Genomic DNA, 72,089 nt, shown 5'->3' with positions numbered 1-72,089 from the left:
ACATCTGTCAAAATATATGTGCAGTTTATTGTATAATACAATTTGCAATTAATCATACCTCAATAAAGGTAAAAAAGATTTAAAATAAGTAATGGAGTTCTCTATAGATTAAAAGATAAGAAACACATTAACAATGGTACTGTGAAAATCATGTATATCTTTATTATAAAAAGCCCATTATGGGCACCTGGGTGGCTCAGTTGGTTAAGCGACTGCCTTCGGCTCAGGTCATGATCCTGGAGTCCCGGGATCTAGTCCCGCATCGGGCTCCCTGCTCAGCGGGGAGTCTGCTTCTCCCTCTGACCCTCTTCCCTCTAGTGCTCTCTATTTCTCATTTTCTCTCTCTCAAATAAATAAATAAAATCTTTTAAAAAAAAGCCCATTATAATACATCAAATATACAAGGGAGGCGCACCTATCTGGCTCAGTGGGTAGAGCATGTGACTTGATCTCAGAGTGGTGAATTCCATATATATGTATGTATGTATGTATGTATGTATGTATGTATGTATGTATGTATATACATACACACACACACACACACACACGCAGAAAAGTATGAACGCTGACAGATAATTGATAACACTAAGAAGTTGCTGTGAATTTTGTTAGCATGATAATGGCATGTGGTTGCATATTTTAAAGCCTAAGTCTTTTGGAGTTACGTACTGAGATAAAAATATATGAAGTCTATTGTGGTCATTGCTGCTATAAACATCAGGGTGCAGGTACCCCTTCGGATCCCTACATTTGTATCTTTGGGGTAAATACCCAGTAGTGCAATTGCTGGGTCATAGGGTAGCTCTATTTTCCACTCTTTGAGGAACCTCCATACTGTTTTCCAGAGTGGCTGCACCAGCTTGCATTCCCACCAACAGCGTAGGAGGGTTCTCCTTTCTCCGCATCCCCGCTGACATCCTTTCCTGACTTGTTAATTTTAGCCATTCTGACTGGTGTGAGGTGGTATCTCATTGAGGTTTGGATTTGGGTTAGCCTGGTGATGGGTATTAAAGAGGGCACATATTGAATGGAGCACTGGCTGTTATGCACAAACAATGTATCATGGAACACTACATCAAAAACTAATGATGTAATGTATGGTGATTAACATAATAAAATAAAATTTAAAAAAATATGAAGTCTGAGATTTGCTTTAAAATAATGCAGATGAGGTGAAGGGGGAGTAGGCAAGTACAGTGTAGATGAAACAAGATTGCCCAAGAGTTAATCACTAGGAGCCTTGGTGATAGGTACCTAGTGTTTGGAGGAGAAGGTTATCCTCCTTACTTTTATATATAGATGAAATTTTCTATAATAAAAAATTTAAAAACAAGGTAAGCATACATGTATATTCTCCTCACATAGTACCAGATATAAAGAGACTATCTCATACTTGTATTCCCTTTCCAAGCCATAAAGGAGATTTTACTCCATGGAAAGACTCAAGCCTTGTTCTACCATTCTGTTTTAGGGACAGTTTCACTTCTATACTAGAAGATAAGGGAGGAATTGACACAAGAATGCCCAAGGTCTTGGCCTGATGGGACAAGATTGTCTAGGAGTCTCCCAGCATAATTAGGAGGGAAAAGGGATCACTACACTTCACTGGGGTTTCCAGACCCTGAATTTCTATGTTTTCAGTATGACTCATCTCTCACCTAGCCATCATGGCAAAACACCAAAGCCTTAATCTGAGGTTAATCTGAGCAATTTCTTTAAAACACTATTTCTATTTTTATTTCTGAATGATCAGAAATAACTGGATCCTTCAGGGAATAATATAAACTATTTGTCCCCTTTTCTGGGCAGAATATTGGCATTTCTGATGGATGGGAGAAAGCTAAATCCATTTTTTGGGAGAGAGAAGGAAATTAGAGAAATCAGTGTCTCTAAATGCTCTGGATTGTTTTTTCAAAAGTATAAGAATTTTTAAAAACTCTTAGCCCCTCTGAGGTTTTATTTATAAATATACGTGTGCTTCCCTTCCACTTAAAAATCCCTTAAATATTTCTCATGCTATTCTTAATCTATTCTATGCAGTTGTCATAAATGGATTTACTGAGGACACCACAGACCCCACAATTACACTGGAAGTTTCTTGCTCAAGTACACCCAGATGTAACAATGGAATATACCACAAAACTCTGAGCTATCCCAACAAGACTTCTAATATATATGGATGCTAAACAGAGATCTCTGTTATAAGTAGCAAATGGAAATTGAATCCTAACATACAAGGTCACTAAAACATATCCTTGAGTCTGTTCAGCAAAAGGTTTTGGTCTAGCCATCTTCTACCTCTGCACGGAAGATGTAAAACACATTACATCAAATCCCTATGCACATGCCATTTTTACCCATTCCGGTTAATCAAAGTACATAACTTGTGGACAGGACAGTGAGCTAACAAACCTAGGAAAAAAAGCATATGTACATTATTCAGCCATACTAGTCTTATTGGTCCCGGCCCATCTGACACTGACCAAATTCATTTTAATAATGATGCCTCCCTAAGGAAAGATCTGAAATTCTACCCACCTCCTCACCCTCCCTTAGCTCTGCACAGAGACATTCTTAATAGCTGACAAATAGATCCTCTTCTTGGTGATAACACCTGTGAAATTGTTCAAACACAGAGACACAAGGATATGCATTCATTCCTTCTTCCCGCTTATTCCGTAACTCACTTTTCCCTAGTAGACTCTTGTCATTTCAATTCTGAATAATATATTTATTTTTTCACACCCTCCAATCCTGTAATAATCACTACCACTTCTTGAGTGCCTTCTTTAATCCTCACACTTAGCAGACATGTGTATATACCAGGCCAATCTTCACAATTACCATGCAAAGTAGACATTACTTTTTTTTAAGACTTTTTATTTATTTATTTGACACAGAGAGGGAGGAGGAGGGAGCAAGCACAAGCAGGGGGAATGGCAGAGGGAGAGGGTGAAGGCTCCATGCTGAACAGGGAGCCCAACATGGGGCTTGATCCCAGGACCCTGGATCATGACCTGAGCTGAAGGCAGACGCTTAAACAACTGAGCCACCCGGATGCCCCTAGACATTATTTTTTAAAAGGAGCAACCAGATGCCCAGAGAGAGTAAGGCCAGTTCACTCAGCAGTAAATGATAGAGCTAGAATACTAACCTTGGCCCATCTGGCTTTAAATCCTGTGCTCTATCTACTAGCTCCTCATCAACCCCTTCCCCCTCCCTATGTATCTTAAAACGACTGCATTCCCACTTTCCAGGACTTTCACTTTCCTTGATAACTTCAGCATCGACTTCCCAATATGGAAAGGGTGGCCCCATCCAGAACCACCCGTGCCTGGACCGTAGAGGTCGGCCAGCTCCAGAGGTTTGTAACTGAGAGGTCCATTTTGTTCTCATTCTCAAGCCACATTTCATAGTCACCACTTTTGCCACTAATAAGGGTAATATTTTGTTTTCCACCTACCTTTTTCCTTTAGCTTTTTTCTCAGTTGGTTCAAAACCCAGGTGGGGGAGGAGGGGCCTTATTTATTGGGCACACTCCATGATCTAATACCCATACTTTAGAATATGTGCTCCTAAGCTGGGGTTTTGCCTTTGCTTATTGAGAAAGAGGGATCCCCGTGCAAATCAATACTGTAAGCAAATATGGTAGTTTTTCAATCTGCATGTACTCACACACGTACATGCATATAGAAATTTAGTTAAGAATACACATGTTAATTTGCCTCCGAGGAACAATTTTAATTATAAATAAACCGCTTTTATTCCTTAACTAGTCCCAGTAGGACTTCTCTTTGGCAGTACCAACTTTTTTTTAATTTTTAGCAGTTGGTTAGAAATGTTCTTTGTAATTGAAAGCAACAAAATTATTTTTATTAAAAGGGGTGGGAGGGAGATTCAATAAATCAGATTAATATTCTTCCCCCATAACAATGAATCATTAAAATTTTATTCAGATTTCTCTAACTTTTTCCCCTGTTTAATTAATATGAGGAACACTTCCAACTCGCAAGTGGAAAGCAACAGAGCTTTCTGGTACTAGTAAAACCATGAAGCCTCACAATGCAAATATAGCCCATGGTATACACAGCCAAACAAAGCCTGCTCAGCCACTCCAGGATTCCCCTGAATACAAGTCCCCAGCCAGCAACCAACATATTTTCTTAGCAAGAGGAAAAATATTTCACAGCCTGTTAATTAGTTGTTGCTTTTTTAGCTCTTAAACAATAAAAGTCAATAATCAGTGAAGTCAACACAATGACTTTAAACCTATGCAGGGGCAACTAGGTTAAAACTCACTGGACCAGGTTACCAGTTCCCACAAAAAAAAAAAAAAGAGAGAGAGAGAGAGAGAGAGGGTTTATGATCAGATGGTCCACCACATGAATTAATAGCTGCAAAAGCAATAATCAAGGATTCATTTCCGTGCTTTATGACTCACATTTACATGTTAACAACCATACAGAGAATCAGAATAATTGTTGAGAATAGCATCACTGTACTACAGGAGACAGAGCAGATTACCTGGCTTCTGGGGTTTCACACGCAGCAAATGCATCATCGGGGACCATGACTGCATGTCTCACAGCTCATTTCAAGATGCATCCTATGTGTTACGGCCCCACGCTCAAGACTTGCCAGGTCAAACACGTAACAGAAGTAAGTGACACCCGCATCCCAGGGAAACCAGTTCACACACCCTATCCTTTAAATTCTCAGCAAGACTGGCTGCATAATTTGTGGAGTCCAGTGCAAAATAAGAATGCCAGCCCCCTCGTTCATAAAGCAGAAAAAAAAGTGGTATGGAAGGTAATAAATTATAAATTATAAATATATATAAATTATAAATTACTTCTTCCTCAGTCTCCTCTCTCTCTCTCTCTCTCTCTCTCACTCTCTCTCTGCCCCCACCACCAACTCCTTCTATTCAGCAAGATGTTTTCCATTTGTTATTTAGTCTTGCATTTCCTCAACACAGGGATATTCATGCAGTGAGTACAGACCCTATGGTGTGTGACACTTCAAATCAAGGTTCACTGCCACGTACTACCTTGCCATCCGAAGCCAGGAGGGCTTCAGATGGTCTGACCACAGGTTCCCCCCACCCTCTGCTCCTGCAGATAAGGTCTCCTGGCCAAACATCTTTCTTTATCATGGGGCCAGGCACAGTGCCTGCTTATTCCTAAGCAGTGGGTCTCCGTTTCCCGCCAGCCCACTGAAGTGTTCAAATAAGCCAATCCCATCCTCCTGTGGGAACCAGGGTCATCTCTACCTTTTGTTACTACAAAGCCTGCCTCTCTGAGCTCCTGCTTGTTCATTCTGTGCCTATGTGCAACCTCCAGATGGCCCTGGGTGGCGTGTGATTTCTTCCTCCCCAGAGCTGTGAATATATAGGATTAATAAACTGCTGTCCATCTTATCTGTCCAGTGTCATGTGTTCATCCAGCCCCATAATCCCAGGGTGGGACTCCCCCCCTTCACCATGACTTCAACAGGGTGAAGAGGGGGCAATCAAAATAGACTCTCCCTCCTCATGACTCCATGTGCATGATCCACGGATTGCCAAGATCCTCCTCCTGTAAGCTGCTGGGCCAGCCCACCATGCCCCCACCATGAAGGAGGAAGCTGAGCCATGCACCTTCTCTTACCAGAGCTTACCATTCCAACTCATGGGAGATGGGCAACAACCAGGGCTATTGCAATCACTAGGCCACAACTTACTAGGTACCCAGACTGAGGATACATGAAAGCCTCACTCTTGCCAAGTCACTCACCAAAAGCACCCTGGCACTGCCGTCCCAAGGTGGAGACAACCACCACCACGCCCTGCCCCAAGATGCTCTAAGACATGCATGTCAAACCCTGACCCTCCCCACATCCCTACTTGGGTTCCTACTAGAAGTAGCAGGTGGCAATAGTCATGAGGTGAGGATAGAAAGGATGCCAGGCAAGGCCTGGGGCACCAGGAAGTGGGGAAGTGGGTGACCAGGAACCCTTCTTAGGGATGGAGGCAGCGAGTCACTGGAGACAGGACTGCCCATGAGTTGAGGCTCCTAACTTGTTGCTTCATTAGCCCATCAGACGTCATTTACAAATCACAAGTTCAAAGATGAAATTCTGCAGAATTTTAAGATAGCAGCCATAGAACATTCAACCCTAAGCACGGAGCCATGCCTATGAAGTTGGTTCTGGTTTCCAAACAGTCCACACACTAGTGGCAATATTTCTAGTTGTCCACGTTTATGTTTGTTCATGACATGCAATTTCTACCATACCTCTGTTATAAACTGCTCTCTCTTAAAAGCTTCAGGGCCCAGGAAATTGTTCCACTCCTACTGAATTCTACAGCATCCTTATTTTCATTCAAATGTAAAACCTATTTAAATTCTAGCAATTTTATTTTTAGTTCAGCCCATGGCTCTTGATGTGATTATTTCTGAAGGATGTCTTCAATGATGATGTCCCTTTGCACAGACATGATTGGTTTGCCCAACTAGGAGTGTGTCTCATATCTACAAAGCAATTGGCTCCCTCCTTTTTTTGCTTGCAACATAGTGCCCTCTTAGTGTATCTTTCATTGTTCCAGTTTAGATGGAGATGGATAAAGGAAATATTTCAACTCCCTTGTAACTTTATGACATGGAAAAAGCGCTGGAAACTTGATTGTTAGTGGTGGCCAACAGCACCCACAATGCTGAGGGGCCGATGGGGAATGAGCTGGGGAGCACCTGCCCCATCGGAATGGAGCTTCCATCATTCAGCCCCCAAATCACTGCCATATGGAAATGTGGGCCCAGGGGTGCCAGGGCTCCGAATTGTCAAGAAAATTCAGTAATTCAGATTTTCACAGAAAAATGAAACATGTCAACTACAGATTTTAAAAAATGTTTTTTTCATGCTGAGTTGGCCAACACTGAAAGAATTAAATTAAAGACCCATGCTGGTGGCATTCAGCCGCAAGCCACCATCTGATGGTCTGTGATAAAGAAGAAGACCTCTGCTCTCATCAAAATCCTGTTTATTGCCCTGTCATGACATGTATCATGTCACACAGCCTTCATCCGTTTATCTGCCCGTCTCCACTACAGGATCCTAAGCCCTCCCCCCAACCCCTGTTGAAGGGAGTATGTTTGCACCTGGCACAGTGACCTGGCACACACCAGGTACTACAGAATTATCTATTAAATAATTGAAATTCAGCTAACACTTATTGAGGACCTAGCCCCTCCTAGTGCCAGGGTGCATGGAACAGATAGTAAGAGGGCTCATGTGCTAGGAATGAACCTTTTCCTTTAAAGACTTCCTTCCTTGATTCTCAGGAAGACTCTGAAATCTCTAAGTTTGTTTTAAAATCACATCTGTTAGCTCAGAGGGTCAGATGTCAGGATTTCATTCTGCAGAACTGGGCCCTCTAGCAAGAAGTACATTAAAGATCACTGCTGAATTTTTTTTAATTAACATGTAATATATTTTTTGTGTCAGGGGTACAAGTCTGTGATTCATCAGTCTTGCACAATTCACAGCGCTCACAGTACCACATACCCTCCCCAGTGTCCATCACCCAGCCACCCCATCCCTCCCACCCCCCTCCACTCCAGCAACCCTCAGTTTGTTTCCTGAGATTAAGAGTCTTATGGTTTCTCTCCCTCTCTGGTTTCGTCTTGTTTCATTTTTCCCTCCCTTCCCCTGTGATCCTCTGCCTTGTTTCTCAAATTCCACATAAATGTGAGATCATATGATACTGGTCTTTCTCTGATTGACTTATTTCACTTAGCATAATACCCTCTAGTTCCATCCAGGTCATTGTAAATGGCAAGATTTCCCTTTTTTGATGGCTGCATAATATTCCATTGTGTATATATATATATATATATATATATATATATATATATATATATACACCACATCTTCTTTATCCATTCATCTGTTGATGGACCTCTAGGCCCTTTCCATAGTTTGGCTATTGTGGACATTGCTGCTATAAACATTGGGGTGCACGTACCCCTTCGGATCCCTACATTTGTATCTTTGTGGTAAATACCCAGTAGTGCAATTGCTGGATCGTAGGGTAGCTCTATTTTCAACTGTTTGAGGAACCTCCGTACTGTTTTCCAGAGGGGTTGCACCAGCTTGCATTCCCACCAACAGTGTAGGAGGATTCCCCTTTCTCCACATCCCCGCCAACATCTGTCGTTTCCTGACTTGTTAATTTTAGCCATTCTGACTGCTGGATCACTGCTGAATCTTGGTGGAAATCCCCCAGCATCCTTTGAGTTCCTTACTCATGCAACACGTACATAGTACATCACATAGTGACCTAGGACTGGAGCCTCTATTTGGTCTCCTGACTCTTGTTTTAAAGGCGAAATCCTCTGGTTATGCCCCATTCCATAAGGTTGAAACAACAACCACAGCTAAGATTGCCAAACTACCCTCTGCCCTTCTCCGCTACTTGGGGCCCATTCATCATTATCTATAGCCATTCTTGTGATAATCATTAGTGGAGAGCCCAATGGGTACCTAATACCTACGGGCACTGTGTGAGCTTTTGGGAGCCACAAGACTGAGTAAATATTGTCTCTCCCCTCAAAGACAGTTTTATCCTCACTCCATCTAACAGGCTTCTTTGACCCACAAATCCCTCCTTGCAAGAGAATCAGCTTCATCTGTCCATCCCCCTTCCCCAGTCCTTTTCCCAAAGTGCAGGCCCACCAAACCCTGACATGCCATGATATGACAAGTTGGGGCCAGTCCAGGGTGTATTAGGCCCATGAGTTTACACTAGCCTGGCCTGTCTCTGGATACGATGCCATGTTTACCCTCATGGGTGCATTCATGAAGACATCACTACTTTTATCCCATACAGACCCTCCCTCACATGCCCCACCTCTTATTCAGCTATGGCCAACCAAGCCAGAATTGCTCTTAACCTAAGATATCTTTCAGAATTTTTTGGATGAAACCCCCAGAGTAACTACACTGGCACTTTCCAAATCAACCACCACCTGCAAACCAATGTCCATTCTCCATTAGTAACAATAAGGTTAGATACCATTTACTGGCTACTTGCTCTATTCTAGACCTGCACAGGATCTAAAGTAATCCTTACACATATACGCATGGTGTTTAAACTAATCCTCATCGGAGCCTGGAAAGAAGTCATTTCAGATGATCTAGGTTATGGCACCAACGCTTGTTGGGAATTCGTACTGTTTATATTTATTGAAGACACAGAATCCTAGTTCTCTGCCACCTCACAGGCCCCTTGCCCCAGAGGACCTCAGATAAGGATCTCTGAGAGACCACACACAGGTCGTGGGATCAGAGTCTCTCCACCTTACTTACACAAACCCGTTTGTACTCATTGACACCCTCATCATCATCTTGCTCTGGGGCATTCTGCTAGATGGTCCCCCAGAAATCGACCAGGAGGAAGGGCACAGAGGTAGAACATCAGCGTCCTCTGTTCCCCCAATCCTTTACCTTGACTTCCTTCCTCAGTCTTACTTCCTTATCTGCCCCACCTTCTTCCAGGTGACAGAGTCACTGGGTCCCTCTGAGTGACACCACAAACATTTCACCCCTGATTCTTGCTGCCTTTGGCTTGGCTCCTCCTTTTCACATAGAAGAACTTTCTGTCATTTCTATTTATTAGGACATACCCTTAAATCTTATATTTGTTCCTCTTTGTACTGTCTTGTCCATTCATGGGGGATATGAATGGGATTTAGGTAACCATTTTCTCTTTCAACAAACCCTAACTTTCAACAAAGACTCAAGAAAATCTGTTCTGAAAACTCGAAAGTGAGCACTGATCTCCTCCCTCTAAGCGTACCCTAAAAAAAATTAATGTTTTGGGTAAATGAGTTACCCTTGGGACAAAATCAGTTGTGGAGAATAAAATATATTGGTATAATATATTTTTAAAGTATTAGCCCAGGGTCACTAACACTCACAGTAAAAAAGAGGTCGAAGCTACATTCATTATTTTCCTTCTCAAAAAATGTTCAAAAGGAAATCATCTTCAGCCTGAATCAAATGCATTTCATCATCTTCCATCTGCATCTACCTTCCTGGATGCCAAGAAGTTGGAAGAGGTGGATATGGGTCTTCTACCATTCTGCCTTCCTCTTCACTCCCATCCCTAATTCACTCCTTTCTCACTCTCTTTTACCTAAGTTTCCCGAGACCCATTAGTCTTACATCAGGCCAAGAATTAACATTTTTAAAGTAAGAGTGATTGATGAAGACTCTTATTGTGTCTTCATTACTTATGGCAAGCTTATTAAATGACATTTATTCATTTCTGAGCAATGTTGATGCATCAAACTCTTGGACCGTGGGTGTCTGGAAATGTATATACACTTTCTAGCATTGATTTGTGTGAAAACTAGCCATTCTAAATGTTTTCACTCTAAATTACGTTCTCCTGGAAATTTGCATTGAGGTGTAACACGGAAAGCCTATCTTTGAGCGGATGAAATTCAGTGTCTTACCCAATGCAACTCAGCTAGTGAAGCAGCACAGCCATGTCTTACTTTACTTATAGCTTATGTTTCTAACCACTGCGATAGACTTCCTCTCCATAAATAGGAACCTGGTTCATACCTACAGTGCCATGCTTTGGAATAGCAAGACAGTTTGCTTCTGATCCAGAGTTCTGATACAACAATACAACCCAGAACTGGGTTGACTGACCCAGAACACCCTGTGCCTATGCTTTCTTAGTTGTTACTCTACTTCAACACATCCTCCCACATGAAGCCATTTGGAAATGATGACCTGGCAGAATTCTGCAAATTCCAACCTCCAGATGATGTATGAGCAGACAAAGAATGAACTGTCCCAAGGGCATCATGAGTAGGTAGTCTCCAGGTCAGAGCCACATCTAGTATCACCTTAAGCCCAGGAATCCTGGAAACAGGCCCTCAGGACCTTTCTATGCCAACATTTATGGTATTCAATGATGAGTCTTTGAGTGTTGACTTACTCCTACCTTCATTTTATTTTCCCACTATCCCCCATTTAATCTGCTGTTCTTGCTATTATTATATTCCAAAAATGGCCTAAGTCCTTTCTGAGGATGAAGTAGTAGTTAAACATTAACTAGACCAGCCTAGACTGCACACAGAAAATTCTAGTAACTATAAACCGAATGTTAGTTAGGAACAAGCAACCCAGTTGTGTAATAACCCTACCTTGGTCACTGAGTGCCATTCACCTACCCCATAAAACTCGGACCCTTCCTCAGTGGGAAGCAGGGCAGGACTCCTGGGGACAATAGGTAAAGCCTTAGATTCACCACCCCATGCCTGAATCCACCCTGTTTTCTATTGACACAGTCAACACAGACAGCCTTCCTTCTGGGAGCAGGGATAGCAAAACTCTCACTTGTCTTTTTTTAGTATTGGATTGATCCAATTAATCGGTCCTAAGGAGCAAATGTAACAGAACCTGGTTCTGTGTACAGACTCGTTAACAGGAGATAGTTGCACCAGTATCTCTCAACCACAGCACTGCTTATCCATGGCACTAAAGGTGCTATCTCAAATATGACATTATACGCGTTAGATGTCCCTAGGTATACTCTGTGTATGCTAAAACTGATGGCACCTCCAACTACCCCTTACATCGCACTTCAATTTCCCTTGTTTCCCAAGTTCTGTTAGATTTTCCTCACAAGTATCTCTAGAATCCCTCCTCTTCCCTTCTTTCTTTCCCCCATGGTCCTCATCACTACTTGCCCAGATCAGAATTTTTTCCTACTTCTGTTCTTATCCATCCTCCCCTGGTACCTCTAATGCTAATCATATTATTTCTCTGTTTAAAGACTCGGAGCATACAATCTGCAATCACTTGCTGCTGTCAGCATTCATGCTGATGCTGGTGAGATGCTATATGCCTGGCACTACACAGGCACTGGGGATACAAAAAAGAACAAAGCAGAACTCCTTCCCCCAAAGAGATCACCATATTTTTGAGGATAAAATTCACCTCCAACGCCTGCCATCCATTCCTATTCACATCACATTCCTGCCACAGTATCTCAAATCCACACTCTTTCATATCTTCTTGCTTCTGTCTGTCACTCCTCTGCCTGAAAATTTCCTCCTTATTCTTCAACACCCAACTCATTTGTTAACTTGGGCATAAAATTCTTCTGGATTCCCTAAACCGAATCTGTTCTGTGTGTGTTCCCAGAGTGCTTTACATTTCTCTTTGAATAGTGCTGATCCTATTAATTGTAAATATTTGCTTCAAAATCTTTCTCTTCCACTAGGCTTCAACAGTTTCTCAAGTACAAGAACACAATTCTGTCCACATTTGCAATTCTCAAGGGCTAACAGAGTGCTGAAATATATAGGGCATAAAAAACATGGCTTAAAAAATTAATTTGTTAATTAATGCATGCATACAGATGAGGTCTGGGAAGTCAGATTCAAATTTCACCCAAAATAACCACAAAAGCATCTGTATTTCACTTAGTGTACTGAAGACTGAGGGTGGAATGCCAGGGAAAACACCCAGAATGTTTGGCAGGTAAATGGGGGATTCTTAGTCTTAGGAATGTAACAGTCATATTTTTAAATGATTTGAGAGGACTCTATCCACCCCATAAATAAATTATTTCCTCAAACATATTCAAGTCATATTTCTAATCCTTATCAGCAAGATCATTTACTTCTGTCTCCTTAATCTCTTCATTGGCCTGGTGTTAAATTTATTTGATTAGATGATTTCCTTCTATCTAATTAAAGGCACATTTCAAAGAGGTGGGAGAGGGTTCAAGCTCTCCCGTGAGCATTCCCCGGCAACAAGAGCTTCGATACCAGAGGCTGAGGGAAAGTCGATAACTGACAGCAAGAAAAGAATCTGAGGCATTGATCATCCTCAGACACGGGAGTTGAGACAAAGCCACAGAATTCAGCACCGCATTAACTCTGCTTCTGCGAAAAGGGAGAAATATTCTTAAATGGGTTCAGATAAAAAAATGTAGGAGAGATTTTGAGGCAGATTAATTTCACCTGGGGTTTCTTGGCACGACTAACATTCTGGGGCCAGAAAAATATCCTGTCGGGCAGGTGGGTGGGGGGCGTTTCTGTCCTGTACACTGTGAAATGTTTAGCAGCACCTTGACTTCTACCCACTAGGTTCCAGCAGCAAGCCCAAGTTGGGAAAACCAAAAACGTCCCCAGACATTGTCAACTGTCCCCTTGGGATGCTAAACTGCCCCCTGTTTGAGAACTACACCCAGATAAAAATGTTTCTGATTCCATTATAGAAAGCTACCTTTGCAAATGCTTTACTAATAACAAAATGTAGAATAGTGTCCAGTTAATATTTAAACAAATGGAGTCGTTCATCTTATTCCAAAGAGATCATCTTTAAACCCCACTAAACGGGGACCATCAGGAACATGGAACAGACTTTGGCGTGGCCTCAGTCAAAGGTCTGTTTTGGATGAGAAGTGGAGGCAATCTGCCAGGCAGTCAGGTTTCTCCTTCCTTGATATTTTTGAAGGGCATGTTGTTGCTTGCTCTGCAACCAAATCGGGAGCATTGAACACGAGGATTTCTGTTTTAAACAAAAAGCAAGATGCGAAGGAATGTTTCTCCTGATGAAGCAGGCTGTAAAAATCCATGACGTTCGAATAAGAGAACTCATCCACCATGTCAGTGACTCAAACTTTTTTCGTCCTTTTCACCTGAAATCAGTAAAACCAGAAAAAAAAAGACCAAATTAATATTAATTCACTAGAAAAAGTATCCTTTTTTAAAATGACCCTTTGATAACTTCTCCAGGCCTGAATTTCCTTATCTCTAAAACCAAGTAATAAGACCTGCCTCGCAAACATATGAAATGTATGAAATTTGAGACATTCACAGGAAGACGGTAGTTCGTATGGAACATATTCAAAATTGTCTCAATGATCAATTCAAATATGATTTTTCAGTGGGTTTCTCTAACATCATATGAGTACTAAGACTAGAATTTGTTTTCACCTCCCGTTGCCAACTCAACAATTCCAGGGGTAAAGAAACAGTGAAAGAATTAGGATACTGATTACTTACCATGTATGTAGTTACATCTATGCTTTAGGAAAACACAGAAGATATGGAACAATAGTTTTGTAAGAAATAAACTTCTAATCCTAACTCCTTCAAATTTGGCAAGATTTGGTCTCTAAGTTGCTGGCTGACCTTTTATTTTCTTCTGATACGTCATGTCCTAAAATCATTTGGCTTGTAGGATGTGCATTATCTTAAAGAATGGCAATTTTAGACTTTCAAAATCACACATCCCCGTCCACCAAATATTAACACTTACCAAATGTATGAAAAATAAATCAAAACCAAGTCTAGAAGAGCCAACTCAATGCAGAGAGCACCAAATAAAAATAATCATGCCGGAGAGCTCATTTTTTTCAGTCTGCATCAGGCACCAAACCAAGCCTTCTACATAAATATTCTGATGTTCTATAATATGTCATATTGTGATCTTATCTCCCGTGGCAATTTTTATTATTCCCATGTTATAGATGAGAAAGTTGAAGAAGAGAGTAAATAACTTGCCCAAGATCACAACCCTTAAAAGAGCCAGCACTGGAATCCAGGCACTGCGACTCCGAAGTCTGTGCTCCTATCCATCAGGAATCATGCCTCAGGACATTTGGATAAGGTGGGTGGGTTTCTTTTGCCTCTAAGTTAGCATAGAAGCTATGAATTAGACCAGTCCTATGAAACATATGACCACCTAGGGATCATGCTGTTTTCAGCACCACACAGATTAGTCTCAGGCCGGTCCCAGGTAATAAAAATACAACTCACGAAACTTGAATTCTCCTAAATAAGCCTATCTTCCCCATAGACAAGCCAGCAAGCAGAAAAATCAAGATGGAGTCTTCCTTCTAAAAGATTCTTCTCCATCAGAGATTTCTAAGTAAGTCTATCTCTTGCATACACTTTAGGAAATCTATGGACACCTGATTAATATATTCAGAATTATGCATTCATCAGGACCCCAAATTTTGGGCAACAAAAAATTTAAGAAGCACTGCTCTAAACCAAAAGAAGTACTAGGATCTAGAAGCCTATTAAGAAACTTTTAATTCCAGGATCCAGTGGGATCTGATTCTAAGATGGCTATCTCTAATCAACCCCCAAAGCAGTAGCGATAACCGATAAATATCAGTATGTCACTATGTCATATTCTTGGATGGTCAAACCCAAGGAACACATGTGCCTCAAATTTGAAGAGTCAATCCAGACTTTTGTCAAAGCACCTACTAGACAACCAGCAGGCACAGATGGGCACAAGAGATTCAAACACGAATTAAGGTGGAGTTCCTGCCTTCACAGTTTATTATGGATGACTTTATGAAAATAAATATTAACAGCAAAACTACACTATGATCTGATAAATAAATATATAAATATATTACGTTTATAAATATACTTTATATTTATAATCATATCATATTAATTTTATATTAATTAATATATAAATATATTTTAGATAAATATGTTTTCTTCATATTCTATAATATGGGTTACATAATGAATATTATGAATAATATCTAAATAGCACTATAAATGATAAGTGTTACTATGAAGGTACACGTGAAGCATTATTGGATCAGAAAGGGGTAGAATGACTAATTCTTCATGTCAAGGAAGCATGAAGAGGTACAGAAATGAAATGGCATTTGAGCAGCATCTTGATGGATGGAGAGGAGCTTGCCCTACAAGTGAGCTAACAGTACAGTGATGTCTGGGATCGGACATGCCGTCCTACATCCTAGAAAAGAAATCTATGGAAAAGAGAGGTCAGAGACAGGGCTTGGCATGGGGGCCGAGGCAAAAATGCAATGATCCGATTCAAATGTTTTTGGAAATACTCTACAGATGATCATGAAAGGCATTAGAGAGCAAAACTGGGAAAGAATGGTCCTATCTGTGTTAGAACAAACACTCTTAAAGCACAGGAGAGGCTGAAAGCAGAGAAGGCAGAAGAATTTGGGGTCAGAAAGACCAGTTAGGATGCCCCGTTACCATGGTCTAGAACTGTCAGCCTCAGGACACACCAGATAAATAATTGGGGGTGCTGGGAGTTGCAAGGGAAAAGGATCAGGGAGGAAAGGGGGTTCACCAGCCCCACAAGGGAAACCCAATGCTAACTGGCCAGTGAGAAGTGCCAACAACAGCTCCCCACCTCATAAGGATTCAGGGGCCTTATGTATATCTTGTTTAAAATGAGCACACACCTATTTTAACTCCAATAAAAAAAACTTTGATGTGACAACATCGGAGGAGGGCTGTGATGCTCAGGAGCATGGACGCTGTGCCAGGCTATCTCAAGGAATGCACACCAGGACATCATTGCGTCCTCACCCCCTGGTGTCCTTGGCCACTGGGGAGGACAGACACCCACTTCTTGCGTGGCTCCACCCTAGCGATCTACCAAGAGCAGCCCGTTTTGCTTTATTTCTCTTGCCTGGCAGCAAAATGCATCACTCTTTTTGTGACATCAGCCCTACAAATCAATCCCACAATGAATTAAAATAGGTTCTGGTAGAACAAAACACAAGCCAAGAGTGAAATGTCCTCCCGCTGCTCCAGGATTCCCAAAGAGAACAGCTCAGGCTCCCCCTGACCCAACAGCACATTGGGCTTGCACGAAGCCAGACCACCCCTGGGGACAGGCACGATGCTCTTGAAATGTCAGAAGGAGCCCTGCAAGCCTCCTGTCCTCTGCCACGTTCTGTGCGATGGGTATTGATTTCAGACACTGTTTCAGAGCAAAACGGAAAGCATGTGCCTTCGCAACTTGTCAAGCACTCAGCCAGCCTTGCACTGGGGCCCGGACACCAGCAGCCTGGGGCTGGTGCCTTTGGAAAGCAGAGCCAGGCCCTCTGAGGCTTGTTTCCTCCCTCCCTGAGATTCGATCAATGACGCAGCCAGTCAACATTTTCATTATTTTAACAAGCATACATCGAGGGCTCAGACCAGGAAAAAGGAAGGTTGAAGGAAGGGAAAAGGGAAAGCCTCCAGGCATGGGTGTCGACACAATTCAAGCAGAATAAAAATGTCAACATTCCCCTCCCTAGTCTTCTGTCTTTGGTACTTTTGGGGGGAGTCTGTTATCCTTTTGAGAAAGTCTGTGTCCACTGAGTTGACATTCATTACACATCATGGTAGACTTTGGGGGAGGGAGAAGAAGATGAATAAGGAATTGTAAGTTTTCCTTGGCTCACGGAAACTTACAACTGGGAAAGGAAAGCCGACGTGGGTATAAATACTGTGAGGAACCAAATCAAAGTGGGTGAGGAAGTGGGAAATGGGGAATGTAGTCTGAGCTGCACCGGTGCTAGGGGAGGACCCATTTTCAGTCCTGTCCCAGATAGATCACTAAAGGGAGAGAATATTAGGCCCCGAGGCAAGACTTGTTCTGCCCTCAAGTCAATGTAGAAACACTAATAGCAACAGAAGTCTTGAGCTTGATCTCATCCCCAGAGAGATAGATCATCTAGTTGAATATTCTCTTCATGTTTTAAATCCAAATGATACTTGAGCAGGTATGCATATCTCAGAGCTTCAAATATGAAGCATCCCAAGTTTTGAGTATACAATACAATCCTGCAAATGATCTTTTCACGAGAAGGTGCAGAAAGCGAGAATAAAGTCACCTATTGGTAGGAAGGTGGGGCCTGAGCAGGGAAACTGTCTGATATTGAAAGTGACCTTGAGGTTTCTGTCTTCAACCTCAGAGAACCACAGGAGGAACCAGCAAAATTAATGGTGGAAATAATGTAAGATAGGTGTTTAAAATGGTCTACAATGCTATCTATTTTTAATGATCTCGGATGCTAGAAACCCAAGGAAGGAAAGTCAGATTTAAAAATAACCAGTGAACCTTTGCTTGGTACGCCATATTTCACAAAGTTTCTAAACTTCCCTGGATCACCTTTCACACTATCTTAAGAATTAGTGTCCCCAGTGCTTAGAAATTAGACAAAGACAGGGAAAAGAAATGCGCAGGGGAAGACATATAAAAAAGACGGCTAAACGTAAGCTAAATGGATGACCAAATGAAGCCAAAGGTCAACCTGCAGATTTGCAGGCGCATCTCAGACCATTTGTTCATGCATTTATCTCATTCAGTCAACAAAACCTTACTGAACTCCCAGTATTTGGCAGCAACTGAACTGGGTTGCTGATACTCCAGAAACTTGTTACCCTGTAGATCATGCTAGGAATGGCCATTGATCTAAAATTGTGGGTACAAATAATACATTATATGTTAAAAAAAGAAGAAGAAGAAGAAGATAGCAGGAAGGGAAGAATGAAGGGGGGGGAATCGGAGGGGGAGACAAACCATGAGAAAAAACCTGAGGGCTCTAGAGGGGAGGGGGGTGGGGGGGATGGGTTAGCCTGGTGATGGGTATTAAAGAGGGCACGTTCTGCGTGGAGCACTGGGTGTTATACGCAAACAATGAATCATGGAACACTACATCAAAAACTAATGATGTAATGTATGGTGATTCACATAACATAATAATAAAAAAAAGAAAAGGAATAAATTAATTAAAATAAATAAATAAAAATAAATAAAATCGTGGGTAAATCCTGTCATCTTTGTTCCTAAATCAAAAGTACATAATGGTCATTCTACTTCTGTCTTTCATTCATTCGGTCCGTTGATTGCATACCGAACAAAGTATTTGATGTAATCTGTACCAGGCATTTCCTATCCCTTTGGAGGATACCAAGATTAATAGAATCCAGGTCCTGCCCTTAAAGAGATCCAGCCAAAGATTTCTAGTAATTCCAGTTAATAGTGACCAATACAATAATGATTACATAAACAAAATGCTATAATGGATAACAGTCAAAGGTGGGGAGGGAGGGAGGGATTTTTAAAGTTTGGAGAAGAAAGAAGAGATGGCATTGCTGAGGGTCACCAAATATGTGTGTAGGAGTTTTCCAGACTAAGAAAGGGCATTCCTGGCAGAGAGCACGACATACGAGGGGCCAGCGGACAAGAGTGTACGAAGGTGCTTTTAGAAACCTGCACCCAAACTTTACCAAGCAAAGATCAGACACTTAGGTTTGGTCAAAGAGCAGGTCTGTCAACAAGCAAAGAGCTATCTCATTTTACCAAGAGAATTAAACCCTACAGTCCTTCAGGTTGGGCTGCATTTTGAGGGGATGTGGAAATGTCTGATGTCTGGGGACACACAGAGCATCACTATAATGTCATACTTAAGGTTCCTTTGTCATTCCCTTCTGCAACTGTTTGTTCAGTAGCTTTATATTAGTCCCTGCGGGATGCCAGGCACCGTGTTAGAGCCTCAGAGTATAAATCATGATGAAAATAGACATCCAAGTCTTTGAGAGAAGAGTCGGGAAGCCACACAATACCGGAAGTGAAGTGTCAGAGAAACTCCAGAGCAGGCACTCTAGACCTGGCCTGGGAAGCTGGGGTCTAGGCCTTGGAAATGAGTTGCTTCATGGTATTGCACTGGGCAAACCCGCTTGGATGAAGTCCAAGCAGACCTAATACGCGGCATCCCCATCAAGCAGGTCTTGTCACCCGGAGTCGCTACATCTCCTATAGATATGCTTTTCCATCTGAATGCACATTGACAGCAAGGGATGCAAGTCCCTCCTGCGTGTGACAGAACTAATTCCAGAGTCACCGTTTTCTCTGTCAGTCTAGAGCGACCCTTGAATCTTGTTCAGAAGACTCTAATTGGAAAGGAAAACAAATGTGTTTCATGGAAAGGCTGTGACTTGACTCCATCATTTCTGTCAGTAGATAGGAAATTCAAGTGCAACTCCTGTATATAATTACCCATCATGTCTTGAATACAAAATTACTGCTTTCACAGGGTAGATACGTTCCACATACAAATACTGCAATAATATAGAAGGATGGTTAGGCAATAGATTTCATAAATGAAACAGACGAGTAGTAGAGACGTTTTTGCCACTATTTTATTTTATGCCTCATGATGACATATACAGGAGGATGGGATTCACATTCTTTTCCTATGATCACAAACTCTCTCCCATCCTCCCTCATTCCCCCTCACGGCTTCCTGGGGACCTGGAAGCAGCACTGGACAAGGAGTCAGGAAAAGTGGCTTCTTGGACTCCATCACAAATGACCTTTGGCAGGCAAAGTGATTTCATCCCTGCTCAGGGCTCCTCTCCAGCACGTGAAAAGCCCGTGAATGGTGGCACTTAGCCCACTGAGCTCCCAGCCTGCTGGGAAAAGCACTGGATTTAGATGTAAGAGAAGAGGTTAACATTGGTGTTCGGTGTTGCTGCCGACTGGCATATTACCTTCGGAAGGTCACATAAATTCACTAAGACCAAGTTCATTCACCTGCAGAGGGGGCCTAATTCCACCTGCCTCATAAATTTGTCCTGAAGGAAGTAATCCGAAGTGTTGCATAAACCACAGCAACTTATGGTACCATAAGGTGTTATTAAATTAGGATCAAATAAGACCACAAGTAAGATCTTATAACTACCGTGCTCTGAAGAGCACACAGTACGTGTGATATTGAATTTCTTATGCAGCCAACTGTGCTGTGTGCATTTCCCATAATCCAACTTTAAGTGCTAGGACATTTTAGGGCCGCCTCCTTTTATCATCAGCAGGGGAAAGGTTGGAAGATCCTGAGCAGTAGGATGCTCAGGAAGCCCACGTTGCCTTGCACTGGCCTATCCTAGAAAGATTAGATGACTCTAATGTTACAAGGATTTTTGTGTTCCCTTAGTGCCCACGGTTCTTGGTCATGCTGCTTCAGAGAATGCAGAGGTAGACCAGAGGAAGAATGGTAGGCAACAAAGCAAAGTTTATTGAGCAAGAGTATAAAGCTCCCAGAGAGGGATGGGGTCCTGAGTGGGTTGCCCCAGGAGTTTCTAAGTTTAGGGGTTTTAATGAGCTCTTTTGCGGAACTTTCTTAAGCAATCAGGGTGTGGTGAGTCGTGCCAATCAGGGCTTTGGTCACGTATCTGTCTACCTACCAGGTTAATGTCCATGTCTGATGGTCTTTTTTTGCCGGCATCTGGGGGCTTATATTCTAACTGCCCCTTGCCCGTGATATTGACAAATGCTTTGTGGTTAATTGTCTTACTTTAGAATGTTTTGCAGAAGTCATTTCTGCAAAGGCTGCAAAGCAGAAAGCTAGTGTGGTCCTGTCTAAGCTGCAAAAGAGAATGTCAGTGCTGTTTTAGTTGAGCTGTCCTGACTCCGTATTTTCTTGTTGGGGACCCTGGCCCTGACTACCGAACTGTCCAACTCACTCCTAACACTCAGACTCAGCAACTAGCGAGTGATGGCCTGATGCTACTCCAGGACTGGGGAAGGTGGGAGGGAAGAATGAGGGGCTCCTTTCTGCCCCAGGGATTCTAAGGTTCAATAGCAAGGCGGGGTGTGGGGGGGGGGCTCATGTAATCTTCCCCTTGCTCTGGTCAAACCAGTTCGGTGCTCAGGCCCAGGCTTGTTCAACAAGAATCAGGTGAAACCCTTTTATGCTAATGACACACGAGACTGAACCTCAGAGTGGCTTCTGTCAAAGTCTCTGCTTCTAAACTCGAGTGTGTTCACTTCACTGCCTCCCTCAATCAGTCAGGCATTCTAGAAGCACTCAGCCTTCTCCAAATGAACCCACTGATCCACAGCCCCACGCTTGGCCAAAACGAGAGAGAACATGCCGGACACATATCGTCCAGCATCCCCAGCATGTGGGACGTCTTGAGCAGGGGCAGTAGAAATAGCACTGGTACCTCCCTGCTTTTGGTCTTGGTCTGGGGCACGGGGTGGGCAGCATTTACGGCACCCCATGCCAAGCCAGAGCACCAGGACGTGGGCATGAGCTCTGCCAAAGAGGTTCCCCAGGGTAACTTTTATAGCTCTGCTATAGTAGTTACTTTTTTAAAGGTCAAGCTTTACATGTTTGTTTGGACTGGTGTTTCTTGGCCTAATCCAGATTGGGGGACCAAAAAAAAAAAAAAAAGAAGAAGAAGAAATTGACACAAATAGATTAATAGTTTGCAAGTGAAATCTACAGCTCATTTTGGGAACTCTCCCACGAGAGCCTTGCTTATTTCATTGAAAAGGTCAAGAAAGAGCAACATTTCTGTTCAGCTCAGGGTGCCCAAGGGGGCAAGAAGCAAGTCCCTGAGAAGAACATCTGGTTGGCAAGCACAAAGGACCAGAGCACCTGCGCACTCCTCCTGTGTTTACTCTGTGACTGGTTGTCCATTATCTACATAAAATAGGTTTCGGGGCTGGAAACAGGCTGTTCGTGCCAAGAAAGTTGGGAATGATAAGGCAGCCTGTTTAGCTTGGAATTCTCCCCATCCCAGCATGGGCGGGCCCCGCTGAGCCAAGACAGCTTTGGAACATTCTTCTGCCTCGCGCCTCTTTGCGGAAACCTCTACGAGTTTGGAGCTGGAGAGTGGCGGAGAGGCGCTGGGGGGCGAGAGTGTGGAGAAGGACTATGGGCCCCAGGATGCGGTTAGGGTATTATTTATTCCTCTGTGATGATTTTCTGGCAGGGCTTTTCATTTCTTAGCCTCTGGAAGGAGTTGCACATATCAAAAACAACACCAAAACAAACCACTTGAACACCCACACTTACAGGAAGCTTTACTCCAGGGGCCCAGCGGGCTTCTAAAGGAACAGGGAGGCCTGCTTAGTCTGCAGCTCTGCCCTTGGCAGCCATGGATGTCAGCCCTGAGTGCAATAATCCTGCCCTTCTTTGAAGCACTGTAGGTCTAGAAGGAAGCATCCCCCACGCAGACCCCTCTGGAAGCAGCCAAGGGTGCCCATGCAGCAGAGGCAAACCCCCTCACTGCCGGGGGGTGGGGGGGCCCAAACCCAGCACGATCTCCCGTTACCACCCTGAGTCAAAACTGCAGCAGGAGTCTGGTAGGTACCCTGAAGGTCATCAGCTTGGGGACCATTTGAAGCCTAGAATGAAGACGTGAGAAGTGTGTGGAAAAAAACAGAATCTCGTTTATTTGAGTCCTAGCTGAAGGCCAGTCTGGACAATGAACACTCTACATGCTTTTTCTGGTACGTTCTCTGGACAACTCGATTCTCCTTATTTCACAAGCAAGGGAAAGAAGGCTTTGGAAGGTGAAGCAATTCTTCCAGGGTCATGTTCCTCTGCCAGAAGGAAGCTCTGGGGTTTCAACCCAGGTCTCTCTGGCTTTTTCCACTGCACTGAGTAGCCTGCCAAAGGTTGCCGTGCATAGCTATCCTGTTGTCCTCCAAATTTATTCCGAAAGGCCCAGAGTGGTGCTGAGTTACCTGTCTGTTTCTAATGGCAGAGGCTGGTCTCCATTTCTTCCCTCAAGCACCCTCATCTCGATTTGAGATCAAGAAGAAGATTTCAGAACAATGGAGGGTATGCTGCACTAAAAGACTGAGAAGTCCAGTGCTGCCTCTCCTACCCTGTGCCTAGGCTCTCATTCCAGGCCTTATCACGCAAGACTGCAGCGCCCAATGCCATATATGTTTGCCCCATTGTTTAAGGATGTTCAACGCGGCTCTAGAAAACAAGAGAAACAGACCAATGAGGACAGAGGAGATAAAGTAGAGATGCAAGTAGCTGGTAAGACACATTAAACACAGATAAGGTAAGTGGAGCATACTCGTGCATACTGGTGGTAGGTGGGAAGGATGGAGTATGTGAAGCACTCAGAATTCATCACCACGCCTTCGGGCGCCTGGGTGGCTCAGTCGTTAAGCATCTGCCTTTGGGTCAGGTCGTGATCTCAGGGTCCTGGGATCGAGCCCCGCATCGGGCTCCCTGCTCGGCAGGAAGCCTGCTTCTCCCTCTCCCGCTCCCCCTGCCTGTGTTCCCTCCCTCTCTGTGTCTCTCTCTGTCAAATAAATAAATAAAATCTTAAAAAAAAAAAAAGTATTCACCAGGCCTCGAGTTGGCCACTTACTTGGTACACCCATCTTGGCTCTCCCTGTGCTCTGCCTAAAACACACCCTACTTTCTCTCTTTCTCTCTCTCAACTTCTCTCTAAAAAAAAACAAAATAAAAAACAAAAACAAAAACAAAAAGTAAGGCTTGCATGTCAGAGAAACAGAGAGAAACTGTGATCCTTTAACCTCGTTTGCACCCACCATGGGTGTGTTCCTTCTCCATTCCTGTCTCTTTCCCCTCGCTTCTCACTGTGTCTTTGAAACCAGTTTGCTAAACCATATGATGCAAACTGCTTAATTTGGCACTTGAGCCTTTATGTTCCTGACCTTTGCAGTAGGTGGCATGGTAATGTACTTGGAGGGTACCATTGCTTCAAGGTGATTTCCCACTTAGCACATGACCTCCCCGATTCAGCCTACCTTTAGCATTTTGTGCTTCTTCGTCTTCCAAACATAGGAAATCCTGATGGAGTGAAGTTGAGTGAAAGGAAAAGCAAAGAAAAGCAAGTAAACCCAGGAAGATTAACATGATTTTTTAAAAGGACAATACTTATGAATAACTTCCTGAATGTAATCATACCATTGGAATTTGCATTATTTAAATTTATTTTTTAAAAAATTTTTTTATTTATTTAAAAAAAAAATCCATTCAGTGTACTTTGAACTCAGTCTCTCTGTAGGTACTTTTACTATTCTCAAAGCCCTCTCAGCCACGGGGAACCTATGTGAGTGTTACAGTGACCTTCTGAGGTTCTCCCAACAGATATGACTCAAGTCAATAGAAAGAATTGCCTAAGGCTAAGTTTGCTACTAAAAGATGAGTCCCAACTTAGAATCCTAAACAAATATTCTTTCTGCTATGCCATGTACACATGAAACGTACATAGATTCCTATTCCTGTGTGGTAGGAATTGAAAGCTAGGGAAGATAAAGAGAGGCAGAAAAAGAAGATGGGTGGTAACAAACGATATATTTATATTTTACATATATGGTGTATATAGTACTGTTTACTGAAGTCCTACTTGGGCTCCAGCAATATTATATTGTCTTACCCACAGTATCTCTTTTCCTCAAAGTGCCAAGAAATGTTATTCTCAATTCACACTTGGTGAAAGGAAGATTTAGAGGTGTTCCTGTTATAACGTGCCTGCTCACAAGTAGAAAACCCAGATGTCCAACCTAGGTCGGCTGATCCTAAGACTTGCTTTCTGAGATGCAATCATCGTAAATATAGTTTCCAATTAAGAATCCATAAACTTGGGCGCCTGGGTGGCTCAGTTGGTTAAGCGACTGCCTTCGGCTCAGGTCATGATCCTGGAGTCCCGGGATCGAGTCCCGCATCAGGCTCCCTGCTCAGTGGGGAGTCTGCTTCTCCCTCTGACCCTCTTCCCTCTCGTGCTCTCTATCTCTCATTCTCTCTCTCTCAAATAAATAAATAAAATCTTTAAAAAAAAAAAAGAATCCATAAGCTTTTTGAGTTTTTGAGTATTGTCTGTGTGCCTGGTGATGTTAAGCATTCTCTGTGCGCCATCTTAGTTTCCCTCATACCAATCTTCAAAGAGCACCTCTAACAAGACATTTCCTTCCCAAAAGAATAAAGCTTAGGTGTTAAACTATAAATGTAGGGCTTTAGACATAAGAAGATGCAATGAGGGGTGGGGAGGGACTGGCTGGCTCAGTCAGAAGAGCATGTGACTCTTGATCTCAGGGTTTTGAGTTCAAGCCCCATGTTGGGTATGGAGATTTCTTAAAAATAAATAAATAAACTTTTTTAAAAAAAGAAGAAGATGCAATGGGGAATGATCAAAATACCCTGCTAAAATGAGGATTGTCTTTAATCCTTGATGTTGCCTTTGGATCTCTTCCCAAGCAGGGTCAAGAAGAAAAAACTATGAACCCAGAGATCAGGACTTGTCTCAGCAGAATGAATTAGAGAAGGCAGAATGAGTGACCCAGGGGACTAAATACAGCATGCAGACCTTCTTTAGATTCTGCTTCTAACAAACCAAACATAAAAAGACATCGAATGTGGAGTAGGTATTAGAGGACTCTAACAAATTATTTGGTTTTTGTTTTGCAACGTGTGATAATATTACTGTGAAATATTTAATAAAATATCTTCATTTTTTTGGTAATGCATATGCACAAAATGGACAAAATTTACAGACAAAATTCACGATTTCTTGGGAATGCTCTAAAATACTTAAGCAAAAAAAAAAAGATGAAGAGGGAAATATAGCAAAAATGCTAATAATTCTAGTTGATAGGTAATATTCTCATACCATTCTACTTTTATGTGTTTGAAATTTTTTATTATAAAAAGGAAAGAAAATATGTTGGTGGGTGATGGGGTTTAGAGAGGAAGGATAGAGAAGAGAGCTTGGGAAGGAATGGTCTGGAATGAAAGTGTTGAGGGCACCTAAGAAGACAGGAAAAATGCTAAAACCAAGACATGAACTCTGTGGGGTGAAGGAGATTTGTCTGAAGCTGCTATGGATGCATGTGATACTGTGACTTATAATAAGAAATATATATTTGGTCTCCATCCCTATTCTTAGTGCAGAGCTCCCAAAACCCTGAAAATTTATGTTAATGAGGTGACTTTTGAAAAACTCCTTTGTCATCCAAAGATGAGAGCTGGTTGCCAGGGGAACCAACCCTGTGATTAGAGGGCTGAAAGTTTCAGTCCCACCCAGAGATTGGGTTCAGTCATCAACAGGCAATGGTTTAACCAATTGAGCCTTTGTAATGAAGTCATCATAAAAAAACTAAAGGACAGGTTTCTGAGAGCTTTCAGGTTGAGGAACACGTGGAGGTCCTGGGAGAGTGGCATGCTCAGGAAGAGTAGGGAAGCTCCACACCCTTTCTGCATATCCTACCCTCTTGCATTTGGTTGTTCTGGAGTTAGATCCTTTTACAATAAACTGTTAATCTAGTAAGTGAGATGTTTCTCTGAGTTTTGTGAGCCTCTCTAGCAAATTAATCAAACACAAGGAGAAGGTTATGGGAAGCTCCTATCTATAGCTGGGTGGTAAGAAGCACAGGAGAAAACTTGGACTTGGGATTGGCATCTGAAGAGAGGAGACAGTCTTGTAGGGACTGAGCCCTCAACCTGTGGGATCAGACCCTACTTCCAGATAGATAGTGCCCTGAATTGAGTTGAGTTGTGGACACCCAGCTTGTGTCAGAGAATCGTTTGGTGGTGTGGGGAAAAAACACACATCTTAATACACCATCTCATTAAACCTCATCCTCATGGGTCCCCTGGAGTATATGTAATTGTGTCCAAATGACAGATAGGAACACTAAGACCCAGAGAGCTAAAGACCTTGGCATCACGTCCTGTGGGGCCCTGAGTCACAAAGGGGTGCAGATGGGTGGGGAGGAGAATGGAGAAGCCAATCAGGCAGGGATCCAATGGACCTTCTATAAAAGCAACACCAAGCGTTTGCATGAATCTTCACTTGAAGACACAAAAATCAAAGATTTAGAGAATTAAAGATGAATGTATTTGCTTGAAAAATGTAACCCAAAGGTTAATGAAAACATAAAGGAGAATCACAAATGAGAGTACCCAAAAGGTGCTTTTCAAAGATTCTAAACTTGTGTCAACCTCAACCTCACTACAATTGTTCCTGAGATCTCACCCACAACTGCATGCAATTTGCACCCAGAAATTCCCTCACATTGTAGTAGTTTGGTTATGAACTTGAAATTGCTTGCAGGAAGGTGGGGGGTGGGGGACATGGAGAAGCAGGCTGGAAAAGAAAGGATAATTTAATCAGGCAAGGCTGAGCCCCTGAGGTGTGGTCTTTGAAGAAGATGCCAACCCAAAATGCTGCGGCCTTGGAACTATGGCATCTGATTGAGGCAGCCTTCAAGTCATGTGCAAAATGGCCTCTTAATGGGGGGGGGGGTTCATTTCCCTGCTTTGTCTTCTCCACTCGGGAAGCCAATTCATACACACTCCTTGAGCCAGATGCAGAGTTCTGCACTGAGGCTCTTGTGTTAAGTCGTCAGTGAATGTGATTAGCATCCCATCTGCCGCAACGTCGGAGCTTCCAGAAACTGTGTGACTTAAAAAAAATAGTAAGGTTGGGTTTATGTTTGGCTGAACCCTTTGCTCACTGTGTGGCCTTGGGCCAGTCAGGTGACCTGCTTGTCTCCTGGTAAGTCAAACCAGCTGGGAAATTGAGTAAGAGACAGGGGCCTCACTGGAAAACAGATGCTACAGCGGAGCTGAACATTTTTTTAAAGTAAATAAATTGGGGGCTGGCCCAAGGGGAGGAGGGAGTGGTGAGTTGTTTGAAATATTCAAGAGCAGCTCCAAGCTGCGGAACAGAGAGTGTTTATGAGAACCTCTTTCCAGCATGGTCAGCAGAGGTAGGATCTTGTCTGGTCAACCTGGCTGCCCACTCCGGATACCTCGCACACAACCCCTTGGCACCCTTAGGGTCCCAAGAACCTCTGCAAACACTATTAGATCACAGGGACCTCCCTTCAGACGACTTCACCCTTGAAGTGAAGGTCTCAAGGATCATGTTTGTTAAAATACCATCTCATCGAAGCCGTCCTGGTGCCTTCTGAGGTCGCAAGCCCCCTTCACCCCGACACTCCCTACTCTCCTCCCCGGTGTATTTTTGGCCAGCACCTTCCTTGCTACCCAGCATCTCATGTGGATTACTTCCGTTCTTCCCCCACCCCCATGAGGATGTACGCTCCTCCAAGAAAGCGGCTGCAGTCCATTTCGTTCACGACTGTGTCCCCAGTGCCACACACGATCCCCAAGACTCATCTGTTTTCTCTGGGCTGCAAAGCCAGGAGGATGGAGAGTCACAGTTAAGATACACGGGAAAGCCGCTAGCATGTTTATTGAACAATTTGGTCCAGTCGATCTTTAAGTAAGTGGAGTACATCCTGTCAATGTTCTCAGTGTGACGGGGTAAATGCTCCTGACATCAGAGGAACAGACCTACCAGAGGTCCCGTTGCTCACACGTGAATCGCTGGGACTTTTATAGCCTTGTTGCTACCTCCCTGGTCCCAGGCTCACCAGGCTCCAATCCACTGCCAACCTGCTATCTGCAGGCTTTTCCTAAAATGCAAACCTGACCCCCCACGTGGTTCAGCAACTGTATGATAAACTCCAGCTTCACATAAGGCTCTTCGTGATCGGAGCCCAGTCTACCCTTCATGCCCTCGCTCTTGCCCCTACCTCCACCATACCCTCCCTGCCGGCCACACCCCCCCCCCACCCCTTCCACTTCACTGGACATGCCATGCTCTCCAGGTCTTCAAACATTTTTTCTGCTCTTTCCTGCTTGAAACTCCCTTCTCAAGTGGCCCATGACTGCTGGCTTACCCCGCTGTGCTCCAATACCAGCTCCTCTGTGGATCCCTCCCTGTTTATTGCTCCTCATCCCACCCACCCCCACTCCATACAGGTCCCTCCGGCATCTGGGGAGAAGCCCTAGGACATTGCTGCACTGGATTAGAATCGCTTGGATTTTCTCTTCTCTACTAAATGGTTAAGGTCTCGGGACAGGAATAGAGTCTTATTTATCTGCACGCCAAGCCCGGAACTGGGCAAATGTACAGGCCCTCTGCAGCTATCAAATGAATGAAAAATCAAGTCAGTCTCCTTTCTCAGGTTTAAAGAGTTCCCTGGCTTCCTTCACCTTTATAGATCATCTTAATATACCAAATGGGTAGTGAAAAGCTGCTGCACCACAGAAACACTAGCTCTTCTGCTGTCGGAGTTTCCAGCAGGTGTGATAATTCTGTCATTTTCTAGTTTCCAGATAGAAAGTTAAGATTAGGGGTGTTAAAAGATAAACTGGGGCATATTTAAAAAAAAATTTTAAGAGTTTGTTTAGCAAAAATCAATTCCAATCCTGCAGCATCCAACCAGAAGCGGTTGGGAGCGCTCCCCAAACACGAGCTAGAGAAAAGACATATAAAGCATGGAAACGGGGGCGCATCGGTGGCTCAGTGGGCTGAGCTCCCAGCTCTTGATTTTGGCTCAGGTCATGATCTCAGGGTTGTGGGATCAAGCCCCATGTCAGGCTCCGCATTCAGCGGGGTGTCTGCTTGGGATTCTCTCCCTCTGCCCCTCCCCCTGCTCATGCTCTCTCCTTCTCTCTTTCTCAGATAAATAAATAAAATCTTTAATAAGTAAACTATGGAAACAAAGAAAAGAAAGTATTTGATTGGCTAGAGTTTGAAGCCTAATTGGTTATTTGTGATTAATTGTCCTCAGCGTTTAGATTTCATAACATCGAGGCATTTACGGGCTCAGATTTGGGTGTGCTTATGTAGGCCGCCATGGATTATTTGAGCCACCTGGGTCTCATGACCCTCCTCGTTTAATGTAACAGGAGTCTTGAAGAGCTAAGCCAGGCAGATGCTTACAACCCAGGTGCATTGCTAGGAAGCACGAATGTGTAGGTAACAGAGGAGGGGAGAAGGGGGAGGCAGTGAGGGGAGGACTCAGACCAAGTACCACACAGCCCAGGGGAAACCAAGGCCTGTCGTGGGGTCTGGGTTCAGCCGCTCCCAGCTTCAGGCCTTTCAGAAGTGCCAGAGGGTTCTGGGGCCTCCTGGTGGCTTCTGAAGATTTTCCCAGCAACCCCCAGATAGGGAGAAATAGAAATCTGAGGGTAGTTCCATGCTGGTAGTCCAACTGCATAGTGGGCCCTCCGCTGAGAACTAGCCCCTTTGGGCTTTCGTAGGGCACGACGTAATGCCGAGCCAGGATGTCATGAAGCTCACAAGTATCCACAAGATTCTTCAAGACTCCATTTCCATGCCTGAGAGTGTACATATTGCAACACACTTTTAAGGGCTTGTCTTTGTTTCAAGATAAAAAGCTGCTCAGAAGAAGAAAAAAAATACACACGCACTTTCGAAAATTCATTTTCTTTAAGGTGGGAGGAGAGAACAATCTAGAAACAAATGAGTAAACTTTACTTTTCAAGTGAAATATATCAAAGAAACACTTGCTTTTCCTCCAGTCTTGGGGCTAACACGTTTCCTTCTGACACACAGGGAAGACTCGGCAATGGGAACAGAGACGTGGCTATTCAAAGCCCATCCCTTTCTTCCAGAACTCAAAACTGATTAAAGATGAGGCCAGTTTCCTACAGGGGGAAGCTAATCATGGCAGCGCGTGGATTCAGAAGAGCCCGAGCTGACTCAAAGACAGGCGAGGGGCCTTTGTCTTGCCAGCCTTCCAAACCTTCTCCATTCCTTGCTCCCCAGCCTGCCACCACTCACAGATTATGAAGACACTGTCTCTTCTTGCCTCTCAAACCTGAGGTCCCCCCCCCCCGCCCCACTCCCATGCTGCTCAGGTCTAAGCTTGCTTCTGAAATAATGGATCCAAGTGCCATGTGAGCAGGGACTGTGTGTTTCTTAGTCAACCATGCATTGGCCCCCAGATCCGGGCCAGCACCTGGAACGGAACACGCACTCCAGAAATGTTTGTTGAAGAATAAAAGCTAGGCTGTATGGATTTTCTTTAGGATTCTTGATCACTTTGCTGCATCTTTAGACCATGAGAATGAAGCCCTACACCCCAGTGTGCATTCTTCCAAAATGCCTCTGCAACTGTTGTTTTCCAACGGACTGTGGAAAAGAATAAAACCCAGGAACCAGGGAGAAAGTAAGAGGGAATTTGCTTACATAGCCCCAGGCTCAGCAAACCCACTGGTGCAGTTGGAACAACTCCAAAAATGCACGTCCCAGAAGGGATTACTATGACCTTAGTCATTCTCTTTATACAAAGTGGCAGTTTTGCTTGGGCTGGTCTTGACTCATTGATCTACCCAACAGATGATATCTCTTATTTAAAAAACAATCCGTGTTTTCAAACTTCCTTTATCTATTCCACCTCCTTCTTTTTTTTCTGTTTTTGTTCTGTTGTTGTTGTTGTTTTAAAGATGTTTATTTATTTATTGAGAGCGAGAATGACAGAGAGAGAGCATGAGAGGGAAGAAGGTCAGAGGGAGAAGCAGACTCCCCGCTGAGCAGGGAGCCCAATGCGGGACTCGATCCCGGGACCCCAGGATCATGACCTGAGCCGAAGGCAGTCGCCCAACCAACTGAGCCACCCAGGCACCACCTCCTTCTTTTTTAAAGACCTTAATTAATTTAGACCAAGGTTTTCAATATTCTCCAGTCTTCTATAGGTGCCATCATCAAATCCCTTCAAAGGTCTTCGTCTTAGGGCTGCCGTAACAAAGTACCACAGATTGGGTAGCTTAAACAACAGACATTGATTTCCTACGGTTCTGGAAGCTGGAAGTCTGAATTCAAGGTGTCCGCATGGTTGGTTCCTCCCCTGATGTGTAGATGGCCACCTTCCCTGTTGCTGCATAGTACCTGCCTTCTGTGCATCTGTCTCTGGGTCCAAATTTCCCATTTGCATAAGAACGCCAGTCATATGGCATGAGGGTCCCCCCTGAAGACCTTATCTTCATGTGATTGCCTCTGTAAAGACCTTATCTCCAAATGAGATCACATTCAGAGGTACTAAGGGTGAGGATGCCAACATATTTGGGGGCGACATGATTTAACCTGTAACAGTCTTTCCGTATGATTTGAAACACCCAGGTTGAGAATTAGATGGGCAGCACAGAGAAGCTGTTTTTTTTTAAATCCCCACAATGCTGAAAATTAACTTATTGTACAGATCACCAACGTCTTCCTCTCCAACTCCCAAACTAAAAAATAACACATACATACATACTACATCCCTAAATCCTAACTGCCCTGTATTTTTTTTATTTCTTTTTAAGATTGTATTTATTTATTTGAGAGAGAGCGCGTGATGGCAGGAAGAGGGAGAGAGAATCTGAAGCAGACTCCACGCTGAGCGCAGAGCCCAACGCGGGGCTCGATCCCTCAACCCTGAGATCACGACCTGAGCCAAAATCAAGAGTCAGATACTTAGGCAACAGAGCGACCCAGGTGCCCCCTTAACTGCCCTTTAAAGCAACCCAAGCTTGCCTGCTGAACTTCCCCATTCCTGACGGATCAATAACCCTTTCTCTTTGCTTCTATGTTATTACACCCAGTTTCTCTACATTAGGCCTATCAGCTTAAAGTAAACCAGTGGGCTTGACTATTATTAGGTAAATCCAAGCAAAGACGTGTGCTTTCCTGACCGAGGTCAGTAAATTAGGCATGAATTGCAGTATGCAGCCCATGAAGCCAGAAAAAAAAAAAGCAGGCCCACCCCCAAGAGTTCACACAGAGAGTAGCCAACACATCACATCTGGGCTGAGAGGCAAGAGCCAAGCTGAGGGGGTGAACTGAGTTCAGTGGTCATAGAAAGGCACTGACAAATGACATGCAGCATTCCAAGATCAAAGTCAAGCTCAACCTTCACTTGGAGAGAGGTTTGAAGAGTTGCTGTGGAGACCTCCAACTCCATCCTGCTAGACGGAGTTCTGCCATCTTGGGCTAGTTGAAAAGACCATTGGGATGTGCCAAATATTTCTCAGATGTCCTTCTGTTTCACCAGTACTTGGCCACTTAGCTGCTGGCCACAACAAAATTGCACATTTTCGTTAATATCACAGCCCCAGAGAGGAGGCGTCAGGGGAATAGTAACAATGCTCCTGAATCTCTCAGGCACTCAACAGGGCAACACACACACTGGGGGAGGGTGTGCTGTTCCCATCCATTATGATAGCAAGTAAAAGATAAAAAGCAAGACTGAACCTACTAGTCTAAATATCTTTGCTGAACCCTCAAAGATTGCTCAGAAGATACTTGAAGACATCACAAATGGCTCTTCTTCCAAAATACTAAAGTTTCATAAAAAACTTTAGGACAGCAGGAGAACACATTTCACAGCGTGTACCTTAACAGTATAAAGATTAATAACAGAGGAAAACACTGACCATGGTCTAACACTTTGCAAATGTTATCCTTTGCTCTTCAAAATAGCATTTTGAACTGAGCAGAGCTGGTATTATTAGTATCAAACTGCATTCACCAAAAGGGCTATTTCCTGATCAAAATAATTTCTACAATAGAAGATGCAGACTTCATATGCCTGAAATGTCTCCATTATTCAGAAAATGCTAGATGCTGATTTTTTTATTTTTAAAAATCTGAATGAGAGATTAAACAAAGGAATATGAGCACACAGATTTTCTTGCATAGAGACAATAATAAGAATACTTTGAAATTTCACCAAGTCTTCCCAGAAATTCAAGATTTTCACCTTAGATTGGACCGGCCACCATGAACAAAAGTCTAAATGCGTAAGAGAGAGAATCCGGCGACCTTTTAGAGGGGAGGTAAGATTCTGCAGCGCTTCTAGATGCCTTAAACACAGACATTTTGCTTTGACAAGAGCTGTTTTTCCAGAAGAATTCATTTTTAAAAACTGTCTGGCTTTCAAAATCTGCATTTCTATTTTGAGACTAGGGGGAAGATATTTTTATCAAAATTTTCAGGTGTTTCAATGTGGGTTCAAGTGCAGGTGAAGAATCAGTATAAGGGGGGTTTCTGCTTTCTCTCCTCTAGAAGGAACCACAGGCAGCAATATTTGATGTTGTGTGGGTGTCCTCAGCCCGCTATAAAGGGTCTATCCCCCTTGGCTTATTGACTTACATTATGGAAATATCTATATCTTTGGGCTCTACAGCAGGCTTCTCATTAGAATTATTTACTGCTGCCAAGTCCGCACAGCTTATGTCACCAGGACCCCAATTCAATCACTGAATACAAATAAGCAGGCATCTGCCCAAGGGCCAAAGGGGAAGCTCTCATTCCCATTTGCAGAGTCACAGTCTGAAGTTTTCATGCTCGGCTTTGATTTATGTTTCATGATTCAGGAAAATGGACTGACCTAAGAATCCTTGTCTCATTCAGTTGACCACCAGCGCCAAACGGATTTGGAAGAAAGGGCAATCTATAATGACCACCCTCCTGTATTAAAGAAAAAAAAAGTTCATCCTTCTCTGCATGGGTCAACTCAGGCCCATTCCAGCTATTATTTCCTCATTACTGCCCTGTGCCTAACAGTAACCTTGTAGCTAAACAAAACCAGCAGGGCAATTACATTTCAAACTTCTCTTGGAATCTAGACTCCATGGTAACCCTACACCTCTCGCCACTGACCTCCTAGGGAGGAAATTGGTGTCCTCTGCTTTTGGAGGAAGTGAATTACACCCTAGAGGCCCTGGGTCACAAGCTGACATTCCATTCTGTTTGTGGGCAAAATGGGTTCTTTTTTCATTATTTTGCTATTGACACCAGGAGGCAGTGATTTCATTGACCTAAAAGTGAAGTCACCAGCATTGCCTATTTAAGAGAAAACGATTGTTAAAAATGCACTTGAATTATGGCCTGTAAAGAGATGCCAGGAGTATCGCTGATTGACTACAACTCTTTTTCAGCATGTGGCCTGAATTCCTATTAAAGATTTCATCAAGACGTTTGCCAGGATACACAGAATGTATTGAAACATACATCCTCAGAGAGATTTAAAGAAAATAAAAGTCTTTAACTCCCCAGTGTGAGCAAAATCTTGGAAGGAAAGGGCTTGTCTCTTTAAGCCAGGACTGATGGCATCAGCTTCAGAGGTTTGACTTTTGTTCCTGTATCTGACAATAGCTTTTTCGGAGTGTTGGGCAAGTCACTCTCTCCCCATATTTGTAATCAGATCACAAAAGACACCCAAAAACTATTTCAGCACCCACAAAAAGAAAGTATTTGTGAGGATTTCTTTTTAAAATAAAGGAATTAAGTCACACTGCAAATGGGTACTGGGTTTCTGTTTAGGGTCATGAAAATGATCTGTGATTATGTGTCCGTAACTCTGTGAATGTGCAAAGAAAATGAATTGTGTGATAGTGAATTACAAGTCAATAAAGCTGCGACATTAGCGAAAAGAACTAAGTTGTAATGATGTTGTCGTTATCATACAATTATTTTTAAGAACTAAGCAATTCAAACAACTCTTTACATAATAGGACTACAATTTGGCAAGGAAATATTTGAAAAAATAACTTCAGTTTGACCACCTCAGCAATAAATTTTTTATATTTTCCACTGAGGGGGCACCTGGCTGGTACAGTTGGTGGCGCATGTGACTCTTGATCTTGGGGCTGTAAGTCTGAGCCCCACGTTGGGTGTAGAGACTACTTAAAAACAAAACCTTTAAAAATAATAATTGGGGCGCCTGGGTGGCTTAGTCGTTAAGCGTCTGCCTTCAGCTCAGGTCCTGATCCCAGGGTCCTGGGATCAAGCCCCGCATCGGGCTCCCGGCTCCGCGGGAAGCCTGCTTCTCCCACTCCCACTCCCCCTGCTTGTGTTCCCTCTCTCGCTGTGTCTCTCTCTGTCAAATAAATAAATAAAATCTTTTTAAAAATAAATAAATAATAAAAATAATAATAAAAAATAATTTCCCATTGAAATGAAGAATAAATTTTTGATCTGTACATGGAGGTAACACTATATTGTATTATTGCTATAATTTTATTCAGCCAGGCCTACCTGCTTATTATAATCCTAGTGAAAAACATGACCCTTTTTGTTAATCAGGTCAGTATCTGCCTGTGAGGCCCAGGATAGTGAAGGAACAGCCAGCACCCTTCTTCCGGGGTAAAGGACTCATTGCATATGGTGTATATGTCCCTGCAAGACTTGCAACATGATTTTTAACTGCTACAGCAGATCTGTTATATGTCAGGTGGGACTTTAAGTTGGTCCAACCGTTTGCAAAAGAGAAATAGCAATAGGTATAAAAAAAATCCTAAAAGATATCCATATGCTTGACCCTGTTGTCACATGTGTAGAGATCTATCCCAGTGAAATAATGCAAAGAACAATGACCAAAAATGTGCATCCAGCATCACTTCCAGCAATAGACTTTAGAAAACAACCTAAGAATGTATGTATATATGTAGAAGTATATATTGGGGAAAATCATGAAAATCCACTTTATGGTGTAGTATGCAGCTATGAAAAAGTTTATTATGTTAAAAGAAAAAAGATAAAAAGTAACTGTATATGTACTACAACAGTACATATTTTAAAAATACAGCGTACTGATTTTCAAGGTATACCCACACCTTTGCTACTCCTTCCTTTTAGGGAATGGAGTGTAAGGCCTCTTTCCTGGAGTGTGAGTAGCGCTCAGTGACTTGCTTGTCATGAGCACAACGTGGTAAAGGTGGTGGAACGTAACGCTAAGTCTACCTGCGGTTTCCATGTGGAGTTCAGTCCCCACACTTTCTGCCTCTCATCACTCACTCTGGAGGAAGCCACGCCAAAAGGCTGCCCTGCAGAAATAGAAGACACCTGCTATGTGGGGACACCGAGGCAGCCTACAGAGAGGCCCACATGGTGAGAGACAGAGGCCAGCCAACAACCACATGCCTAAGCTCAGAAGCAGATCCTTCCCCCATTTGAGCCTTGAAATGGTTGCAGCCCCGGCCAACAGCTTGGCGGTGGCATCAGGAGAGAGGCTGCCCAAGCCCCACCCCCACCCCCCACTAAATCACTCTGGGAGGCTCCTCCAGCAGAAACTCTATGAAAAATTCTTCTTCTGACTTGCACCTAGAGCTCATGTGTCTCTCATGGGAAATGGTTACATGAACTCAAAACCTGTGTCCATCTCCATCTGCCTCCATAGGACTTTATTTTTTCAAAAAATCCTCACATTATGGCAGTTGTCAGTGGCTGTTATTTTAAGCCACTAAATTTAGGACAATCTGTTATGGAGCAATAGATAACTAATACATATAATAGAGGAAAGAATTACAGGAAAATATAGTAAATTGCAAACAGGGGTATTTTAGTCAGATGACAAAACATTTCCCCTCCCTTTGTCTCTGCTTTCAAGTAATCTGTAATTGAAAGTATTCATTCCAGCCTGGTTGTAAAATATTTTAGTTCCTTTATGATACAAACAGCAATTTAACTCCTCCCCAAGCCCTGTGTATCTAAGGGATGTAAACTTCATTATTTTGGAGAGGGGAGGGGGACGGCCGTCCCTTTAAGACGTAGCTGCTCTCGACACAGACACAGATGCATATGCTGTTCCATGCTGTTCCTTTCTACGGATGCTACTGATGGAGCAAAAGCAGCGCAATCAGTGAACTGTTTTTCTTGCCCCTTCTGGAGTTTACATTGATGCAGCTATATTCTGTTATCCAGCACTTCTTTTGACAAATGTTATGCGGATTGGTAAGCTAGCCATTTACTAGCTTTGTAGCCATGTACTAGCTTTACACACGGGTTCCCCGTGTGTAAAATGGTAATAACCGTACTTTTCTCATAGAGTGGTTGCATGAATTAAATGAAATAAAACACGCCAAGCATCTAGTACAGGGCCTGATATGGAATGGCCCCTTGGATGGTGGAGACCGTGGGCTGAGGAATCAGAGCAGACGGCAGGGGAGGGGGGCTGTTCTGTCCTGGCAGGTGCTACCAAACCAGGCTCACTGGGTTTGTAGACACCTCGAACCATAACGCAATGCCTATTTCAGGAATAAGTCTTCTGCTGACTTGCACCTAAAGCCCATTTGTCACTGCTGGAAAATGATTACATGAACTCAAACTTGTCTCCATCTCCATCTGCCTTGATAGGATTTTATTTTTTAGAAAATCCTCAAATTATGGATGTTTATTTTGATCCTATCTAAAAATTGATCTCTGTGCTTAGGAGGGTGCTATTCCAGCTCTCGCTAAGCCAGGAGGCGTGATGGATCAGGTACTCGGGATGCAGTGAAGAAGTAATTGGGTGAGAGGGCCCGCTGGCTGATAGGCCACCGAGGCTAATTATTCTTTAGCACCAAATTGCATTTAATCACAACTTGGACTGTTTCCCTCCAAAGATGGCTGTGTTCATAATAGGGCCTTTAGCCCAATTTGTCCTTCAGGGCAAAGGACATTTTCAGTGTTTAATTGAAGACATACAAAAAAGTATAAGTGTGCAAACGTGGCTAAAACAGAGCATTTTTAAAGAATCAGAAAATGTTACTTTTACTTAAGAAGTCACACATATTTGGGCTACACAGAGTGGTAATAATTATAATCATGATGCCATTACCAGGAAGATGGGCTGCAGTGTCCACTAGGGCCTAGAAAGACAACCAACACACAAAGTAAGGAGAATCTCACCAACTGTGTTTTGGAGAATTGTGCCTTCTGTTCCCCAGAAAATGGACCATCTGAGCCCTGTGAGTGCTGAATTCTGACTCTCCATAATAAGGAAAAAATGAAGATAAATCTAAACTCCTAAACAAAGTAAATATTATCTTTGAAGGTATAAGCATCAAGCTGCTCATTAAGAAAGATAGTATTGATATCACTGGAGTTAATCAATTCATTTCATTGACCAGATAGACCTAGGTCTAAGCAAAGCAGAAGACAAGAGAACATACTGGAAAGAAAAACTGCTTCGGGATTCAGGTAACTCAGGTTCTAGTCCTATTTCTCACACTGACTAAATGTATGATGTTAGTTAATTCTCTTTACCAATTATGCTGGAAAATTGTTAAAGGAGCCCAAAGCTTGGGACCATTACCATTTGCATTGACAGGATTTTATTATTTTAAAAATCCTCAAATTTTGAATGCTATTTTTATCCCTAACTAAAATCAACCCCTGAATTTGGGAGGGTATGATTCCAACTCCTACCTCTCTTCTATCTAACATGTAGAGGGTACACTAGTCCAGAAGGACTTAATTAAGTATAAGATTCAGAATCTCCTGAAAATATTGTCAAATTCTCAAGCCAAATGTTATTCTAGATACCTTGAGTCTAGCACTTCTGGGGCTGGGGCCTTGGCACCTGTTTCTGGAAAACTCTCTCCACAGGGTTCTGAGACACGTTAAGAACCAAAGGCAGGATGAACTCTGGATGTCATCCATTCCCATCATCCTAGGGGTCTAGACCGCCTTGCCCCTTAAAGTTCTTGACAGCTCACTTCCCTTCCTCCAAGATTGGTCCTGGAGCCCTCCTATTAGGAAGAACTTCACCAGGTATAGAGAAGGCCACTCTCTCACAGCAAGGTCAGGCAACTATCTGGTGTTGCCCTGAAAATGTTCAGTCCGAATGAGAACTGGTAGCAGGGAGCATTCTGTCCACATGTGTACATGCGTACATACACAGAGCTGCCAGGAAACATCACTCTGCTCCTCAACACTGTTCTGATGCTCAGTTCCTGGTCAATTAGAAGATCCAATGTCTTGTTCCACTTGTTCCACTGTGAGTAGGGATCTAGGACCAGATGACAGGAGGGCAACATGTGAACAATTCTGGAACATCCAAACAGGGCAGGAGTTATTTCTTTGCACCAGTGATACCAAGCCTGAGCTGCCCCTTCTTATCCTGCAAGGAAAATGACAAGAGAATGATGGTGCCATTTAACCAAGGTAAATCGCTCCCGCTGTGCAAACAAAGACAAGGCATGAAATGTTGAACCAGGGCTCTCTTTGTTAATACCGAACATCTGATACAGAAAGAAACATGAAGGACTAATCAGCAGAGAGAAGCCTGGGACTCTCACACCTCTGTCCATAACACATCAATCTTACCTGTTGTTCCCTGTTGAATGAGTATTAGCCAAGCACCCATCTATGGGAAAGGGACACACACCCTTCCCAAGCAATCAAACTGGGAGAGGTTATTACATTTGAAAATAAAGTGACTCACAGTATTCAGGAACACAAAGAGGCATATGAGCTTGAAGTGCTCTAAAGTGGTCCTGACTACAGCAAACTCCACGGGCACGCGACACAGTCAGTCACTCAGGGTGCCACTCTCAGAAGGCCCCACTGTTGGCTTCATGCTCTGTTGTCACTGTCTTAAAATTATTAATACTTTTTTTTTTTAAGTAGGCTCCATGCCCAGTGTAGAGCCCAACATAGGGCTCGAACCCACGACCCTGAGATCAAGACCTGAGCTGAGATCAAGAGTCAGAGACTCAAGGCACCTGGGTGGCTCAGTCAGTTGAGTATCTGCCTTTGGCTCAGGTCACCATCTTGGGGTCCTGGGATCGAGTCCCATGTGGGGCTCTCTGCTTGAGGGGGGTCGGCTTCTCTCTTTCCCTCCGCCCCTCCCCCAACTAGTGTACGTGCTCTCCCTCTTTCTCTCAAATAAATAAATAAATAAAATCTTTTAAAAACAAAAAAGAGTCGAGGCTCAACAAACTGAGCAACCCAGGCACCCTGAAATCATTAATACTTTTTTTAACATGGGGCCCATATTTTCATTTGCACTGGCCCCCAAAAATTACATAGCTGGTCCCAGTCATGGGAGTTGTTCAGAGGAATAAAACATTAAGGATTTTTTTTTCAGTTTAAGTAATAAAAATTTACTGAGAATTCCTGGGATGGATATTTTTCACTAGATGAGATCTTAGCTCTTAGAATATGCAGCGTAAGCTAGGTTGCCTGTGGAGGGGCTACTTTCACCATTAGCAGTTTGCACGACCAAGATGTGGACTCCAGGCTGACCAAACCCAAAGCCTGCGACCCCAAGGCTGGGAGGTAATGTGACCTCCTGAGACACAGAACGGCCAGCCACCCAGACTTAAGGTCTCCAGCTCTCTCCTAGTGGGAACTGGGTCTGCCAAGGCAGCAAACACCAGCCTTAGAAAATGACTCTGGCTGCCAGAGGGGAACCTGCTAACATTTCTACCCCACCTGGAACTGGGCAAAGAACCACACCACAATCAGACAACAGTTATATTCTTCTCTGCCAGATTAACTCCATTCCACAGCATTGGCCAACATGGCTCTCTCCATAAAGCCCCACAGCCCTTGAGGGCTAACCACGGGAAAACCTGTGAGCACAAAGGTGGTTTGGGTGAAGGCACTGGAGAGCTGGATGGGAATGCAGAGGCCCAGGCTCAGAGTGGAGATGAAGGTGACCAAGTCCGGGCTGATTCCGTTCCTCCTCTCCCCTTAGGAAGCCATCTAAATATGAAACACAAACCTTGAGTCAAATTTATAAGGTCCATTCTGGGGAGAGTGGCAAGAAGAACATCTGATGAACACGAGAACCAGGGCTTCATGAGGAGGCATGGCGGCAGATGCCACACAGCATCGCAAGAGCAAGAATGTGATGGTCACACGCTCCGGGGGAAGGAGAGTTGACATAACACCCCAAGTAGGCAATTCCTAGAAAGAAAGCTGCAGAGCTCACAGCTCCTAGAAGGCGTTCCCCCTCACAGCTAGCCATTTTGGAGGGCTCCATGTCAGGGCTTGGCCCTGGAGCTACTTGCCCAAAAGAATGCCCCATGGCTACTACTGGAAAATGTCCTTGAGGTAACCCAGGGAGTATCCCCTTTCAGTGCATTTGAGCAAGAAGACACTGAAACGTCTTTTGAGACTCCTCCGTAACGTTGCCAGATAAAATATAGGACGCCCAGTCAAATTGGAATTTCAGACACACAATGAATGGTTTTTAGTAGGAGGACGCAGTATTTGGGACATACTTGTAATAAAAAATTACTTGTTACTTATCTGAAATTCAAATTTGAACACATGTCCTACATTTTCATTCGTTACATCTGGCAGTTCTACTCAGGGAAAGCAGCCTACTGTGGCCCTTGACTCTCCTCTCCCCTTGGCCCATCTCGTTGCTCAAGTCAGAGAACAGACTTGGACTCTAGTATGGCAGGATATTAAGCCTCTTGGATCCAGGCAGGAAAGGAATACACACACTTCTCTCCCTATCCCCCATCAGTCATTGCCACACCTCCCCACCCAGGGTCTAGCGCATGCCTACCGCTGAACTGTGACGCTACCCTCCTTGCTTCCCTCCCATGGAAGGGAAGAAACCAGTGCCCAGGGAGGGGCCACTCAACAGCCAAGGCATGACAAGCCACTGGCTACACCATTCATGCTTCTCATCGCTCATTTCTTCAACAATGGCATTAGAGACAAATGGATGGAAAAGACAGACAAAATCCCAGCTCACACAGCTCAAAATCTAGCTAAGGGAAGAGTCAAATGAATAAACAAGACATTTCCTAAAGTGGTGAGAGAGAAAATTAAACAGGTGATGCAACAAAGTGAAGGGGGGTGTGGGGTTGGGTGAGAGCGGAGGCTACTTTAAGCCCTATCGTCAAGGAGGACACCCTGAGGAGGTGGCAGGCTGGAGCCTAAAGAGTCAAATATATACGTGGATCCAAGACAGACTGCTCCAGACAGAGAGGTTCCTAAGTGCAAAGACACCGGGGCAAGAAGAAGCTTAATATGTCCCAGGAAGACTGAAGACCAGCACATCTAAGGAGGGAGCGAGGGAGCATTTACAGATGCAAGCAGAGGCCAGATAAAATGGAGGCTTGGGTCCCCAAGATATCCAAAACAACTATCTTCCTACACCTGAAAGACCAGCTCCCAGAGAACCCTTTACCTACCCCTTTCACAGGACCCCATAAGTAACAACTGTAAGGTTGTTACAGTGCCCATTGCCTCACGGGGAAGGGAAGGGCCAGGCAACATCAAGGCATCTGATTCCATCCTGAGCTGCCATGATCCTCACTCACTGTACCCCAGCCTGCTTCCCGCCAGGCACTCTCCCAGCCCCCTACAGTCTCACCCCATTCCTCCAGCAGTCCTGAAGATGGGTGCTGCTTTCCCATTCTGCAGATAAGAGCACTGAGGCTCAAAGAGGTCGAGCTACAGAGCAAAGCCACCCACCCCTCAAGTAGCAGAGTCAAAGTTCTACAATCCATGCAAGTTTGTAGCTCCTAAGCTCATATTCTTTCTCCCAGGCTACACCACAATCCCTCTGCCCAGCCACAGGCTTTGACCCCACACCCTACAGGTCCCACTGTCCCCGTTAACATTCACTGCTATTGGGTCCCACCACCTCCAGCAATCACCTCCTTCCCCCACCCCCATGCCTGTTCAGGTCCAAGAACCTTAAAGCAATGGAAGGGTTGTTGGAGACAAAACAATGGTTTTCAATCACCTTTGAAACTTACTTTCCTCAACTCTTTCATGACCCAAGGTGGATCATTAATTTCATGCAATTTTAATGATGTGGTTTTTAGCTTTTACCACCTATCAAATGCACCATTTATATGTGAGCCAATTTGCCTTGGTGAAGGATCTTCTCTCTCTCACCAATGATGTCCCCAACCCGAGGATGCTTCCCGAGGGCTGATGGAAGAAACACTCTCAGCCTCCATACGAGCTGCTACCTGACCAGGTGCCGAGAAACTGGAATAAAGTAGGCTACTGGTGGTGATCCGTCCATATAAGGGGTGGGGATGCAGAAACCTCATTCTACGATGTCACTGTGTTCTCATCACAATGGGCCCATTTGCTTGGTGCTTTTGTGTCCTAAAGTTTATCAGCTGCAGTCTGACAGAAAGAGCACAGTTCTCAAATCAGCACACACGGACGCGTGTCCCCACTCTGGCCCGGTGACAACCCTCGAGTCTGTTCCACGCACGGAGCCTTACTTCTCACTGGCCAATAATAATAGTAGCTTCCTTCCCTGGGCCAGTGCACTGAGCTATAGTGGGCTAGACTCCATGTGCCTTATGCCTGAAACTTACGAAAACTCTCCCAGGTGTTATCTGCTATTTTGCCCCCGTTTTAAAGATTAAGAAACTGAGTCTCCAGAAGATGAAGTAACTTGCTGAGGGTCTCCTACTGAAAAGGTAAATGAGCCAAGTTTCAAATCAGGGTCAGTTGGCCAACCAAGTCCAACCCCTTCTCAAATTCATGACCTCCTTTACAGAGCCTTGCAGACACCAGGCTTTGGAGAGAAACAGAGGCACACACAGGGAAGGGGGGAAGAGCTATAGTAAAGGAGCCAGAGGAGGCCTGCGTGGTCCTCTGAGGCCAGATCCCGAGTAGTGGATCCCCATGTATGGGACTAGCCTGCAAGCAGACCCTGCGTACGTGGGGCCCACCCTCCACAGATGGCCTGAGCCGGCCATGCCAGCACCGCCACCAGGCAGACTCCCAGGCCTTTCTATGGCCTTCTTCTGCGAGATCGGCAAACAGGCTTCCCTGAACATGGCCGGGCCCCACAGAGGGTCCCAGGACTCCGTGCAAGGGAGACGGCAGTCAGAACTCCTAACGCGTCCGCTTGGGCTGCAGAAGTCCTGCCAGACCAATAAACTACTCTGTTTCTCGTTGTCTTCATTTAGAATTCATTATGTCTCTCTTTCCATGAAAGATAAACCAAGAGCTGCCCTTCACAGCTGTTTTCTCTGCGGTCATTCTTCTCGCCGCCCAGCTACTCTTTCTTTGGGGATTTGAGCGATGTAATGTTAGTCCTATCAATTTCATTCAGTCCCTCCAAGGTAGTCTACCAGGACTGGGGAGGCAGCCTAGCTGAATGCCCTTAACTGTTTGTGCACTGTGCAAGCCAGAGGGGGCAGGGAAGGAAGGACATAGAGAGCAAGGTTCCAAAGAAGAAGAAAAAAAAAAAATACCTTCTGGCACTGAATCTGTGGAAAGTAGACAAGGAAGAATGAGGATGGCAGCAACTAGGAGTGTGCAAATCAACTTAGAGCAGACCAGGGCCAGTGGGCAGCTTACGGTGGCCCGCTTCCAATGGGACACTCAGCCTTAGAAACACAAAGAGTAGATTCACCCAGCAAATTATTTGCTTGTCAAGAGGGAGTCCACTCTTTTGTATTTTACATAGCTCTATCTGGCCATTTCATTGTACATAGGCTTCGGAGGCCCTATATGCATGACGGAAAGCGTTCCTACACCATGGGTTGGGGGTGGGGAAGATAGACCTGGAGTTCCTGAGAATTGAGTGAAGTGGTCAGCATTTGACAAGCATTAACTCACAGCAACCCTGAAAGGCAGACACACTGATCACCAGTTTTCAAGAGGGTGAACTGGGGCTTCTTGGGGTTTTGCTAACTTGCCAAAGACCATGCAACTGAGAAGTAAAGTGGCTAGGTTTAGAATCTAGGTGAAACTAGTGGTTCTCAAACCAGGGTGACTTTGTTCCCTGGGGAACACCGGCAATGTGTGGAGATACTTTTCATCATCATGGCTGGGGCGCTGCTACCAGTGGCTAGTGGGTGGAGGCCAGGGATGCCGTTAAACATCCTACAATCCACAAGACAGCCCCTGCAACAAGGAATGATCCACCCCACATGCCAATCAGGTCATGGTTGAGAAAACTGGGTCCAACTGACTCAAAGTCCACATAGCCACAAGGATTGTGGGTGCCACTGAAGGAACAACACAAATCATTCAAAATAATTGTCAAAATTGCACATGATGTTTGATAATTTTCATTTCTGATCAGGGCAGCCCTGGTGCCTCCCCTGTTTAATGGGGCACATGGTGAAGAGAATTTCCAAGGCTCCCCAGATGGTTTCCATACATAATTATAATGGTTTGTCTCGTAGAAACCATGCGGACAAATCCTTAGGCAAAGCCTTGAGATTTCATCTCCAAGCTCTTCCCTGGCCTGAATTAAATTTTCTCAACATGTGGCATTTTTTAAATGGTGGGGGGGGGGGACAAACAACCCTCCCTGCATGGAAAATGAAACATTTTCAGGTGTGGCCAAGGAGACCTCACCCAGAACTCTTCAGAAGCCTCTGCGCTTTATCAGCCCTGCAGGCTTGAGTCAGCCTGACGGTTGCCCAGGCTCTCCTTCCTCAGCAGCCCATGCACCCCCGCGCAGGTGTGGAGCTACCGGGGCATGTCTTTCTCTCCTTGGAGGAAACTGCCAACTTAGAGACTAGGAAGAAAAATCACCTGGAAAGAGATTAAGGTTGGAGAGAGGAGTACTCACACAGATGTCTGGAAATAGAAGGGCCTATCCAGTGAGGTAAGCCACACACACCTATGTGATCTAATCCCCTCCACACCTAAAACCCCACAGAGCACTTGTTAAAGTCAAACCCCCATCCTGGCAAAAGGGGGGGCCCTTCTTGATTGGGCTCCATGCAGCCCACCCCAGATCCCCCCATACAGACTGCCTCCCGGCCCCCTGCAGGGCCTTTGGCCATGCTGTGACTCTCTGGAAGGTTCCTTGAACCACCCTGACTCATAGGCCTGGGCCGTCAACATTCTTTCTTCCGTGTTCCTATAGCACTGGGGTTTTCCACGGTCGTAGTGCTGGGTTCAGCTCCCTGCCAGAAGCTTACGTTCCTCGGGCACAGAGCCTTCCCCTTACACATTTCCGTCCCCAGCCCCGGCAGATGGTGGAGCTACTTTAGGAAGATGCCTGAATGAAGAAGGGGCCATGGGGACTTGTCACAACTGGTGACAGATACCAAATACTAACTCGATGACACTTTCATGTCAAGGGGCTTGGGAGTCAAAAAGCTAGGCTCACACCTCAGCTACACCACTTACCTTATGCCTGTGACTTAAACTCTCTAGCCCTCAGTTTCCTTATCTGCAAAATGGTAGATGAAAAGCAATGCTCATCTCGTAGGATTACAGTGAGGATCAATGAGATCATGCATATAAAGCATTTAATCAGCACTAGGCCTGCAGAAAACACTCCATTTCAAAAAGAAAAAAAAAGCCTCCTTTTTAGGGAAAGATGACCCCATGGACAGTAAGAGGCATTTTGCTTTAGTTCCACATCCATGAACAGAGAATTCAACAGACTCACCCAGAACCCCAAAGCCCCCCTCTCCTTCGCCACCCAGGGGAGAGGGGTTTGCAACAGGGTTCGGTGCGCTGCCTGCGGCCGGAGCTTGGCTCTCAGATGCCCTCAGTAACCAGCGGCTGACTGAAGGAAAGAGAAGATCCCACACGTTTTCTAGCAAGGGCAAGCCAAATGTGAGCAACGACTGGGGTAGCTGAGACATGGGCGGGGAGGGGACGGGGGGGGGCGGGAAGCCACAAAAATGGGCATGATCTGTCCCAGAAGAAAGAGAACCTTATGTCCTTCAAAGACATGGCTCATTCCTCGGGTGTCACCAGTTTCCCGTGAAGCAAGCCATTCCATCTCTGTTCAAGGGAATGAGTTGAAGCAAGACTACAAAACGCTGTCTCTGGAGTCAGTCCTACTGTACCCCTTCCCTCTTCCTCCCTCCCCTGTGTCCCAGCCACCCCTGCCTGCCCTGCTCCCTGAGACCACCTTCTCTGGTATCCGCCGGCTTCTCAGGAGTGCTTAGGGGGAGGCAGGGGGATGTAACCAGACCAGGCAGGTGATGCTATCCGCTGCCCCCGGTGACTGGCACTTTGACTAAAAGCCTCCTCCCCCCTCCTCCTGCACTGTGATTGAGTTTCCCCCTCCCGGCCCCCACCCACCCCTCTCCTTAGAGGCGGTGTCTGTGCCAAAGCGCCAGGAGCTCACCGCCCCCCCCCCCCGCGGCCCAGCCTTGCACCTGCAAATGTGAACCAGCCAGCTTGTCTGAATTAGGAAATCTCTCCCAGTTGGGCAGGCAGCCCTGTCAGCCCTGGGCGGGCTTGAGAGAGGGACCAGAGGGACCTGCCTGCGGGCAGTTCTATGTCCTGAATCCCTGGGATTCTGGGGTTCAAATGCCCCGGGAGGAGAGAGAAGCCTTCACACGGACCTCTCCACTAATAGATATCTGGGCCGTGCTAAAGGCAGTCCTCAATGCTGGGATCTGAAGGAAGCAGGAGGCTCAGCGAACACAGAGCAGCCCCAGAAAAATGGTGATGAGGGTGGGGAGGGAGACCAGTGCTCTCAGAGGAGCTGGGGCCCTAAAAGTGTTGCCAAGAACCCCCTACTGCTGATAATCCTCAGGCAAAGGAAGCCTCAGGGAGAGAGGGTTGCCCAGGACAGAAACAAAAAGCAGAAACCTCTGCTTTCAACCTTCCCCCAAAAGGCTAAAGAAGCTGTACCATCAGATACAATGTTTGCTTCTTACCATTTCCCCCAGTCTCCTCATGCCAATGGACTTGTCAGCCAGCCAGTGTGGCCACTTAAAAAATGGCTTAGCCCAAGCTAAATCACTGCTGAGGACGACTTCAGCACAGCCTTGCTTTATTCGCCAAAGGCAGCTCAGCAGCAATCCACCCAAATTTCAACAGAAAACCTCGCCATTTCATAAACCCGATGTCTTCATTTTATTTCCACACAATAATAAATTTAGAACTGACGCTTCCAAGGAGAAAATAAACCACCATTTGTTGAGATCCTGCCGTGTGCTGGCCCATCACATAACACCACCTCATAGAAACCGCACATTGCCTGGGGTGGGGGAGGGGGGATTTCTCTCTCCCCCCATTAACCCCAAAATTTCGTGGCAACCTGGGAATTGCTTTCCTCTCTGCTGCCGACAGCAGGCACTGAGCACCATCAGTTTTACCTCCCAAATAGTTCTTGATTTTATGCCACCCCCCCCGTCTAACTTCTACAACATTTCAAAACACAGCATGATCACCCCCTCCTCCAGGTGGCCCGCAAAGAGGTAGATTCTCCTTTGTGCTCCCTGCCCACAGCTTTGATTGTATTTTCTTTTTATTCTTTCTGTCAAATACTATTTTATTTTATTTTAGTATCTGTAGCCCTCTCTGTCCTGCACAGGTGGGATAAGTAAGGAAACTATGATTTACAAAAGTGAACAGTATGTGCAACCCCCGGGGCCCAGATCCTCATTGGGGCTGACTGCTGCAAAGCCTCAGTGTTCATGTCCAGTGTGAAGCCCAGCATGATTCTTAACCTCCCCTTCCACAGGCTACTGGAAGGAGTCGGTGGTTCTGTGACCTCTGTGATAAAGAAATGTCCCCTAGGCGGCAAACTGCAACCTCAAACACACACTCGGGAATCAACGGCACCACCGAGCAACTGTTAAACTGTATCCTAGTGCACGTTCTGTAATTCAGCAACAGTGTCGATTAAGAAAGTTTTCATAGGCTATCCTACAAAGGTAATCAACATTGTTTCTGAATTGCAAGTGATTAATTCATAGAATTTTAGCTCCCGAAATGTTCTCCCGGCTTAATGAATTTGACTTGAACAGGATTCGCTTGACTGATCTTCATAAACATCCTACACAGTGATATTATTACCATGCCCACTTTAGGGGTAAGGAGAGGGAAGCAAAGAGTAAGTGACTCATCCAAATTCACAGGATTTAAAGCCACAGAGTTTAGCTCCAAAGGTCCCTTAACCTCTATGCAAAATTTCACCTTCCTAAGATGTTAATATACTTTATTCAGAAGAAGCCTAGAAAATGTTCTCTGGAAAGGATCCAAGATAAAATCCAATATAGCTTCCACTAAATTCGGATGAGAAAAAGCAGGCCCTCCTTCATAACCTATTTACTCTTAGTTTATACGTTAATTCTAACAAGTTGCCTTGCTTCCTGATCAACACACACAAAATGCAGGAAACTATAAAGAGTCAAGAAAGCTGTTATATAATAGCTAACAGCCTAATATACCAGGGAAAAAGAAAATCAACATATAATGGCGGGCTGAAGATGCACAGCAGTGGGGATATTTATACAAGGACAAAAGCTCTAGAGTCACTCAGCACAAAACCTGATTGATGTCCATCACCATGACCTCCCAGTATCAAGAATATAGCAAGTTATGTTATACTCTATTGAAGAAGGCAGGCATGAATGTACAAAACACACTTGACAAAGATTTCCATCAACAAAGTTAAGATACAAAAGAGTTTTTAAGAGAGTGAATTTGTGGATTATAATCATAGAATTCGATATATGCCATATAACATATGTTGAAGAGAATTAAATAAAAATAAAACTTACATGGATGATGATTTTCTAGAGAAAAAAAAAAGAAAGTATTTAGGGTCAATTACCTGAAGTCTTCATCTGGGCTAACATTTAATGAAGATTGCTAGGCTGAAAAGAAAGTTTCATCCAAAAGAAATGGTCTACATAGCTCACTGCATCTCTCAGTACCTATAAAAGTAGATAAGGAAAAAGAACAGCTTGATCAGGCAGGGAATTTCCAGAAGCTTGTGAAGGGGAGCATCACAGCATATATGTGGAGGGGATTCCAACCCTTACTGGATGATTCTGGTCCTAGTGGTCAGTGGCATCTTAGTATGTTCATTTTTAGGTATTAAAATTTATGGAAATTTTGAAATAGAACTTATGACAAAAATACCTGGCAAGTATGCATGAGGGAAACTGGAAAAGGGGGTGAACCAGAGGGAAAGGATTAACAGCTGGATTGTGAAGCACTATGACGGCTTTTGTAGGACAGTTTGATCCTTACCCATGTTTTTGCAGACTTAACCCTGAAGATAGATAAGGGTTTTTTAGGACCTCCATGTACTCATTTCTGATACAAGAATGTTCTGAGCTCAGTGTTCTTGGCTTTTACAGTTGTCCACTGTACCACTTGTATTTTACACTTTAGCTCCATTATAGGATGGAAACTGGTCACTGATTCTTACAGGGGTTTTATACCAAAATAGAATTTAATCTGAGAGGCCCCTCCCTGCCATCTCCCCACCTTCCCTCAGCCCTTCCTCCCCATCCTAGTGGCTTCTCCTGCACTGATCTGGCCTCTACTCACGTCATCTTTTCATCAACCTTAAACCACAGCGCACCCCATCTGGTAATTGGGGACATTGGAAACAACATCTGAATATTCCAGATTCCCTGGTACTTTTAAATTAAAAATTGAGGAACACCTGGGTGGCTCAGTCAGTTAAGTGTCTGCCTTTGACTCAGGTCATGATCCCAGTGTCCTGGGATCGAGTCCCGTGTCAGGCTCCTTGCTCAGCAGGGAGCCTGCTTCTCCCTCTGCCTGCCTCTCTCTCTCTCTCTCTCTCTCTCTCCCTCTCTGACAAATAAATAAATAAAATTTTTAAAAATAACTAAATAAATAAATTTGAAATTGATTAACAAAATAGGATATGTATATACCCAAAATACGCATAAGAGACAAAGAACCCTAAACTAAAGAACATCCATAGACTCACCTCCTAGTTTCAGAAAATGAACAACAAAATGGTCTCTGAAATCCCTTTCGGTGCTTTTGAGATACCGTCCATTCCTTCCTCACCAATGTAGCCATTATGCTGAATTTTGCTGTTCTGTATCATTTTACCACATTGTTTATATGCATACTGGCAATTTCATTTTGCATGTTTTTAAGTTTTAACGACGTGAATGATAACAGTATATATTCTTTTTTCACTTGCTTTTTTTTTTTTGTACCTCAATATTACTTTCTTGGAGTTCAACCAGGGTGCTGCACTTAGCTATAATTCGTGCTGTAAAATATGCCATCATATGACTATCCACACATCCATCCTATTATTGATGAAATTAGAGTTATTTTCAACTTTTGTTATTACACATACTGCTGTCATGAACACTCTTGTTTATTCTCTTGGCTCACACATGCAGGAATTTCTCACAAAACACTTCCTCTCCCATTACTGTAGAATGTTCTAATTTTCTCCTTGTCTAGTCCCATGGGGTTTTATTATTTTCTTACATAGTCAAAGATTGCTTATATTAAGCCACATATTTATATACCCTTAATTTGCTCTTATATCTCAAATCTTCCACCTGGAATCATTTTCTATCTGCTTATGTTATGTTCTTGATAGTTTACTAATTTAGGATACATCTATTAGGGGAAAAAAGTTTGTGTTTATGTTTGTATGAAACATCTTTCATTTCTCCACCATTCTTATAAAAGATATTTTGCTGGGTATATAATTCTAGTTTGTCAATTGCTTTTCCATAGCCCACAAACTTATATTTTTTTCTGTTGTCATTAAGTAGAAGTCTGACTGTCATTCAAGATATTCAATACATTCTCTCATGCTTCTTAAAGATTCCTCTGTCTTAGGTAATACCTAATTTTTCTGAGATGTTTCTAGATGCAGGTTTGTTTTCTTTTGCTCAGAATTCATCTGGATTCTCATTGTCTGTGCATTGATTGTCTTTCAAAGTTCTCGAAAATTGTTAACCATGTCAAATACTGATGCTCTCTGATTTTTCTCTTCTCCTTCTGAAACTTGAATGAGTAAGACTATACCGGAAGATCTCAGCCTATCCTGCATGTGTATATGTAATCAGCATTAGTGAGGTACAATTTATACACAATAAGATTCACCTACTGCATGTGCATCTTTCAGTGAGTTTTGAAAAATGTACAGTTGTGTGACCGCAATCATGAGAATTACAGAATATCCATCACCACCAAAAAGTTTGTGGCCCTTTGCAGTTAATCCCCCACTCTGCCCCTTGATGCTTTGAAGCCCACTGATCTGCTTTCCATCACTATCGTCCTGCCTTTGATAGAATTTCACAGAAAGGGAAAATTTCATATACTATATATATTCTTTGTGTCCATATTCTTTTCCTTACCATTATGTTTTTATCTATGTTATTGTGTATATCAGTGGTTCCTCTTAACCTTTTAATTTGAGAAGAATCCCTTTTCATGGTTATACTACAACATGTTTACCTATTCACGCATTGATGAACATGTAGGGGTTTGGTAGTTTTTAGCTATTATGAAAACAGCTGCTCTGAACATTCAAGTACAAATCTTTGTGTGAATACATGGTTCCATCTCCATTGGGTAAATAAACTGTTTTTCCAGAGTGCCTGTGCCATTTGGCATTCCCACGGTCATGTATGAGAATTCCGGTTGCTACATAGCCTTACCAACACTTGCTATGGTCAGTCATTTTAATTTTAGCCATTCTAATAATGCATAGTGGTATTTCATTTCATTATGGGGTTTTTTTTTAAGATTTTATTTTTAAGTAATCTCTACACCCCATGTGGGGCTCAAACTTACAACCGGAGATCAAGAGCCACATGTTCTACCTACTGAGCCAGCCAGGTACCCCATTTCATTATGGTTTGATTTTGCATTTCCCTAATACTAATAATGTTCAGCATTTTTTCATGGGGTTATTTTCCAACTGTACATCTTCTTTGGTGAAATGTGAATTCAAACTTTTGTCCATTTTTTAATCATGTTTTTCTTGAGCTGTAAATGTTCTTAATTTATTCTGCATACAAGTACTTCATTGTTTGGCACGTATTTTCTCCAGTTTATTGATTGCCTTTATGTTTTCTTAACAATGTCTATTTAAGAACCAAAGCTTTTAATTTTGATGAAATGTGACTTATTATTTTTTTCTTTTATGGTTTTATGTCCAAACTATGACTTCTTTGACTACTCCAAGATCACAAAAAAATCTGCTATTTTCTTCTAGATGTTTTGGGATCTTTACTCTTATATCTAGATTTGTTTTCTGCTTTGAGTTGATTTGGTGCACACTGTGACATAAGAGCCAGGGTTCACTTTTTTAATATGGATATCCAATGGTTCAAGTAAGCATTGCCAAAAAATTGGTCCTTTCCCCATTAAATTACCTTGGCAACTTTGTAAAAAATTAACCAAATGAGTAGGTCTATTTCTAAAATCTCTATTGTGTCTTATTATTCTCTATGTGTATCCTTATGCCAATGGCACACTGTTGACTACTATAAATTTAGAATCAGTCCTTAAATCAGATTGTAACATTTTCCCCCCTTTGTTCTTTTTCAAAATTGTTCGACATGATTTGTATGTTCCACATAAATTTTAGAATTTGTTTCTCAACTTCTATTTTTGAAAAAGCTTGCAGCGACTTTGAGGTTGCAAAGAACATACAGATAGGTCAAATTATCTCTAAGTGCTTTATATATTGATAATATTTTAAATATTTTTTTAATTTCCATTTCTGATTGTGCATTGCTAGTATGTAGAAATACAATGGATTTTTTTGTTTCCAGGGACCCTGCTAAACTCACTTACTAATTCTAGAAATATCTCTACAAATTCCCTAGGTTTTTCTTTTTTTTAAAGATTTTATTTATTTATTTGAGAGAGAGAGAATGAGAGAGCACGAGAGGGAAGAGGGTCAGAGGGAGAAGCAGACTCCCTGCTGAGCAGGGAGTCCAATGTGGGACTCGATCCCGGGACTCCAGGATCATGACCTGAGCGGAAGGCAGTTGTTTAACCAACTGAGCCACCCAGGCGCCCTACATAAACAATTATGTTCTCTGTGAATAAGGACAGTCTTATTCCTTTATTATCAGTCTGTGTAACTTTTATTTCCTTGCTTTGCCTGGTCTACACTGGCTAGGACCTCCAGAATAATACTGAATAAAAGTGACGGTAAGAATGAATAGCCTTATCTAGTTACCAGTCTTAGAAAGCATTCACTCTTTCACCATTAAGTATGATGTTAGCTGCAGGGATTCTACGATAGATATCCTTTATCATGTCGAGAAAGTTCTCTTCTGTTACTAGTTTCCTAAGAATTTTTATCATGAATCTATATTAAACTGTATCAATTTTTTCAGTATCTATGGAGATGACCTTTCTTTGTGCTCTGTTAATAGAATGAATTACAATGTTTTTTTGAATGTTAAACCAACCACGTATTCTTGGCACGAGGTCCATGTGGTAATGATGTCTTATTCTGTTTATATATTGCTAAATTTGATTTTCTAAAATTTGTTAAGGACATTTGCATCTATGTCCATGAGGGAAATCAATCTGTAGTTTACTTTTCTTGTGATGAATTGATATTGTTTGGTCTTGAGGTCATGCTGGCCTCATAAAGTGAGTGAGGAGCTGTACCCTCCTATTTGCTTAACAGTTTGTGTAGAATTGTTCACTAAAGTAGACAGAGAAGCCCCTCTGGGCCAAGAATTTTCTGTGTAGGAAGGTTTTTCACCATAATTATTTAACAGATATAAAACTGTTCAGGTTACTTATTTCTTCTTCAGTGAGCTCTGGTAGATTGCATCTCTCTAAGAATTTGTCCATTTCAGAGAAGTTGTTGAATATGTTGGCATAAAGTTATTCACGGTATTATCTTATGATCCCTGTACTCTTTGCAGGATCTCTGTCAATGTTTTATCATTCCAGACATTGACTTGAGTTTTTAATTTTGCTTCTTGATCACCCTGGCTGGTGTTATATCAGTTTTATTTTTCTTTTCAAAGAACCAGGTTTGGTGTTATTGGTTTTTAGATTTATCGGTTTTATTTACCTTTTCAAAAAACCAGATTTGGGGTTTATTGATTTTTCTCTATTGTTTTTCTATATTATAGATCTCTGCCTATAATATTTCTTTTTTTATTCTGCTCACTTTGGGTTTCCTTTGTTCTTAAAATTTCTATTTTCTTAAAGTGGATAGTTAGATCTTTGATTTTGGAACCTTTCATTGTTTTCTAATAAAAATATATTGGTTTTGCTAGAGCTGCCATAGACCATAGAGTGGGTGGCATAAGCAACTGAAATTTATATTCTCACAATTCTGGAGGCTGGAAGATCAAGATCAAGGTGTAAGCAGGGTTGGTTCTGAGACCTCTCTCCTTGGCTTGCAGATGACTGTCTTCTCCCCATGTCCTCACATGGTCTCCCCCTGTGTGTCTGTGTCCTAATCTCCTCTTCTTGATCTATTGGATTAAGTCCCACTCTAATGGACTCATTTTAACTTAATTACCTCTTTACAGATACTATCTCCAAATATGGTCAAATTCTGAGGTATACAAGATTAGGACTTCAACCTATGAACTGGAACGGGTGGTGGGGAGGAGACACAATTCAGCCCACAGCAATAAGTATGCAATGCCACACATTTCTCTCCAAATGTTTTAGCTGCATACCTCAAATTTTGATATGTTGTATATTTTGATATTTTGATATGTTTTTTTTTAATTCTGTTCAGAACAAATTCAAATTTCCCTTGTGACTTTGTCCTTGACCCACGGTTTATTTAGAACAATTTTGTTTACTTTCCAAATATTTGGAGAATTTTTTTCAGACATCTTTCCCTTTCTTATTTGTAGTTGCATGTTCTGTAGGCAGAAAATGCACTTTGTATGATTTCAATGCCTTAACTTTATTGAGAGGTGTTTTGTTCAGGATTATGGTACATCTTGGGGAATGTTCCTCATACCCTTGAAATTAATGTATGTCTTTCTGGTTTTGATGATTTAAAAGTGTCACTTGGAGCACATTTGTTGATGGGGTTGTTCAAGTCTTCCATATCTTTATTGATGTCCTGTCTACTTGTTCATTCAGTTCCTGAAATATTAGTATTGAAATCTCCAACAATAATCATGGATTTATATATTTCTCCTTTCAGTTCTAATAGTTTTTGTATAATGTATTTCGAAGCTCTGTTCTTATGAGCATGCACATTTGAGATGTTATATTATCCTAATGAGAGGACTGCTTAATCAATATGAAAATGACCCTCTTTATCACTGGTGATATTCCTTGTTCTGAATTTTACTTTATCTGATATTAATATACCAATCCCAGTAGTCTGATTAGTGTTTGCACAGGATATATTTTTCCATCCTTTTGCTTTTAAACTCTCTGTATCATTATATTTGAACTGTGTTTCTCACAAACAGCATATAATCAGGCATTGTTTTTGTTAATCCATGACTATGTCTCTTTTGATTGGAGTGTTTACATCATTTACAGCTCAAGTAATTATTAATATAGTTGACCTTAAATCTGTCATCTTGCTATTTGTTTCGTATTCGTATTTATTCTGTCTGCATTTTGTTTCTATCTTTATTCTCTCCCTGCTTCTTTTGTTATTTTTATGCCATTTATGTCCACTTTTGGTTCCTTACCTTTGGCTCTTTGATTTTACTTTTTTTTTTGGTTGCTGTAGGGTTTACAACATCCATCTCTAGCTTAGCACTGATCATCTTTAAATAATGTTATAACACATCACTTATCATGCAAGAACCCTACAACAGTATATTTTCTGCTCTCTTACCCTTATGCAATGGCTGTCACCTCTTTAAATATATACTGTAAACCAGAGTATCTGGGTGGCTCAGTCAGTTAAGCATCTGCCTTCAGCTCAGGTCATGATCCCAGAGTCCCAGGATGGAGTCCCTCATCGAGTCCCTCCATCAAGCCCCTCACTGGGCTCCTGCTCAGCAGGGAGTCTGCTTCTCCTCCCTCTGCTCCTCCCACCCACTCGTGCTCTCTCTCTGACTCTCAAATAAATAAGATCTTTAAAAATTATATACTGTAAACCTAACAATGCATTGTTACTTTTTTAAAAATATTCTTTTAAGTAATCAAAAATGAGAAATATCTTTTTACTTTTTTTTATAGTTTTCCCATCTTTTTCTGGGACTCTAGTTATACTTATTTTAGACCAGTTGGCATTTTCCCACATATCATTCTCTGTTCCCTTTTTAGGAGGAAGGTGTCTTTTATTTGTTCTCTGTGTATTTCACCTTGAATAGTCTCTAACACCATGTATTCAGGTTCACTGTTCCTTTCTTCCACAGCATCTAATCTTCTATTAACCCCACCCAGTCTATAATTTTTCTTTTCAGAGATTTTTCATTTCTTAAAGTTTCATGAGTCTTTTTTCTATCTTCCATTTCTCCCCTCAACATGCTCATGTTTTCCTCTACTTTCTTGAACACATGGAGTGTCATCGTTGTTTTCATTGTCCTTCTTTGCTATTTTTATTATCTCTGTCATTTGGGGATGTGTTTCTACTCAATAACTTTTATCTTGGCTATGGTTCATATTTTCCAGCTTCTTACATGCCTGTCAAATTTGATAGGATGCCAGACATTATAAAATTTAAATTGTTGGTTGCTGAATTTTTTTTCCTTTAAATATTGTGGATTGTAGGGGGCACCTGGGTGGCTCAGTTGGTTAAACGGCAAGACACTTTTTTTTTTTTAATTTTTATTCTGTTAGTCACCATGATAGGTATTAAGGAGGGCACGTACTACATGGAGCACTGGGTGTTATACAAAAACAATGAATCATGGATTGCTACATCAAAAACGACCAGACTCTTGATATCAGCTCAGGTCATGATCTCAGTGTTATGGGATCAAGCCCTGTGTTGGGCTCCACATGCTCAGTGCAGAGTCTGCTTGAGATTCTCTCTCCCTCTCCCTCTGCCCCTCCCCCTCCTTCTCTCTCTCACTCGCTCTAAAATAAATAATTAATTAAAAATAAATCAATTTCATGGGTTGTATTCTGGTTTATAGTTAGGTTTCTTGGAATCAGTCGCATCCTTTGAAAACTTGCTTTTAGGCTTTGTTAGGGAAGGTGCAGGGTAGCCTTTAGTCTAGCATTAATTTAAATCCATTATTAAGGTGATGCCCTTTTGAGGACTTATCTGATGTCTCATGTATCATGAGGGCTTTCCACTCATGAGGGCTTGATGGGAACCAAATTATTCCAATCCTTGTTGAGGCTAGGAGTTCTTTCTGCCTATTGCTCAATGCCTAAAAACTTGTTTCATAAAATCTTGTGTTTTGCCTGGTCTTCTAGTTGGAAAAGTATAAAAATCTGGTACCTGTCACTCAATTTTGACTGAAAGCAGAAATATCTAACCCTTGAGTTTCAAATTTCAATTACTTTTAACTTCTATAATATCTGATTCTTTTATAAACCTTTTTGTTCTGTATTCAGGTTCAGGTTGCTCTTTTATATTTTGAAATTTAACAGATTTTTTTTTCACATCTGATAATTTCAACATCTGAAATCTTCAAGAATCTGATGTTTCTCTGTGCCTGCTGGCTTTCACTCAAGGGGTTCGTTTCTTTGTGCGTTTTGTAATTTTTTTTATTGTGAGTTGCTGATTTTTTTCCCAGAATTTAATTGAGAATGAGGATAAATTCTTCCAGATGGAATCAGTGTTTGCTTCTGCCAGGCATTTATGAAAATTGCCAGAATCACTTAAGCTAAAGTTTGAGAAAATTGAGATTTTTGTAGACTTCTCAGGTGGCAGGTTTGGGAGGCTGTAAACAGGCAAAAGGTCTAGCTTGTTACAATTTTTCAGGGAATATTCCCCTCTCCTCAATTTTATTCCAAGTTTTATCTCCCATGGTTATTTTTTGCACTCCCCTGCTGATGTGGGAGGTGGGTTTTTGCCCTTAAAATGATATATTTCTTTAGAATCCCAACTGTATGGAGGGTGTCTCCTATTCAGAACTCCAACTTGCATGGATGTTGAGTACTGAGTCCTACCCATGACATTTGAAACTATACAAGCAATGCCTAAGCCAATACCTAAATCAAAAGCCAGATAATAGAGGTGCCTGGGTGGCCCAGTCGGTTAAGCATCTGCCTTCAGCTCAGGTCATGATCCTAGGGTTCTGGGATCAAGCCCCGCATTGGGAGGGGGGGGTCTTTGCTCAGCAGGGAGCCTGATTCGCCCTCTCCCTTTGCTCCTCCCCCTGCTTGTACTCTCTCCCCAAATAAATAAAATCTTTAAAAATAAAAGCCAGATAATGAGTTCCACTTACTTTTCAAAGGTACCACTTTCATTTTATTTTCGCTTTATGTTCTTTTGTGTCATCATGTATGCATTTGGGGTTTTTAAAAAATATATTTGAAAAAATATATTTGGTCCAATATTTCTGTTTTCAGTGACAGAGACTGTCTAGGTGCCTCTTTCATCATACTGGCAGAAACCTAAGTATCACCATATTCTCAATTTTGACTGTAGTGTGTTTAATAAAAATATTTCAATGAAGTCAATTTTAGCATCCTTTTCTTTTACATCTGCTATAATTGCTTCATATTGAATGATCTGGAAAAAAATTCATCACTTGTTTGTCTAATATTTTATAGCTCATTATTTATATATACCTATTTAATCATTTGGAGTTTATTTTCTGAAAGATCCAAATTTATGTTTTTCAAAATAGTTAACCATTCATCTTGGCACTTTACAGTGAGCAATTTGTTTCTAGTTTGTGCTATTATCTGTATATCCTTAATTGTCATATAAGCTGTTTTCTGTCCCTGCACTATCAGTAATGGTTCGCCAAACCATCCTTGGGTCCTTCCAGCAGTATTCAGTTTCTGTAAATATTTACAATGTTTACATACCCTCTGGCAGGTTAAGCTTCACCTATTTATTCTTTCCTGCAATTTTCCTTTCTTCTTCAATGAACTTTGCAATGGTATTTCCAAGCTCACAGCAGGATTTAGACTGAGCAGTCATCAAAATGTGTAAGCCCAAGATCTGATGTTGGACTCAATCACAAAGGAACTGTACTAAATTCCCACACTAGCCCTTTCATGAGGGGTCATTTTCACAATCCCATGAAGAAAAGTCAGCCATCCCGTGACTTTTGTGGTCACTCTTAAGTAACACAGAGTCATGTGGTCAGTTTGTCATAAAACAGTCTCATTCCAGAAGTTAAGATGTTGTTTCATAGAATACCTTACATCTCAGTCTTCATCCGTATTGACACCCGTCCCCCATCACCCCTAGCCAGGGCCTGCAGTGAGGCAGAAACCCGTGGATAGGACAACGGTGTTCTGCTCCTTCCCTCTTCCTGGTTCACCCCTCCCTCTGCAAATACATGCAGTGCTGACCCCTCCAGAGTTGGCTGGTTGAAACAGAGGGAGAGATAAGGAAAGTTCTTACTGATCTGGCATTGTGAGAAGGTGGCCTTGTGTTCTGGGCATAGCTTATGTTTTTACCTGATTCATTCTCAGATGGGACATTTTCATGATCCCTTAGAATCCATCCCTGGACCATCAGGAGGGGTCTCTCACTTTCTTTCATGTGTTCAGATGCTTGGCTTTTCCAGGTGGCCACCTACTCCTTCTGTAGTCCCCCAGAAGCTAGCACCCCCTTCATCCTCTCTCCACTGAGTTCCAGTTCCCTTCACAGTGAGTCCTTTCAAACAAGTCCGTCGATAACCTCACATCTTGTTTCACACAGGTCCCACCTCCAGTCCACAGAAATATTTTCTTTGCCCCAACACACTCTGGAAGTGTTCTGCGTACAAAGCAGCCACCTTGCTTTGTGGATCAGCTCATCCACCCAACCCACCCCTGCCCAGCTCATTTCTCGCCCTTTACTCAAATAGAGGAGTCAGGCACCAGCCATTGTGGTTCTTACTGAAAGTGACATGTATGAAGTTTTTTGCATGTTTTTGTTGACCTGAAGTGATCAACACCACACACACACACACACACACACACACACACACACACACACACACTCCTTGCTCTGTATGAGGAAGTAAAGTGTTCTCAGAAAAGCTCTTTTCAAAAAAACTTCTCAAAAAAATTTCCTTCAACATCCCTGTCTTGACTCATTTATACCCTTGAAAGGTTTAAGAATCATCTAACCAGTTGTCAATCAGCCACTTCAAAATGCTTTAAGGTGGACTCTTTGGCATGTAGTACTCTTTGAGGTTTCCTTGATTTTGTTCTTGTGAACGGTTTTGATTCTCTTCTTTATTTTCTATATATTTTTGAATATACATATCTATATACTTATTTTAGATATTTAGTTATTTCTTAAATGTCATGCAGATTACAATTGATCTCCTGAGTTTATAATAATCTAGTTTGGATTGATAATATTTTAGCTTCAAAACACACACGCAAAAACCTCTGCTCCAATGAAGTACCTATTGCCCTCATGTCTCAACCCAGAAATAAGAAGAGTCGCCTTTGAAAATGGTGGTAGGCCAGGTCAAGAAGTGAGGTGAAGGGTGAACATGTCACACAGGCACTTTGAGAATGATGTGTTTGATCCTCAAACTGAGGCTCATATCACTTAACATTGTTAACTACACCTGCTCTGAGAAGCCCTAGGCTCTTACTGATCTCAGACATCCCCCTCAGAAGCCTCCTGACCACAGTGCCTGCTGTCCTTCCATACTCCCCAACTTTACCCTATTATATCTTTCCTATGCCCCCCCAGCCAGCTCCCATTTTCACCCATTATTTCCCACTTACCCTCATATTTATAACACTGTCAGGTGACCCTGCCTCTGGAATTCCTGCATGCCTCATGAAAGAGGCTCCCAAGCATTTTATAAACCTCTCCTGACTGGGAAGGGGATACTCAGCTTCATCATCAATGACTTTCCAACGGTGCTCTCCTTCCACATCACCAGGTAAGTATCCTCCTCCACAGAGAACACTCATGACCACATCCCATAGGGTGTCCACAGTTATCTGAATGGCTGCCTGGCCTTCTACAGACTTGTGACCTCACCTGTTACAGAACACAGTTCCGGGGACCCTGAGATGAACAGAAAACGTGGCTCCGCCTCCAGGCCCAGGTAGGAGAATTCATCCACAGAGTAAATAAGAACTCTCATTTATTTTTAACTTTTATCCAGTCCATGTTTAAAAAAAAAAAAAATAGGATACTAAAGACCCAGAGAGTTCTGATCCTAACCCCACATGTCCCTGGCTATCAAGAAAAGAAACGGTTGTCCTTTGCAACAACGTGCATTTCCAACACATTATCTGTAGACCAGTGTTGATGACTTAGAAGACACAGGTGTGTCATGGGGGCAAATAGACCTCAGATTAGTCGGTGAAAAACAGGATATCAGTGGAATATCTTCTCGGGTTCCTCCCCCATCTAAAGACCCAAACTTCTGATCACAGATACTTTAATTTTCCTTTTGTCTCTTCAGTTGGGTCATGAATGAGCATTGGCCTGAAGCTGAAAGAGAAGGACAGGGGGCATTTAAAGGAGAGGCAGTGAGTTGTAGACTCTCCAGAATCTCCTGGGGTCTCAAGTTCCATACCATGCCATTGATCTATCTCCATTCAAATCCAAAGACTCGGTGAAATTCTGAAGCCATATTTTGTCTTCAGACTCCTTTCCCTTCTCTGATCATTTGCAGACGGTCCTCTGTGTTGGGAAAAAGTGAGCAAAACAACGGGACAGCAGCGCTGGAAAATCTCCTCCCCAGCTGTGCTTATCAGACGCCTCTTCCCTTCCATAAACAGCACCAGATGGAGTTTAATTAGGATCTTAAAATGTAAATAACACAAAACCCAAGTTGGTGTTTTTCCTGTCACCCAGTGGACAAGAGGCTGTGAGTAAAAAAATAAAGAACACTAAACAAGACTGCTTTCCCTGTGGCTGACAGAGAAGCTGAGGGTGTCCTGGCTGGGCAGAAGTAAAGCTCTTCCATTAAGGCTGACTTCACATTGCAGGCCATCTGAGGCCCTGGAACAGAGTGGCCTCCACTGGCGACCAAAATCTCCTTTTTCAGAGCACACGTTTGTAAACATATTTTTCTAAAGAAAAAAAATTATTTTTTAAATAGCCCGAGTTTCCTTCAATCCCTGTGGTCAGAGACCCAGCCGACATGCGGCTATTTTCCCAGTATACTCATATTCGGTAACTCAAGGATCCGCCTAGAAGTTGAGGCAAGTTCTGTCCTCTCAGTTGGCTTATCCCAAATCATGCAACATTCAACTTCTAAGCAAGGAGACCCCTATATATAAAAATAGGATATATAAACCCTTCATCTTAAAGCCAACAACAACTGGACGTTATAGAAATAGAGCAATCACAGCATCCCTTAAGGGTACCCAGTTCAGTCATGTTCCAGGGAGAGGCCCTCCATTAAAGACATCGGCTACCGGCCCCTGTGAGGGAAGCTGAGGGGTAATGTTCTCGGGTGTTATCTTCTCTGTTGCCTGTAAAGTCATGAAGTCCCTCTTAACCTCACCCCTTCCAGCTTCTCCCCAGTGGAGGCACTCACATAAATTATGGTTCAGGAATGATTTGATTAGGCACCCAAGGACTTCTGTTTAAAAATGGCAAAGGTACACTCCTGTTTCCCTACTAAATTCCCAAGCACGTGCAGACACATATTACAATATGATGGAGAGGCAGATTTACTTTTCTTCATTTCCCGTTCATTTCATTTCACCAGCCACCTGTCAAGTTATATGTTGGCTGGTTCTTAGTTCATTGTGTCTCTCCTTCCCTAGAAACTCACTGCTCCCTGGGACAGCAAAGACGTTTTGTTCACGTGCTGGTTTTCAGCACCCAGAACCTTGCCTGGCCTGCCCCCAAGAAGGCACTTGATAATTACTCATTGAAAAATAATAATAATTCGGTGATTTCTGGGTCGATGATTGCATGACTTACATTTTACTCACTGACTTGGAATGCCACGTTTATTCAGTAAAATCACCGACTCAAGATGCTCAAGGATAATCTAGAGGGTGGCCATGTTGGTGGTGGGGTAGAAAGAGACTGGATGAATTTCAGAAAACAGGAAAAGCATTTGCAGTAGCCACGAGTGATTCTGGAGACACTGCATCCCCTACCCCAGCACTGCTGGATGTCAGAGGCTTCATACTGCCCTCCTTCGCCTTTGTCTTCACACCTTTAAAGAAAACCGAGAGCACCAGCAAGTCAGCATTCACAGAACTTGGAGAGATCTCAGGCTTCCAGCTATAAAAAGCATTCAATACCAAAAGGAAGATGGCTAAGCAACTGGACACAATGTGACCTGACATGAAACAAAGGGGAACTTGGGGCCGAAGAAAAATGGTGCTCTTGGCTGGTGATACCCTTGTCCCGGTCTTTGCACCATGATGGCAACGAATGGGACAATTTGCTTTGCTCCAAACTGTGATGTGCCTCTATTACTCAATGTTCTAAATGGAAATGCCACTCCCCTAAAAGCAGATAAGGCAAAAATAAACCCGTATCTGGGCTTTCTATTCTTTGTCATTGACCTATTTGGCCACCAGCTTCATACTGTTCAAATGATTTTAGATTTAAAATATGTTTCAAAATCTAACAATGCAAGCTTCTACTTGCTACTTATTTTGTGTGCATGTGAGTTTCACTTGTTCCTCCAGAATAAATTCTTCCAAATAAATATTAGAAATATCATTCCAAGTTCAAAAATCTCTTATTGCAATTTTGACTGGAATTGTGCCAAATGCCAGGATCCATTCAGGGAGAACGGACCACTTGGGAATGTGAGGCCTTCCTTCCACGAGATGCAAAGAGTTCCCTCCATTCCTGTTGAGTCTGGAGCCTGCCTGTGAACTGCTGACAGGTGGCTGTTAATGGAAAAAGAGACACGTGGAAGATAAGAAATAGTCAAACCCTTCACGTCTGGGCCCCTTGTCCCTGCATGTGCTCCCCTACAAGCCCGAGCAGCTCTGAGTTGGCCTCCTGGCTTCTCCTTACCTCTGCAGAAAGCAGAGAGAAGCTCATGCCTGACCCTCCTCCTGATTACCATTGCCAGTCTGTCATTTCTGCTAACACTGAATAAGTTCGGCTTCCTTCTGTGAGATGTTAGGAATCTGCTCCTCAACACTCTTGATATGTCTTGACCCAACTCCCCTCTCCCTCTTGTTCAAAGCCCTCAGTTTCTCTTGGCCCCTTCTATACTTTTCTATTCCAAATGCCTTCCTTCGTCCCTCCTCTTTATCTATACAAGACCATTCATAAAAATTAACATTTACAGTTTCAAGAGTCAAAGTCTCTCTTAGCTTGAGAAGGTGTTTTCCATGGACCCGTTTGGAAGTGGCCTTGAACATAGGGTCCAAACTCAGCAGGGAATAGTCTCAAAAAGGCTATTGAAAACCTGAACCCCATGGCATCACAAAAATCAGTCCCTTCTCCCTCTGACCTTCCCCTCCTGGATGAAACAGACCCTCCCTCTCCCTGCTGCCTCCTTCCCTCCCAGAGGGTTCCTACCTCACCCCCTCACCTGAAGGCCACCTGAGAGCTCCTCCACTAGAATGTTTGCTTCAGCACTTCTGTTCTTTTGAGATGAACAGCGGGGCTGAGAAAATGTCTTTATCAGGACGTGACCTTGCTATGTCTTGCTGTAGGCAACTTCAACTGATGTTTCTTTCTCCTTAAGTTTTTTCAAAAACCACCAATACAGTGACAGTCAGAAAACTCCACTCAGAAGCTGCAGACTCACTGGCTGGCTGGTCGCCCCTGTCCGCAGTGACACTGTGACAGAGTGAGCAACGTGGCATAGTCCATGAGTTGCAGATTGAAGGGGGGGAACATGGCAATGGCTGATGCACCACTGTCCAGCCTGGGGAGATGCTTCTTCCCAGAACAGAACACTTCCTGGATTCATTCATTTGTTGCCCTTGTCCTGCTTCCCTGTGCATGTGAAAGTCTTGATCTTGATCCCATGGGATTCCCTTATAGCCCAGAAATTGCAGGGCAGCCTGGCAGGGCTCTCATCGATACTTCTCATTTTGGAGCATCCTTCAATGCATCAAACATTTGTTGATGATCCACTGGATGAAAGTCACATTTCTGAGCATCCAGGGAAAAGCAATGTCTGCCTCTCTGTTTCTGGAATTTAATGGCTGCTTGGCGAAGATTAATTAACATTAACTATGACATTCCCCCAGGACGGGTCCCAGAGGGTTTGTGTTTCCTGAACACTGAAATACGTACCAACATCCCCCACTAAAATTTTCTCCAGATTTTCAGCTTTACAAAAACCTAGACTCTCCCCGCTCACCTCCTGTGGCTCAGCTCAGCCATCCCCTATCCAGAGAATCACCCTTGTCTCCCTTCCACACCCTTCTCTCCTTGCACTGCTATTTGTGACACCAAGGTCATGTCTCCTCAACATGACCTTCAGCCACTGCCCCTCCCAGAGAGACCTCTGTGTACTATAGTCATATTAGACACAGAACCAAATTTAATGAATAGAAAAAGTGAAAGGAAATGATCAGTGAGTTCTTTCCTCCTGGATTCTTTGTCTGCGCATCTGTCTATAGTTAACAGAATTCTTTCACATCATTTCATTCTATCCTCGCACCAACTCTGTTGTGGTCATTTTACAATGTAAAATGTTACATTGTTATCCTCATTTTACAAATGTAGAAATCACTGCTCACAGAGTTCCCTGAGATTACCTAATTGGATAAGGAACTCACTTTCCAGTCCAGAATGCTCTCCTCACCTCCCAAACACCTCCATAACCAATTTTGAGTGGCTAATCATTGGCTTCATGTCAACTTATCAGAGATTTTCATGACCTAAAGTCAAGTACCCTCCATCCTCTTATTACCACTGGGGTTTTTCCCCTTCATAGCATTAATCACAATTTGTAATTATTTTTTAAACTTGTGTCTGTCTCCCCAACAGAGTCATCAGCTCTGCTAACGTAAGTACCATTTCTATCATGATGGTCACTGAAGTCTAGCATATGGAAGATGCTACAACAAACATTTGTGGTCTTCTGACAGCTTACTCTTCACACTTTCCACTCTAATACGCATTCATGGAAAATTTCTTCCAACTGATCCTAATATGTAATCCTAAATTTGAATCTTATCATCATTTATTTAATCATTAAATTGGAATGCCTACTTTTTGAGCAGCATAGAGTCACATCAATAGGAGATGTAGTTTGTGCCCCCAAAGTCCAAGAATTTCATGTAATTGGAAAATGCCTCGTGAAATCATGATAGTATTTACCAGCATTTGTGATGTGTCTGGCTTTTCTAAGTATTCTAAACAAAAATTAACTCACAGAACCCTCAACAACTCTCTGAAGTAGAGACTATTCTATTATCCCCATTTTACAAGTGGGGAAATTGAGGCCTGGAGGTGCAGTGCTGCCCACCCCCCAATCCTTGGGAGAACCACTCCAAAATTATCCCTTCAGGGTAATGGTGGCCACCTCTGGTACCCACACTGAGTTTCCTGTCTCCCCCTGAAAACCTATTTCTTTGTCCCAACATTATGTCTTGCCTTGGAAGGCATGAGGAAGTGAGGAAGCCATACCCCAAAGGGGATATGAAAGTGCTCTTTCTGCTCTGCCTACCCCCCAGCCCCCGACCTCCTCTCTCTGGCCGTGGCCTCAAGCCTGTACCTTGGCAGGACTGCCCTGCCTCTATGCCGTAGGGCTTTACCGTGAGGGATTGCAGTTGGGGGCTATCTGGAAAAGCCAGGCACAAAACGGTGGCCAGACCCAGTGCCTTGGCGGGGGGTGAAGGAGGCTGCCTGCACTAGCTGTGGCATGCTGCTCCACCAGAGACTGGTGGAGGGGATCTGATGGGACGCCTCTATCTGCTGAGGTTGTCTTAACCTGTGGCCCACATTGACCCTCCCGGCTTCTTTCAGTCTGCCTCACCACCGCCCCTTTTCTCTGGGCCCTGGGCATGCTCTGTATGCTCTGAGCAGCTCTAATAAGTCTGGATGGGCTTCAGAGATTGTCTCAGAGCCCACATACATTTGGAATAACAATCCCGTATCCTTGACCTGTTCCCTTCAGGGACCTCCAAAGCCTCACTGGTTTTCCCTATGGTACCTCTCCTCCCTGCTGACTGTTCTCTTACCTTTAACAGTGACAAACTCCTCCTGCTTCTTGCTTCTCTAAGAAACATGCCCATCCTGGCAAGAAAACACACTTCTCCCTATCTCAAGACCAAACAGGCCATGGAAGCTGGCCTTGCTTTCCCCCCTGACAATCTCCCCCAAGTCAGGTTTCTTAATCCCCCCAACCCCCCAACAGACTCCTCTCCCCCCCCCCCCCCCCCCCCGGTCTCCTTGTTCCCTTTCTTTATAATGTCCCTGAACTCACAGCCCATGGACCTGTAGACAGTGAAAATGCTCCCACCCAGCCTTGAACTTCCACAAGCTTCTCCACATCTGTCCCGATTCTCAGATGTACCTGTCCCCGCCACCAAATCTAATGGAGTTTGCCAGAGCCTTCCTTGGCCCTCCTGCCCAGACTTTGAGCGCTTGCATACCCCGCCCAGAGGGCATCAGCCCTGGTTTCCCACTCTGCTCCCTACGTGCCACATTCAGGAGGAAGGAGATGTGTTTGTCACAAAGGCAAACAGTTGTGGAGAGAAAACAGAGACACTCTCTCAAGTTGTGACGCCACAACTCCCCAGCCTCCCTCCTACTTCTCTGGCTGTTCCTCTTCAGCCTCCTTTGAGAGATCCTCCTCTCTGCCCGCAAGGTGCCCTCACTTTTACAAAAGTCTTTCTCCCTGGCGAGCTCTGCCATTCCTATGGAATTTAACCACATAAAGCAGAAAATTCACCAATGGCTATCTCCAGGCCACTTCTCTCCCAGGGGCTACCAACCCGAATATCCCCTCCCTTCAAAGGCACCTCAACTCAATATGCCCCAAACCTATCCTACAGTTGTGTCCCTCCTCCAGCGTCTGCATTCGGGGTTCCCCAACCGCCCTCGGCGATCTGCCCCCATGGTCTGTCATCCCCCTCCACACAGGTTACATTTTCCGCCACTTCTCCCTAAGCATTCCCAATCCTAGCCACCAGCATTGCCCAAGGGACTCCTTGACCAATCTCCACTCCCTTTATGCTAACTGGTGTTCCACACAGCAGCTAGAGTCTTTTTCAAAAAACCCCAAATGTGACCACGTCTGTCCTCTGCTTAAAATCTTTCCATGGCTCCCCAAGTCTTCTAGGACAAAAACTAAAATTTTAAACCCGGTCTGCAAATTCTCATGGCATCTTGGCTTTTGTCCCCAGCCTCAGCTTGCACCATTAGCTCACGTACCTCCCTGCAACCAGGTGTCCCCTTCACAGAGGTGGCCCATTAGACTGGATGTTCTCTAAGGGTGAGCATCCGTTTCTGTTTGTCTGACACTTTTGGTATTCCCAGTACCTAGCTAGTGCCTGGCACATCAGTGTTCAACAGATATTAAATGAACGAATGGATGAATGAATGAATGAATGAATGAGAGAAGGACAATGCCCAGTTCCAGAAGCACCAAGAGTGGCCAGAGTAAGACCTGGGGTCCAAAGTCAGCTTGCAATGGAAGGGCCTTTAGCTCTCAGGTACACACACCATCAGGGTTTGCTTAAAGACACAATCAAATAAGAGAGGAAGCCCCAACCGGGTGTTATATGCAAACAATGAATCATGGAACACTACATCAAAAACTAATGATGTAATGTATGGTGATTAACATAACAATAAAAAAATTTAAACAAAAAAAAAGAGAGAGAGGAAGCCCCAACTTTCCCAGTTGAGACAGAAGCCCAGAAGAGAGTTGGCCGAGCCTGAGTGATTTGAGGGGAGATAGGGGGCACAAGTTCATATTTCTTAAAGATAAACACATTGGTGACCAAGGGGAAGCCACTCTAAGTGACACTTTTGCACTCTCTCTTTGAGCTATGCACATGGCCTGCCCTCGCCCTCAAGGCCTGGCCCTAGCCTTGGTGGGGTAAAGAAGCAGAGGCGGTTACAGGCTTGGAGTGGGAGCGGCTTTGGGACAGCGGCAGCCTAGGGTCAGAGTTGCCTTGGGGGCCGGGCCAAGTGAGGTGGCAGGAAGCGCTTCGGCCCCCAATTTCCCTCAGCTGGGTCTGCTAATGTACCCACGAGAGGGTTTTTCTCAGCTAAGGCAGGGAGAGCCCAGTGAGGTTGTGAAACCAGGCCGGAGGGGTCGGGCAGGCAGCCATGACCGCCTTGAAAAGTTGGTACGAATTTGGTTAGAAAATCGAATCACCATGCTTTGCTGTGTGGTTACTGCGTTTCACTGAAGGTTGAGCCAACTCCGAAGGTGAAACCCTGGACCTTGTGCTCCAAGTCTCCCCCCCCGGCTGCAGAGCTCCAGCACCAACCCCTGAGAACTTTAAGGATAGAACATTCTGATGGCAGTTGAAGGCAACAGTTGAAGGCCAGGCCCAGGGCAGGACAGAATTCACAGTCCAGGGAAGGACACAGACACCCCAAAGAGGAGTTCAGAGATGGGGAGGCCCCTCAAGGCCGGGCAGCCAGTGCTGGAAAAGGGTGCTGGAGACAGAACAGAACAGAGAGGCAGGCATAAGAACCTACCAGGATATGGAAGAAGATATGAGGGCCCAGGGCACCTGAGGGGGTGAGGACCTAAAGGGGCCAAAGGGCCAGAAGACAAACTGACCACTCTAGGGCTCCACTGGGGGCCTACCCTGGAAAAGAAAAAGGCTCAGCCTCTTCCCCAGCCACTGAGCTAACAGGTTCTTTGCTCAAGGGGCAGGAACCATGGCTGCTTCTGTCTCTGAAGCTTTGCAAATGGGGTTCATTGGGAATCAGGACAACATCAAGTCCAGATGCTTCCTCTCTTAATAGGCACAAAGCCAAGTTTCAAATACTAAACGCACTCATTCATGCATTCAACAAATACTTATTGTGTACCTATTGTGTGCTGGACATTAGGAATCTGATAGCAGAAGGACAGCCCCTGCCTGATGGAGATCACAAGTAACTCTATCATACTTCTCTGTGATGGGTGTTTTGAAAGGAGCCGCTCACGGCACTGGGAGAGTTTAAAGCCCTAATCTAATCTACGTGCAGGGCTTCTCTAGGAATGATGGAGCTGGAATCTGAAAGATGAGTAAGAATTGCCTAGTTGAAATGGGCAGGAGGGGAGGGAGGCCAGTGGTGTTCTAGGTAGAAGGAACTGCAGGAGCGAC

The 72,089-nt window shown here is 43.5% G+C and overlaps 1 long non-coding RNA gene across 1 annotated transcript; it reads right to left on the bottom strand.

Annotated features, from left to right (window-relative positions):
• Positions 1–39,503: 39,503 nt before the first annotated feature.
• On the bottom strand, positions 39,504–71,227 carry LOC112840015 (uncharacterized). Its single transcript, XR_012375176.1, has 3 exons — positions 71,144–71,227; positions 50,683–50,785; positions 39,504–40,314 (listed from the first exon to the last, which is right to left on the bottom strand). It is a non-coding gene; the product is annotated as an uncharacterized lncRNA (long non-coding RNA).
• Between the last annotated feature and the right edge of the window lie 862 nt (positions 71,228–72,089).

Source organism: Callorhinus ursinus, unplaced genomic scaffold (genome assembly GCF_003265705.2).
Source record: "Callorhinus ursinus isolate GAN/ISIS: 27379988/994484 unplaced genomic scaffold, GSC_fseal_2.0 scaffold45, whole genome shotgun sequence".
In the NCBI taxonomy this organism is placed as follows: domain Eukaryota; kingdom Metazoa; phylum Chordata; class Mammalia; order Carnivora; family Otariidae; genus Callorhinus; species Callorhinus ursinus.
The sequence above is the reverse complement of the archived record's forward strand: the minus strand, read 5'-3'. Positions and strand labels throughout refer to the sequence as shown.